General features: G+C 40.8%; 1 pseudogene; it reads right to left on the minus strand.

Moving 5' to 3' along the window:
• Positions 1–71,886: 71,886 nt before the first annotated feature.
• LOC103128204 (securin-like) overlaps positions 71,887–72,089 on the minus strand; it is a 2,799-nt pseudogene continuing 2,596 nt past the window's right edge.

The following is a 72,089-nucleotide window of genomic DNA, read 5'->3' on the forward strand; positions in this document are numbered from 1 at the left end:
TCGGTACCTGCACAGCATACTAATCCACTGTTCCTGGAGGCCATTTTTCCCATTTTGTTGCCTTTGTCCTTGTTGTTATTGTTGCCATTGCCACTGTTGTTGGATAGATCAGAGAGAAATTGACAGAGGAGGGGAAGACACAGGGAGAGAGAAAGATGGACAACTACCTGCAGACCTGCTTCACTGCTTGTGAAGTGGCCCTCCTGCAGGTAGGAAGCCAGCGCTTGAACCGGGATTCTTCCATGGATCCTTGCTTGCACTTCTCACCATGTCCACTTAACCTGCTGAGCTACTGCCAGCCCCCCAGCTAACACATGGAATCAAGATTCCTCTTAGTGGAGATTATCATCAAAAAGCTGGACATTTTTTTTTCTAAAGTCATAATATCTCATTGATTTTTCAGAATTACATTTAGTTCCAGGCCTTCAGTTTATTTTATTTTATTTTATCTTATTTTATTTTTACCAAGCACTACTCAGCTTATACTGTTGTGGGGAATTGAACCTGGGACTTCAGAGCTTCAGGCATGACAACTTCCTTACTTAATCATTGTGCTGTCTCCCCCATGCCACCTCCAGTTTAAAATTATGATGAGTGTATGATATCTTTAACCAGTAACATTTTCCTCATTTTTACCAAAGTGACCTCCTACCTCTGCACCCCATAAAGAGTTTTGGTTCATACTCCCAGTGGGGGAAATTGATAGGGGGGAGATGACCGGAGGGCTCTGAACTCCAACTCCGTCAGGAACCAGAGAGAGAAGAGAAAAAAGGGCGGGGTATTTGGATGAAGTGTGACTTGGAAAGGAAGAGATGATGGGCCCTTAAGGAAAAGGGGGGACAAATATAGATAGTTATAGAAAATTACCCATATCTGTAACCTTAGGAGAACTACTGTAGTTTCTAATAGAGGGACTGAGGATCCAGAACTCTGGTGGTAGGAATGGTGTGGAGTTGTCCCCCTGTTATCTTTTAATTTTGTAAATCAATATTAAATCACTAAGGAAGGAAGGGAGGGAGGGCAGGGTGGTTAAAAAAATGGGCAAAATTCTTATACATATACACAGATACAAAAAGATATAATCAGCCTTTATCTGTTACCTTAGGAAAACTGCTGCAGTTACTTTTTTCTTTTTTTTTTAAATAATTATTGTTATAGCCAAGTTATTCGGGAACTTGGTTTACTTTTAAAATTCAGTGGTTAGGATTTACCACTGTACCATACAATACCTTACCATGATTTATATATTATATTAATTATATTATATTATATTATATTAATTATATTATATTATTGGATATAGTCAGAGAGAAATTGAGGGATAGATAAAAAGGGAGAGAGGCAGAGAGATACCTGCTGCCCTGCTTCACCACTTGTAAAGCTTTCCCCCTATAGGTGGGGACCAGGGGCTTGAACCTGGGTTCTTACGTTAATGTGAGCACTTAATCAGATGTGCCACCACCTGACCCCACTGCTGCACTATTCCAGTCTTTAGGTCCATGATTGCTCAACAATTTGTTTGACTTGGTATATTAACTCTCTTTTCAGCCACCAGGTTCCAGATGCCAGCAAGATGCTAACCAGACTTCCCTGGACAGACGACCCCATCAATGTGTACTGGAGCTCCACTTCCTCAGAGCCCCACCCTACTAGGGAAAGAGAGAGGCAGACTGGGAGTATGGCTCGACCAGTCAATGCCCATGTTCAGCAGGGAAGCAATTACAGAAGCCAGACCTTCCACCCTCTGCAACCACAATGACCCTGGATCCATACTCCCAGAGAGATAGAGAATGGGAAGGCTATCAGGGGAGGGGATGGGATATGGAGATCGGGTTATGGGAATTGTGCGGAATTGTACCCCTCTTATTCTATGGTTTTGTTAATGTCTCCTTTTTTAAATAAAAAAAGAAATAATAATAATAATAATAAATTTAAAGTGTAGTTTATTGATGAATTATTGAGTTTAGAAGGATATGCCAATGAGGATGCCATGTATCCATTCAGGTTCTTGACCATTATCCATTAACAGTGTGTGTGTACACACAAATGACCTGACCTGTCTCCTTACTGTTCACTTGTACACTGATGTTCTTATTCTTTCATCTCTATAACTACTACCACTTTGACTTTATGTTCAAATGAGAACAAAGAAGCAGAAGGACACATAGGATTAACTACACACTGAATTGGCCAGTAAGTGTTCACATGGAGACCTCAAAAAAAGGTGGTCTAAGAGAAAAGACAAAAAAAAAAAAAATCAGCAAGAATCCATTGGAAACTCAGTTGAAAGCTGTTAGCACTCTTTTCCTCATGTATTTTTTCCAGTGAAAAGTTCTGTTTTCCCACATCTTGAGATTTTACTTTCAGACAAGCAAGAGATTAGAATTCCTTATAAATAAAAATACCTTACTTGCCCTACATAGAAACTTTATGCCATCCAAAATTTCATTCAGAAAATTGGTTTTATATTCCTGATACCAGTTCTGAGGCTTTTCAAGGTTTAATGTAGAATAAGTTTTTTTTCTTTTTTCCTTCTAAATACAATTGTCAGTCCTACAGATGGTTTTTCTATCTACCAGCAATGAGTGTGAAGTTCAGCACTTGTTCAGTTAAAAGATATACATGCCATTCTAACACTAAAGATTCAGTGGGAAAGCATCTTTTGAGGGGAATTAGTGGTTTGAGTTTCACCAGTAAAATTAAATAGAATTTCAAGAATTGGACTTTTATTTCCAAAAGAGAATATATGGCCTAGATCAACAAAACAGAAAATTACAGGTGCTGGTGAGTCTATGAAGAAAGGCAGACTCTATTATACTGCTAACAGGAATGCAAACTGGCTAACTACATAGTCCTTAAACAAATAAGAAAGGAACTACATTATGGTCCAGCAATGTTACTCTTAGCTATTTATCCAAAGGACACACAAACTTAAGCAAAGGGACATATGCAACCCTATATTCATAGCAGCATTACCTACCACAGGCAAAGAGTAGAAGCAGCCCAGACATTCATCTACAGATGACAGGTTAAAGAAGTTATGGAACATATGTTCCATAGAATACTACTCTGTGGTAAAAACAAACAAAAAAAATGGTAGTATTATCCCTTTGGAGCAAAGTGGATGGGACTGGAAGTGATTATACTTAGTAAAAATAAGTAAAGAAGTAAAAGACAGCTACTGGATGGTTTCACTCCTCTGTGGAATCTAGAGAACAAGAATATATAACACTGGGGGGAAAAACAGAAACACAGTCTCTAAGACCTTGTGAGAACTCTACTGGTTACCATTGAGAGGGTTAAGGCATAGAACTTTGGTGGTGCATGTAGTGTGGATCTATACTCTGTGCCCCTACAACCTACTATTAATTTTAATGAATGGATGGATGAACAAGAATATATGCTCCAGGTTGGTACCTCACCCAGTAGAGTGCACCTGTTTCATGTGTGAGCACCCAGGTTCAAGATCCCCCCCATCTGCAGGGGGGGATGTTTCATGAGTGCTGGAGCAGTATTTCTGGTATCTCTCCCCCTCTCTGTCTCTTTGCCTCTTTATCAAAAAGGAAAAAAGAAAGAATGTAAAATAAGCATGAGGAACAGTGAAGTCAGGCAGATACCAAACCCCAGCAATAGCACTGGTGGCCAAAAAACAAAGGGAAAAAAGATAGAAAATGCACATGTGAGAATGAAACTGCTGCAAAATAAATGAATATTTTTTCCATTAAAGACTCAGATGTAAAACCTAAAATCATAAGACACATAGAAGGAAACACAGGTGATAGGCTCTTGGACATGTGTTATTTATTTATTTATTTGTTTTACCAGAGCACTGCTCAGCTCTGGCTTACAGTGGTGCAACATGTTTTATTCAAAGAATATAAAATAAAGGTCAATGTAGATAGGTGCTTTCACTTATTTTTCTCTAAATTATTCTAGCCTTTAGGTTCATGATTAGTCAACAATTTGTTTGTCTTTATATGTTTATTCCTTTTTCAGCCACCACGTTCCAGATGACACCATGATGCCAATCAGACTTCCCTGGGCAGATGACCACACCAATGTGTCCTGGAGCTCCACTTCCCCAGACCTTTGCTTTACTAGGGAAAGAGAAGGAGAGGTTGGGAGTATGGATTGACCTGCCAATGCCCATGATCAGTGGGGAAACAGTTACAGAGTCCAGACCTTCCACTTACTGCACTCTATAATGACCCTAGGTCCATATTCCCAGAGGGTTAAAAATAGGAAAGCTATCAGGGAATAGGATAGGACAGGGAGTTCTGGTGGTGGGAATTATGTGAAACTGTACCCCTCTTATCCTGTGGTCTTGTCAGTATTTCCATCTTCTAAATAAAAATTTAAAAATAAATAAATAAATTAAGAAGGTGAATGTCAAATGTGCTTCCTTCTGTTGAGTTGATTGTAAATTGACTGAACTGTTAAAGACAGTCTGCGAGACCATCATCTAGCCATTCTTGTTCCTCACATTTGAATTTCTTTGAGACATAATTATCATCTTCACAGACTTTCTTCTTCTTTGTGTGTTGAGTGAAAGCTCAGCAGCATGACATCTTTACAACTTCTGTTTCAGAATAGCAGCTTCTTTAAACTTAGGCAGTTCATACTTTTTGACCAAGTTTCTCATTCTCAGTGACGTGAAAAGAAAAATTAGGATAAGCAGATGGGATTATGTCCAACTCACAAGCTGGCATGTGAAAGAAATGTGCATCTGTTTTCAATACCAACCTAAGAATATACTCAAAGGGTATGGAACACAAATTTGAAGGAATATATGCACTCCTAGATTTACAGATGTGTTGTTCACAATAGCAAAACTATGGAAACAACAGATGACTGGATGAAGAAGTTGTGGCATATAAACACAATGGAAAACTACTCTGAAATTAAAAAGCAGGGATTGTATCACTTAAGATAAAATGGAAGGTTATACTAAGTGAAATAAGTATCAAGGGAAAAAAGACAACTACCAGATGGCTTCATTCATGCAGAGTATAGATGATTAAAGCAAAACAAGAGAGAGAGAGAGAGAGAGAGAGAGAGAGAATATAACCAGACTGTCCCTTGTAAAATGTAAAACTAAGATGGTTATGGGGATGGAAACTTGGGCTGGGGTAGGGCAGAACTTTGGTGGGGGAATGTGACTTGAATGCACCAAGTGTGTGTATGAAATACTTCTGAAATCTGATAATTCTATAAAATAAGATTACATCACTAATTTTAAAAAATTTGCATCCAAAGGAAGAGAAAGCCTATCAAAGAGATGTTTGAACATCATGTGTCTGACAAGGGATTAATAAGCATTCATTAAATTCAGTGATTAAAAGTAGACATTAAAGGGAGTCTCTTTGTATAATCACTGTCTCATCTCTCCCACATTCTGCTTTATCTCTTGGTCAGGAGAGAGGGATTACGCAAAAAAGCCTACTAATAGTTTAAAAGCCCTAAGGCTCACATACATAGCCTATAGGGAAGAAAAGGAACAAAAGAGGCTTTTACACCACTGTGCTCAGACTCAGGGATTAAAATAATATTGACACAACTGTCTATTTCCACAACTGTGAACGCTTTAAGTACCTTATTTAGACAAAAGTCAATCCAGGCAAGAATTATCAGTAATTTGAAAAGTACTGAGAAAGAGACCTCACAACATACTATATAGAACAGTTAAACCAACAAGAAGAAATACTGGAGAAATGAACCAGGACAAGATTCCAGCTAAAAGCCCCACAAAGGTTGAAGCACAAAATAATGAGGTCAACATCCAAACACTAGTTAAGGAAATAATCACAGAAGTGAGTAAAGAGTTTGAAATAATTGTCATCAGAAATGCAGAAACAAATGAGACTCTGGAAGAAAACACTAATTATCTCAAAGTTATTAAGAGCTGAAAGCTGAAATAGCTGAGCTAAAAACAAAACTAGCTGAACAAGTTAATATGGTATCAGAACAGGGTAACAAAATAGATGAACTTCAGAAAACAGAAGAGGGGAGAGAGAATAGAATAAATGAGGCTGAAGACAGAATTAGCAAAATTTAGAACAAATTATAGAAAACTAAAAAAGAAGTAAGAGATCTCAAAAAGAGGTTAAGAGATGCTTAAAACAACAACAGAAGTCTATGGGATGACTTCAAGAAAATTATATGTGCATTATTGGATTACCAGAGGAAAAAAGAGAAGGAGGGGAAGAAAGCGTTCTTCACGACATAATACCAGAGAACTTCTCTAGTCTAGACAACATCAAAGATATAAAGATTCAAGAAGCCCAGAGGGTCCCAAACAGAATTAACCCAGACTTAAAGACACTAAGACACCTCATATTTAGAATGTAAAGGAATAAGAATAAAGAAAGGATCCTGAAGGATGCAAGAGAAAAACAATGAGTCACTTACAGAGGAAAACCCCATAATATTAGCAGCATATTTCTCCACACAAACACTAAAGGCCAGAAGAGAATGGCAAGATATCTATGAAGTGCTTAGTGAGAAAGGCTTTCAATCAAGACTGCTTTATCCTGCTAGACTGTCATTAAGACTAGTTGGAGGCGTAAAAACCTACTTAGACAAGAAACAGTTAAACGAATCAACTATCATAAAGCCTGCCCTGAAAGAAGTTCTGAAAGGTCTTCTATAAACAGCCAGACCACCATAAAAATGCCATATATCAGAACACTAAAAATCTACAAGAATGGCATTAAAATATCTTCAAACTTTGATATCAATAAATGTCAATGGCCTGAATTCACCTATTAAAAGGCACATAGTAGGAAGATGGATCAGAAAACACAACCCAACAATATGCTGTCTATAGGAAAATCACCTAACTCCAAAGACAAACATAGATTCAAAGTGAAAGGATGGAAAACTACCACACAAGCCAATGGCCCACAAAAAAGGGCAGGAACAGCTATTTTTATATCTGACATGATAGATTTCAAAATAAATAAAATTTTAAAAAAGATAGAAATGGACATTATTTAATGCTCAGAGGATCAGTCAATCAAGAGGACTTAACAATTATGAACATCTATGCACCCAATGAGAAGTCCTCTAAACACATCAAACATCTACTGAGAGAGCTACGGAAATAAATGAACAGCAACACAGTAATAGTAGGGGACCTCAACACTCCACTCTTTCAACTTGACAGATCATCCAGGCAGAAAATCAATAAAGACATGATGGAACTAAATGAGGAGATAGATAAATTAGAACTATTGAACATTTTCAGAGTCATTCATACCCCAAACTGGAATAAATATTTTACTCAAGTCCACATGGGTCATTTTCAAGGATAGACCATATGTTAAGTGACAAAGACAGTATCAGCAAATTCAAGAGCATTGAAATCATCCCAAGTGTCTTCTCAGATCACAGTGGAATTAAACTAACACTTAACAATCAACAAAAAATTAGTAAAAGTCCGAAACTGTGGAAGCTCAACAATACACTACTTAACAACTACTGGGTCAAAGAGAAAATAAAGGAAGAAATAAAAATATTTCAAGAGTTCAATGAAAATGAAGACACAATCTATCAAAATATTTGGGACACAGCTAAAGCAGTACTGAGAGGGAAGTACATAGCCATGCAAGCACATATTAGGAAACAAGAAAAAGCACAAATAAACAGCCTGATTTCACATCTTAAAGAAATAGAAGAAGAAGAAGGAGAAGCATAAGAAGAAGAAGAAGAAGAAGAAGAAGAAGAAGAAGAAGAAGAAGAAGAAGAAGAAGAAGAAGAAGAAGAAAGGAACTCTAAAGCAACAAGAAGGACAGAAATAACTAAAGTTAGGGTAGAAATAAATAACATTGAAAATAAGAAAACCATACAAAAGATCAATGAAAGTGAATGTTGCTCCTTGGAAAGAGTGAAAAAAATCAACAAACCTTTAGCCAGACACACAAAATAAAAAAGGGAGAAGACCTAAATAAGTTGGATCATAAATAAAAGAAGAGATATCACAACAGACACTGCAGAAATTCAACATATCATGTGAGGCTTCTATGAACAACTATATGCCACCAAGCTAGAGAACCTGGAAGAAATGGACGATTTCCTAGATAGCTACGAACTTCCAAAATTAAATAAAGAGGAAATAGATAACATGAACAGGCCCACCACAGCTAATGAAATTGAAACAGTTATCAAAAACCTTCCCAAGGAAAAATTCCTGCACCAGACAGGTTTTACAAATGAATACTATATAACCTTCAAAGAAGAACTAATACCTCTACTTTTAAAAGTCTTCCAGAAGATTGAAGACACTGGAATACTCCCATCCAGCTTCTATAAAGCCAACATCACTTTGATACCAAAAGCAGACAGGGACTCAATCAAAAAAAGAAAACTACAGACCAAGGGAGTCTGTCGGTAGTGCAGCAAGCAGGTTAAGCAAACGTGTTGCAGAACCCAAGGACCACATAAGGATCCCAGTTCAAGCCCGTGGCTCCCCACCTGCAGGGGAGTCGTTTCACAAGCAGTTGATCAGGACTGCAGGTGTCTATCTTTCTCTCCCCATCTCTGGCTTCCCCTCTTCTCTCCATTCCACTCTGTCCTATCCAACAATGACATCAATAACAACAACAATAATAACTATAACAATAAAACAAGGTCAATAAAAGGGAATAAATATTGTTTTAAAAAAAACTGCAGACCAGGCATTCCGGAAGATGGCAGAATGAGAAGCTGCTAATGGCTTGAGCTCCAACCATATCTACTGGAAACTGTAGGATTTTTTGCCTTTAGTAGGCCAGTCAATAAGGGGTCCTAGCGGTAACACCAAGGAGGGGATTATAACTCAATTTGGGATAGAAAATAGAGTAAAAAGAAAGGGAAAAAAATTTTTCTTTTAAATTATTATTCCCAAAGCACACCTCCCCTCACCCCCCATAACCAGTCCCTGGGGACCAGAGATCTGCTCCTAGCAAGCTCCAATGCTGAGCTTCTTTCTTTACCAAGATTCCTGTCCCACCAGGGGGTGTCATTCATTCTAATTCTATTCACATCTGAAACCTTTGGCCTTTTTCCTTTCTAAGTAGCCAACCAGCTGCCTCTGCTCAGGGAGCCTGAGGCAATCTGGAGCCATCCAAGCTGAAGACAGGACAGATTTTTTACTCTGTTCTATTTTATCATCAATACAAGATAAATGTGTACCCCGTTCCCCCTCCCTTCAGGTTGACCAGAATTAACTCTTAGTGCATTTTCCATTGCTAGGGGACTGGGTGTCTTATTCACTGCTAAAATAACTTGTTTCACTTTTCCTACCGCCCCTATGCATTCTCTCCTTCCCCCCCGCATAGCTAATTAAATAATAATAAATAAATAAATAACTCTTTCCTTTCACTGCTCTTTTATTACTGTTCTTTTTCTTATCTTTTTCTTTTTTCTCTCTTTCTTTTTTTCTTCTTTTTCTCATTCTTGTCACCCTTTCTTCCTTCCTCCTTCAGCTTTCTGAATTCACTGATACACATACAGGAATTATTTCAGGGAAGAAATCTGACTCTGAGTGGACTCTCTCTGCATGTATCTCTGCTCTATTTCCTTTTCTCCTTTAGCTACCCCTGGAATATACAGTGGATAGTAGATTTGCATAACTGTCTATTCCTGTTACTCTTGTCTAGTCCAAAGGTTTTTTTTTTCTTTTTTCTTAACAATCAGCTGCCTCTGCTCAGGAGCCTTGAGGCAAACTGGAACAGGTTTTTACCCTGATCTATTTTATTATTAATATTATATAAAGGTGTATCACTTTCCCCCCTCCTTTAGGTTGACCAGAATTAACTCTTAGGGTATCTTTAATTGCTAGGGGACTGGGCATATTATCCATTGCGAGAGGAACTTGTCTCATTACTCCTACTTCCTCTACACACTCTCCACTTCTCCCTCCTCCTAGCTAATTAAAAAAATAAAATAAAAAATAAGTTAATCAATGAAAAAGCCTTCCTTTCACTGCTCTTTAATTACAGCTCTTTTTCTTATCTTTTTTCTTTTCTCTTGTTTCTTCTTTTTTATCATCTCTTCCATTTCTTCCTTCTTCTTTGTCTTTCTGAATTCACTGATATTTATTTGTGAATTATTTGGGGGAAGAAATCTGACTCAGAGTGGACTCTCTATGTGTGTATCTCTGCTCTACTTCCCTTTCTCCTATTGCTAAACCTAGAATATACAGTGGATAGTATATTTGCATAATTGTCTATTCTTGCTATCCCTTCTTTCCTTTCTCTTTCTTCTTCACCTGGACTTGGTTGCTATTTTTTCACAGACTGCAAACATTGTTTGGCTAACTGGTAGTGATTCAATCCTTGCTTCAGTTGCTACTGTAATTCCTGAGGTAGGTAATTGCATTTACCTACCTAAATACCTAAATACCTTGATAAAGGTATTTAGTACTGTGTTGCTTGTACTCAAGACACAACAACTGAGGAACAACAGAACATAAAAATAAGAAACACATAAATCAAAAAATGGGTAGATCAAAAACAAATAAAACTGCTACTCCAATGAATGAAGACAAGAGCCCAGAATGAACTACAAATCATCCAGAAGTAACCATAAATAAGAAAAGTATGCAAGAAAAGTATCCTCACATGCCATACATCAGACAAGAGACTAATCACAAAAATATACAAAGAGATCAGCAAACTTAGCACCAAAAAAGCAAATGACCCCATCCAAAAATGGGCAAAGGATATGAACAAAACATTCACTGCGGAGGAGATCCAAAAGGCTAACAAACATATGAAAAACTGCTCCAGGTAGCTTATTGTCAGAGAACTGCAAATAAAGACAACATTGAGATACCACCTCACTCCTGTAAGAATGGCATACATCAAAAAGGACAGCAACAGCAAATGCTGGAGTCGCTGTGGGGACAGAGGAACCCTTTTGCATTCTGGTGGGAATGTAAATTGGTCCAGCCTTTGTGGAGAGCAGTCTGGAAAACTCTCACAAGGCTAGACATGGACCTTCCATATGACCCAGGATCTACGCCAAGGATTCCATAACACCCAACCAAAAAGATGTGTGTACTCCTATGTACATAGCAGCACAATTCATAATAGCTAAAACCTGGAAGCAACCCAGGTGCCCAACAACAGATGAGTGGCTGAGAAAGCTGTGGTATATATACACAATGGAATACTATGCAGCTACTAAGAACAATGAACTCAACTTCTCTGACCCATATTGGTCAGAGCTAGAAGGAATTATGTTAAGTGAGCTAAGTCAGAAAGATAAAGATGAGTATGAGATGATCCCATTCATCAACAGTAGTTGAGAAAGAAGATCAGAAAGGGAAACTAAAAGCAGGATCTGAATAAACTGAAAGTAGGGCACCAAAGTAAAAACCCCATGGTGAGGGGGAGGGTGGACATGAGGCTTCCTGGAGCTGTCTGGGGGGTTGGTGTGGGGGTCGGTGGATGGGATGTGGCACAATCTTTTGGTGGTGGTAATGGTGTTTATGTACACACCTATTAAATTGTAGTCATATAAATCACTATTTAAGTAATATGAGAGGGGGGGAAATTGAATATATGTCTAACAAAGGGACTTTTCAAAGTTAACCCAATTACCAAATAATGTGATGGTAAGAATAACTATCCATTCTCTTCTTGAACCCTAAGACAGCAGGAACCTCACATTTCCACTATAGAGCCTAAACCTTCCCCAGTCCTGGGACCATAGGTTAGGGCCCACTTTCCTGTATCGTTCTCCCAATTCTTATCATACTGCATCTGCTGATTGCAACCTAATTAAGGCAACAAGTGCCACCCCAGCATGCTTCACATCTGACTGTGTCCAGAGACTTCAGGTATTGAATGGCAACCCTTCAACTTCATCACTCGGGTGAGACCTTTTTTTAATAGTATTTTCTAATTTCATCCCAGGTGGTTCAGTTCCTAAAAAAGTCCCAAAACCTAGATATAGACCAGGTTCCAGGAGATAGAGTTATGTTCACATGTATCCATAAACCATGGCGAATATATACCTGAAAGCAGTAGTACACTGGAGTTTGTAGTGAGTACCCCCCAACACTTCATCTCCACTATTCCAACCTTTGGGTCCATGATTCTTCAATAATTTGTTTGGCTTTGTATGTTAACTCTCTTTTCAGCCACCAGGCTTCCCTGGACTGAAGACCCCACCAATGTGTCCTGCAACTCCGCTTCCCCAGAGCCCCACCCTACTAGGGAAAGAGAGAGGCAGACTGGGGGTATGGATCAACCAGTCAGTGTCCATGTTCAGCGGGGAAGCAATTACAGAAGCCAGACCTTCCACCTTCTGCAATCCACAATGACCCTGGGTCCATGCTCCCAGAGGGCTAGAGAATGGGAAAGCTATTGGGGAGGGGATGGGATATGGAGATTGGGTGGTGGGAATTGTTTGGAGTTGTACCCCCCCATACCATGATTTTGTTGATGTCTCCTTTCTTAAATAAAAAAATAAATAAAATAAAAAATAGTAAAAAATAAAAATAAATAAAAGAAAAAAGAAAGGGTTGAGATTTGTGTTGTTCTGGGATTTGTGTGTATGTGCATGTGCATGTGTGTGTGTGCTCATATATTGTAGACTAATGTTCAAAGCATCATTATTACTATTATACTCTATATACTAAAAATAAGATTGTGACTTATCTGTCCCATAGTCAAAGAAGTAGTGAGTGACAGAGTAAAGATTAAATTTAATGCTGTCACAAAATGCTCACAAAGCTCTTAAAAAAGAAACAAAATATGAACCCAGACCAAATCAAATTGATGTTGTTTACAGTCAACAATATTTATACCACTTCCCTATATTAGGGAATTGCTCTCTTCCCCGATCCAGTTTTCTATCCCTTTTCCAGCCATGACATCACCTCCCCCAGACAATAACTTGGAACCACCTGCATAAATATTTCAGGCTCAGAGAAAAAATGAAAACAAACAAACAAAAACCAAGTATAGCTACAGGCCCTTTGAAATATAACTAAAATATACCTACTAACTATCTACAAAACGGAGGAACCCCAACACCTCATCTTCACTATTCCAGCCTTTATGCCCATGATTTTTCAACAATTTGTTTGGCTTTGCATGTTAACTCTCTTTTGAGCCACCAGGTTCCATATACCAACTTCCCTAGACAGAGGACCCCACCAATGTGTCCTGGAGCTCTGCTTCCCCAGAGACCAACCCTACTAGGGAAAGAAAGAGGTAGGCAGGGAGTATGGATCCACCAGACAACACCCATGTTCAGCGGGGAAGCAATTACCAAAGCCAGACCTTCCACCTTCTGCATCCCACAAAGACCTTGGTTCCATACTCCCAGAGGGATAAAGAATAGAAAAATCTATCAGGGGAAGGGGTGGGTTACGAAGATCTTGTGGTGGGAATTGTGTGGAGTTGTACCCCTCTTTTATTATACTCTTTTTATTTATTTTTCATTATTCCCTTTTGTTGCCCTTGTTTTATTGTTGTGGTTATTATTATTGTCATTGATGTTGTTGGGTAGGACAGAGAGACATTGAGAGAGGAGGGAAAGACAGAGCAAGGAGAGAAAGACACCTGCAGACATACTTCATGGCTTGTGAACCTACTCCCAGGCAGGTGGGGAGACAGGGGCTGGAACAAATATCCTTATACCAGTCCTTGTGCTTTGTACCACGTGTGCTTAACCTATTGTACTACCTCCCAGCTCCTGAGTTGTACCCATCTTATAATATGATTTTGTTAATGACTCCTTTTAAAAAATAAATTATAAAAAAGAAAATAGAACATAGAGAAAATATGAACATAGAGAAAATAGAACATAGAGAAAATATGAACATAGAGAAAATAGAGAATAGAACAAACAGTACAATCATTTATCTGGAACCTGAAAACACCTAGAATTGCCAAAACCATCTCAAGGAAAAACAGAAATGGAAGCATCACACTCCCAGATCTTAAACTATATTATAAAGCCATCATCATCAAAACAGCATGGTACTGGAACAAAAATAGGCACACAGACCAGTGGAACAGAATTGAAAGCCCAGAAATAACCCCCCACACCTATGAACATCTAATCTTTAATAAGGGGGCCCAAAGCATTAAATAGAAGAAGGAGGCTCTCTTCAATAAATGGTGCTGGGAAAACTGGGTTGTAACATGCAGAAGAAGGAAATTGAACCACTTTATCTACCAGAAACAAAAAGCAACTCCAAATGAATCAAAGACCTGAATGTCAGACCAGAAACAATCAAATACTTAGAGGAAAACATTGGTAAAACACTTTCCCACATACACCTCCAGGACATCTTTGATGAAACAAACCCAATTGCAAGAAAGACAAAAGCAGAAACAAACCAATGGGACTACATCAAATTGAAAAGCTTCTGAACATCCAAAGAAACTATTAAACAAACAAAGAGACCCCTCACAGAATGGGAGAAGATCTTCACATGCCATACATCAGACAAGAAACTAATCACCAAAATATATAAAGAGCTCAGCAAACTTAGCACCAAAAAAGCAAATGACCCCATCCAAAAATGGGCAGAGGATATGAACAAAACTTTCACCTCAGAGGAGATCCAAAAGGCTAACAAACATACGAAAAACTGCTTTAGGTCACTGATTGTCAGAGAAATGCAAATTAAAACAACACTAGATACCACCTCACTCCTGTAAGAATGGCATACATCAAAAAGGACAGCAGCAACAAATGCTGGAGAGGTTGTGGGGACAGAGGAACTCTTTTACATTGCTGGTGGGAATGTAAATTGGTCCAGCCTCTGTGGAGAGCAGTCTGGAAAACTCTCACAAGGCTAGACATGGACCTTCCATATGATCCAGTAATTCCTCTCCTGGGGTTATACCCCAAGGACTCCATAACACCCAAGCAAAAAGAGGTGTGTACTCCTATGTTCATAGCAGCACAATTCATAATAGCTAAAACCTGGAAGCAACCCAGGTGCAAAACAACAGATGAGTGGCTGAGAGAGCTGTGGTATATATACACAATGGAATACTATACAGCTATCAAGAACAACTAACCCACCTTCTCTAACCCATCTTGGACAGAGCTAGAAGGAATTATGTTAAGTGAGCTAAGTCAGGAAGATAAAGATGAGTATGGGATGATCCCACTCATCAACAGAAGTTGAGAAAGAAGATCTGAAAGGGAAACTAAAAGCAGGATCTGACTAAATTGAAAGTAGGGCACCAAAGTAAAAACCCTGTGGTGCGGGGTAGACATGCAGCTTCCTGGGCTGGTGGGGGGTGGCGGTGGGTTAGTGGGATGGGACACAGTCTTTTGGTGGTGGGAATGGTGTGTATGTACACTCCTAGTAAAGTGTAGTCATATAAATCACTAGTTAATTAATATGAGAGGGGGAAAATTAATTGTATGTCTCGAGGTTTTTAAAACACAGACTGAGTCTTTTATATATATAGGTTGTGTATTTGATGTGCAGACTCTCTCAAAAAACCTAGACCAAGTAGATCAGAAGCAACTAGTGGCACAGCTATATACAAGATACTAGGTACTATACAGCAAACCCTAACAAAAGCACTTTTCAAAGTTAACCCAATTACCAAATAATGTGATGATAACATTAACTACCCATTGTCTTTTGAACCCTAAGACAGCAGGAACCTCACATCTCCACTAGAGAGCCTATATTTCCCCCAGTCCTGGAACCTTAGGATAGGGCCCATTTTCCCACATGCCTCTCCCAATCCATATGAAATAAGATTGCATCTGCCGACCGCAACCTAATCAATGCAATGATTGCCACCTCAACATTCTTCAGCTCAGACTGTATCCAGAGACTTCACCTGTGGAATGACAACCCTTCAGCTTCATTACTCGGGTGAGACCTTTCCTTTCATAGTATTCTCTAATTCCATCCCAGGTGGCTCACTTTCTAACAAAGTCCCAATACCTAGATATAGACCAGGTTCTGTGAGAGAGAGCATATGTTCACAAGTATCCATAAACTAGTACAAAACATATACCTGAAAGCAGAAGTACACTAGAGTTTGCAGTGAGTACCCCCCTAACACTTCCTCTCCACTATTCCAACCTTTGGGTCCATGATTGCTCAACAATTTGTTTGGCTTTGTATGTTAACTCTCTTTGCAGCCACCAGGTTCTAGTTGCCATCAGGATGCTGGCCAGGCTTCCCTGGACTGACGACCCCACCAATGTGTCCTGGAGCTCCACTTCCTCAGAGACCCACCCTACTAGGGAAAGAGAGGAAGATTGGGAGTATGGACTGACCATTCAATGTCCATGTTCAGCAGGGAAGCAATTACAGAAGCCAGACCTTCCACCTTCTGCACAACGACCCTGGGTCCATGCTTCCAGAGGGATAGAGAATGGAAAGCTATCAGGGGAAGGGATGGGATATGGAGATTGGGTGATGGGAATTGTGTGGAGTTGTACCCCTCCTATCCTATGGTTTTGTTAATTCATCCTTTCTTAAATAAAAAATAAATTAAAAAAAACAAACCTGCAGACCAATATCTCTGATGAATACAGATGCTAAAATATTGAACAAAATTCTAGCTAACCAGATACAGCAGTATATTAAAAAGATTGTTCATCATGACCAAGTGGGGTTTATCCCAAGGATGCTAGGTTGGTTAATATACATAAACCAGTCAACGTGATCCATCATATCAATAAGAGCAAGACCAAAAACCACATGATTATATCAATAGATGCATAGAAAGCCTCTGACAAAATACAGCATCCCTTTCTGATGAAAACACTAAAAAAAATGGGAACAGATGGAAAATTCCTGAAGATAGTGGAGTCTATATATAGCAAGCCTACAGCCAACATCATACTCAATGGTGAAAAACTGGAAGCATTTCCACTCAGATCAGATACTAGACAGGGATGCCTGCTATCACCATTACTATTGAACATAGTGTTGGAAGTTCTTGCCAAAAGGCAGTTCTTGCAATAAGGCAGGAGCAAGGAATTAAAGGGATACAGATTGGAAGAGAAGAAGTCAAACTCTCCCTATTTGCAGATGACATGATAGTATACATAGAAAAACCTAAGAAATCTAGCAAGAAACTTTTGGAAATCATCAGGCAATATAGTAAGGTGTCAGGCTACAAAATTAACATATATAAGTCAGTGGCATTCTTCTATGAAAACACTAAGTTAGAAGAAGATGAAATCCAGAAATTAATTGCATTTACTATAGCAATAAAAACAATAAAATATCTAGGACTAAACCTAACCAAAGAAGTGAAAGACTTGTAAACTGAAAATTATGAGTCACTACTCAAGGAAATTGAAAAAGACACAAAGAAGTGGAAAGATATTCCATGTTCATGGGTTGGAAGAATTAACTGCATCAAAATGAATATACTACCCAGAGCCATATACAAATTTAATGCTATCCCCATCAAGATCCCAACTGACGCTGAGGAATTATTCTGATGCAGTCTCCGCCCCCAGGTTTTACCACACCCCGTGAAATCCTAGCAGTGCCCCCTTCAACCAATCCTGGCCCCACACGTTACCCCTGGTTGTCGCCCAATAAAAAGCCCCCTCACCCCCCCCCCTGGGCTCTCGGCTCCCCCTCTCGCAGATCTCTCTCCCTTCTCTCACCCCGTGGTCAGGTAGTGGGGACAGCCATTGTTAGCTGACTCCACGTGGCCTGAGCCACCCCCCCTCATCCTGTAATAAAGATTTGTGTACCCCCTTGCTCCGGACTTCCACTCTCTTCTCCGTGGTGCAGCCCAACACCTGGCCACAACAACAACATCTGGTGCCCATCATGTTCCGCACCCACGCCCCACTGGATGGCCTGGCCTGAGGTACCCGAAAGCCACCCAGACACAGGTAAGTGGCATCCGCCCACCTCTGTGGCCCCACTTTTCCCTCCACCATGGGAAATTTTTCATTTTATGAGGAGGTGTCCCAGTCATTATCTCCTTCTGTCCTGGGACAGATTCGCGCTCTCAGAGACGGTTTAATTTTCGCTACACCTTGGGTTCTCATAGCTATAATCGCGCCTTACAAGATATGTACAATGTGGTCTGCCTTGAGGATACATGACCTTGAGGCTAAGATACGAGAGTTAAAGCACATGTGCTTAAGGCTTAGATGCCCTAAGCGATCAGCGGCTAGACCCAAAAATTCCGTTCCCACAGACACGTACATGTGTTCGGACGCTCCTCCTCTGACCCCGCCCCCTGCTGCCCCGGGTTCAGCTTCTCCTGAGGCTCTGACCCCGCCCCCTGCTGATACATTATCATTAAGGGACCTTGTGGCTGAGATACAAGAGTTAAAGGATATTTTTTCAGCATTTAAGGACTTTAAACCATGAGCAGTCTGCCCCGAGAGCTCCATCCCCATTGATATGCGTTCAGTTTCCCCTGCGGCCACTACAGCAGTTTCCACGGCAACTTCCACTTCTGTAGCTCCCTCTCCCACACCATCAGACCAAATCCACACCTTCCCAGTAAACGTGGCCCCTTCTAAACAAAACCCTCAGCCGTGGCAGCCATACACCTCTAAAGATCTCTGACAACTTAGACAAGCGGTCAGGGAGGACGAAATTCACGCTCCATGAACCAAGTCCATTTTAAGGAGTTTTTACCAGCATCTTAACACGCCCCAGATTGGAAATACCTGGCTCATTCTCCACTCCCAGTCCCCCTCTACCTACAGTGGAAGGCAAGCTTCCACGATGAGTGCTCTAGACAGTCGCAGGAAAATAGTAACAAACAGGTAGAATGGAATTCTGATGCTTTGTTTGGAGCAGGAGCTTATGAATCTGGAGCTCAGCAGGCAGAAGCCAGGTTTCCAACCAGTTATTTTGAACAGGTATGCATCTGCGCAACACAAGCATGGGAAAGGGTGACCCCACCCGATGTAGATTCGTCAGTTCCCATTAACTCTCTGCGCCAAGGCACTGATGAATCATTGGCAAGCTTCATCTCAAGGGTGAAGACAAGCTTAGAGAGAAAGGTTTATAATCCTGACATCCGCTCACTACTCCTGTGCTCTATTGTCTGGGAAGGCATGACAACACAATTCTGTCAGGCATGCCTTAATCTTAAACACCTACACCCAGATAATTGGATTTTAGCGACACAGGAACTTACATCAGGCAATTATGGGGCACCTGCTATGACACAGGTTTATGCAGTTACCCCACGTAATCAAAACGGGGCCTGCTTTCAGTGCGGTCGCCAAGGACATTGGTGTAACCAGTGTCCTGATAAGCTGTGACCACGCCTCCAGTCAGGGAAGCCACGCCTCCAGTCAGAGCAACCCCGCTTTCAGTCAGGGAGCCAGAGGCCACGTACTGTTTGTCCAAAATGTCGTAAGGGATTTCATTGGAAGAGATTGTTGGTCCCAATTTCATAAAGATGGTTCGCTCCTGAATGGTACAAATTCGGGGCCTAAGATTTTATAGACCACTCCTGTTTTAGAACGGGGTCACCCTTCTATGACAGTAAAGATTGGCAATATTCCTTTTAAATTTTTGATTGACACGGGGGCAGAAAAGACGATTTTAAGGCAAGAAGAGGTTCCCCAAGATTGGGAACTCCTTCCTGGACCCAGTATACATGGAGTAGGAGGGATGACCCCATCATTTCGCACACGAGATTTGCTCATGTGGGAACACCCAGAAGGCTCTACCAGACACTTCTGTCCTTTGGTAGCTAATATTAGCACCAACCTACTGGGCAGGGATCTTCTGGAATGTCTTGATATTAGGATATCCACAGACGCTTCTGCAGAGCGTAACACTCACTCCTGCGATACCAGGTCTAATCAGCACCCCCAATACTAAATGCCACTGTTCATAGCCAAACACCCCGCTTAAGCTGGCTTTCTAATGAGCCTGTCTGGGTGGAACAGTGGCCTTTACCTAGGGATAAACTAGAAATTTTAAAAGAGCTCGTCCGAGAGCAGTTGTCATTGGGATACATTCGTCATTCTCAAAGCCCATGGAATACTCCTGTCTTTGTGATTAAAAAGCTCTCGGGAAAATGGTGCCTCCTTCAAGATCTCCATGCAGTAAATAAAACCATGCAGGTCTGGGGCTCCCCCCAAAGAGGTTTGCCTCTTGCTTCTGCAATTCCCACGGGAATTCCAATCATAGCTATTGATATGCAAGATTGTTTTTTCTCTATTCCCTTGCATCCACAAGATTGTAAATGTTTTGCCTTCTCTGTTCCTTCTATTAATAACGCCAGCCCTGCTGATAGATTTGAACGGGTGGTGCTAACCCAGGGTATGGCCAATAGTCCTACAATTTGTCAGGAGGCTGTTAAATCTGCCCTTTTCCCATATATTCATAAGGGCCTTCATGTTTTTCATTATACAGATGATATTTTAATATGGGGAAAATCAGATACAGATCTCTATGCCTTACGTGATTTTCTCATTCCTGCATTAAAGAAAAGCGGCCTTAAAGTAGCCCCTGAGAAGATACAGCTAATCCCTCCAATATCCTTCCTAGGTTCAGAGATTTCTCTAATGAAAATTTTCCCTTAAAACCTAATGTCTTACTCAACAAATTGTTTGGCTTCATATGTTAACTCTCTTTTCAATAACCAGGTTCCAGATGCCACCAGGATGCTGGCCAGGCTTCCCTGGATTGAAGACCCCACCAATGTGTCCTGGAGCTCAGCTTCCCCAGAGACACACCTCACTAGGGAAAGAGAGAGGCAAACTGGGAGTATGGACCGACCAGTCAACACTCATGTTCAGCGGGGAAGCAATTACAGAAGCCAGACCTTCTACCTTCTGCAACCCTCAACGACCCTGGGTCCATGCTCCCAGAGGGCTAGAGAATGGGAAAGCTATCATGAGAGGGGGTGGGTTATGGGGATTGGGTGGTGGGAATTGTGTGGAGTTGTACCCCTCCTACCTTATGTTTTTGTTCATTAATTCTTTCTTAAATAAAAAAATTAAAAAAAAAAAAACCTAATCTCACCTTCCCTTCTAACCTTACTCTTGCTTCTTTACAAAGTTTTCTAGGAAATTTAAATTGGCTTAGGCAGTATCTCTATCTGCCTACAAGCTGCCTCCAACCACTGTTTGACCTGTTGAAAGGAAACAAAGAGCCCTCTTCAAAACGTAACTCTCGAGGCCTCCTCGGCATTGGAGAGGGTTAACCAGGCCCTGCAGGACATGCACCTTGTTCGATTCTCCCCCTCCTCTCCGGTAAACCTTCTAATCTTCAACTCCACCCCCACAGTAGTAGGGACATTGTGGCAAGACCATGGGGTTCTCGAGTGGCTTCACACGCCAGTAGGAGGAGCCCCAAGACTCCTCACAGAGATAGACGCATTAGCATTCATGGTTCGCCAAGGGAGAAAAAGGTCTGTGCAGGTCTTAGGGAAAGAACCAGATTTAATTATTCTGCCCTTTTCTCTCACAGATACAGAGTGGCTTATACGCCATCATTCCCACTTTGCCATAAGCTTCGTGGGGTTTCCAGGACTAATAGATAACCATTTTCCTTCTAATAAATTGATAGCTTCTTTACCTCTTCTGCCTCTACTAGCACCTAAACTTTTCTCTAGGGATCCCATTCCCTCTGCTCCTACAATCTTTACTGATGGCGGAAAAAAGGGAGCTGCTGCCCTTATATATTACCCAGACAAACAATCTCCTAAACCTCTCTTTACTGAGCTTCCTGAGAATTCCCCTCAGTACAAAGAACTTTATGCTGTTTTCCTTGCATTAAAAGCTGTACCAGAATCCTTCAACCATTTTTTCTGACAGTGTGTACACTGTTAACTTACTTCCATGGCTTGCTCGTTCTTGTGTGAAAATTGATGACAACCCACTTTCCCCTCTCTTGATTCAAATCGCCTCTATGCTCTGTTCTTGAACCCAACCACTGTATATTCAACACCTTCGTTCCCACAGACCTCTTCCTGGTTCCCTGTCCGAAGGGAATGCTGCAGTTGACCGCCTTGCCTCCACAGGAACTTTCCCAGTCTCTGTCTCTGATCCTGCTAATTTTCATTCTCTAACCCATGTTAATCTTAATGGCCTTTGAGCTCAATTTCCTGATGTTCCTGTACCACAGTCAAAACATATCCTCGCTACATGCTCTTCTTGTGCAAGTCTCATAAAGACTCCTGCTATCCAGACCCTTGGGGTTAACACCCGAGGTTTAAAAGCTAATGCTATTTGGCAAATTGATGTCACCCACATACCAAACTTTAGCAAATAAAAATATGTGTTTGTCTCAATTGATACCTTTTCTAAATTTATGTGGGCTACAGCTCAGAAAGGAGAAAGTGCTAAAAAGCTTAAAAGCCATATGCTCTCCTGTTTTGCTGTGATGGGTTTACCTCTTCAACTAAAAACTGACCGTGGACTGGCATTTACCAGCAAACAATTTAGATTTTTGTTCCCTCTGGAACATTACTCATACCACAGGCATTCCCTATAATCCACAGGGACAAGGCATTGTCGAGAGGGCCCATCAAACCCTTAAGGCTCAACTAAATAAAATTAAAGGAGGAATGTACCCCCCGAATATCCAGCTAGCAAAAGCCTTAACTACGTTAAATCTCTTTAATATTTACAATAACTCGGACCTACCTCCTATCATTCTTCACTGGCAAACACCATCTACCCGCCCATCTATTAAGGTCAAATGGAGAGACCCACTCAATAAAATTTGGAAAGGACCTGACCCACTATTGACCATGGGAAGGGGTTTCGCATGTGTTTTCCCTCAAAATTTCTCTAAACCTGTCTGGGTTCCTGCCCACCATGTCCAACAATACCCGCAGGATGGCGCTGTTATCCCTGAAGAACAAGAAATACTACAAGAGGACCAGATGAAGGATACATCCCAGGACCCATAATACGACATGGCAGTACCTACAAAATCTGGCTCACAGAGACCTCTCTCCTACCCTTTCCCTGAATGTCTTATGTTATAACTGGCCAGTTGTCTTTGTAAGTGAGTGTGTTGAATGACAAAAAAAAAATTTTTTGCATGACCCATCTGCTTGGAGTACTCTAAAAGGTAATTGGCTTTATATAAAAATTCTGGACACAGCCAAAGTTTCTGGAGACGTCCAGAAACATTCCAAAATTTTTGTTTTTCTCCCTCTTTTGATTTTTATATATAGTTTTGGTATATATGTAAGTGTTTAGTCTTAAACTGTGTGACTAATGACGGATATAAATTTGTTTTTAAAAATAATATGTTTTTATAACAAAAGTTCTTTTACCTCCAGTGTGTTATAACCAAATGTTTATGGGTATGTCTCAAGTTTGGTAACACTAACTTAACAGTCAAAAGTGTAACCCTACAGCCACACTATTACCAGAAAAGGTAAATATTAATTTGTTAAGGTAACTAACTATTTAGGTAAAAGTCTAAATGTTTAACATGACTATACATTCCCCAAACTAAAATATATAAATTTTATATACAGTACACCTTTGAAGGGCCCCCAAAGGTGCCCTGTAAACTATCTTGTGGAAATTAATCCACAACAGATCTGGCATCAATATGACACTGTAAATGTTAAAATCATTATCACGAAAATGTGTTAACTCTCTAAGCAATTTGAGTCTGTTTAAAATACATATTTAACTAAAATTGGTCTCAAGATCCTGCGGTAGAGACTGCTACAGGAATTCACATTAGATGACCTTTAAATAAAATCATAAAGAGATTTTAAACCAATTATAATCATCAAGGTATCAACTATAACAAACCTATAACTTGTTACAAGTTCAAATTAACCACGAGAAGCAGATTGTTTGTGTTTCTTTCACAGGAATCCCAGAAAAACCATCTGAACCCCTGCACACCAAGACATCACCCACTAGACAGCACGACTACAGTGGCACACCTCCCAAAACCCTAAATGTCACTTATTGCGATCTGAAGAACCTGATACACAGACTCCAAGGACAGAACTTTCTTAATGCCTGCTTGCCGTTCCTGCTTCTGATTTGCCTGTCATGTGTTGGCAGTTCCAGCTGGATATCTACAGAAAAGCAGAATTCCAGTGGCTGACCTCCCTCATGCAGCATCTCATCCCCTGCCAATTCTTCCCCTAGCCATCTATTTTGGACTGAGACTTGTATCGGACTTTCTGGCATACCCTACAGACATTTTACACAATTTTAAAGCAGCTTTTCTTCTTCTAGCGTTTGCCCTTCTTCCGTAGACAGTCAACAGCGTCAGGTTGAGCCTGATGTAAAGGTTCGAGACCTCCGTTGAATCTGGAGAGGTGGCAGTCATTGACTATGTGGGTCATAGTCTGTCTGTAGCCGCAGGGGCAGTTCGGGTCATCTCTGGCTCCCCAGCAATGGAACATAGCAGCGCACTGGCCATGGACTGCTCGATAGCGATTGAGGAGGGCCCAATCATAATGTACTAGGTCAAAGCCGGGTTGACGCTTGCAGGGGTCTGTGATGAGGTGTTTGCTCTTTACCTCAGCTGACTGCCAACTCTATTTCCAAGAGTCTGGAACAGAGAAGTTCAGTGTAGGCATAGGGGACCAGATTGGGTGATGAGACATCAAGCGTTGGACAGGGTGGGCGAAGATATCCGCGTATATTGGCAGGTCCGGTCGAGCGTAGACGTGGGAAATGAACTTAAAGCAGCTTATTTCCCTTCACACTGCTGATTTTTTATAGACTGATCCTGAGTAATTCATAGACTTTACAGACTATTGCCTTGAGGACTATACAATGCCAAATAGCCCCTCTGTTTGGTGGGTTATTCCCTCCCGCCTCCCCCTCATTATGTACCCTTCCCCCCCCAAGCAGGAAACATCCCTTTACACACCAATCCTTCCCTTCACTTCACACTGGCTTTTACTACTCCCTTACTTGTCCCTTCCTGTTTTGTTATATCATTTAGGTTTATGCCCAAAATGTTTCTGCTCCATGACAGTCTTTTACAGACTTTGAACCATCTTATGCTATTACTAGATAGAAAGATAGAAAAGATGTAGAGATATTGTGAAGAGATGGTTGAGCAGACTGCACTTAAACCTATGAGATGAGTCCCTCCAGGTAAGTCTCTCTCTCTAAAGAGGGGTTGAGCACAGGAGGACACATAAATCTCACAAGGTTGGCAGCCATTTAAGCCTTCCCTCCTCCACAGAAAGCCCTACATCTTCCCACCTGAGCATGGCACTCTTTAATAACATTTAAGCCTGCTCCATTCCATTTTTCTTTATTGTGTCCATTTAGATATAAAGGGAAAGGAGGAGATGATGCTGAGGAATTATTCTGATGCAGTCTCTGCCCCCAGGTTTTACCATGCCCCTCGAAATCCTAGCAGTGCCCCCTTCAACCAATCCTGGCCCCACACGTCACCCCTGGTTGTTGCCCAATAAAAAGCCCCCTCACCCCCCTCTCTCTCTGGGCTCTTGGCTCCCCCTCTCACAGATCTCTCTCCCTTCTCTCGCCCCATAGTCAGGTAGTGGGGATGACCATTGTCGGCTGACTCCATGTGGCCTGAGCCACCCCCCCCCCATCCTGTAATAAAGGTTTGTGTACCCCTTGCTCCGGACTTCCTCTCTCTTCTCCAAGGTGCAGCCCGACACCTGGTCACAACAACAACACCAACTACATTTTTAGGAGAATAGAACAAATACTACAAATGTTTATCTGGAACCAGAAAAGACCTAAAATTACCAAAACAATCTTGAGAAGAAAGAACATAACTGGAGGCACTATACTCCCAGATTTCAAATTGTATTATAGGGCCATTGTCATCAAAACTGCTTGGTACTGGAACATGAATAGACATTCTGATCAGTGGAATATAACTGAGACCCCAGAAGTAAGCCCCCACACCTATGGACATCTAATCTTTGACAAAGGTGCCCAGACTATTAAATGGGGAAAGCAGAGCCTCTTCAACAAATGGTGTTGGAAAAAATTGGTTGAAAAATGCAGAAGAATGAAACTGAACCACTACATTTTACCAAATATAAAAGTAAATTCCAAGTGGATCAAGGACTTGGATGTTAGACCAGAAACTATCAGATACTTAGAGGAAAATATTGGCACAACTTCTTTCCACATAAATTTTAAAGACAAGTATAAAGGCAAGCATAAACCTATGGGACTACATCAAATTAAAAAGCTTCTGCACAGCTAAAGAAACCACTACCCAAACCACGAGACCCCTCACAGAATAGGAGAAGATCTTTCCATGCCATACATCAGACAAGAGTTTAATAACCAAAATATATAAAGAGCTTGCCAAACTCAACAAGACAACAAATAACCCCATCCAAAAATGGGGGGAGGACATGGACAGAATATTCACCACAGAAGAGATCTAGAAGGCCAATAAACACATTAAAAAATGCTCTAAGTCTCTGATTGTCAGAGAAATGCAAATGATGACAACAGTGAAATACCATTTCACTCCTGTGAGAATGTCATACATCAGAAAAGGTAACAGCAGCAAATGCTGGAGAGGGTGTGGGGTCAAAGTCACCCTCCTGTGCTGCTGGTGGGAATGTAAATTGGTTTAGCCTCTGTAGAGAACAGTCTGGAGAACACTGAAGGCTAGAAATGCACCTGCCCTATGATCCTGCAATTCCTCTCCTGGGGATATATCCTAAGGAACCCAAAACACCCATACAAATAGATCTGTGTACACATATGTTCTTAACAGCATAATTTGTAATAGCCAAAACCTGGAAGCAACCCCAGTGTCCAACAATAGAGAGTGGCTGAGCAAGTTGTGTATATATACACAATGGAATACTACTCAGCTATAATAAATGGTGATTTCACCTTTTTCAGCCAATCTTGGATGGGCCTTGAAAAATTCATGTTGAGTGAAATAAGTCAGAAGCAAAAGGATGAATATGGGATGATCTCACTCTCAGGCAGAATTTGAAAAATAAGATGAGAAGAGAAAACACAAGTACAACCTGAACTGCAATTTGCATATTGCACCAAAGTAAGACTCTAGGGTGATGGGGCAAGGGGAGAATATAGGTCCAAAAAGGACAACAGAGAACCTAGTGGGGTTTTTATTGTTATATGGAAAACTGGAAAATGTTATGCATGTATTTACTATTGTATTTACTGTTGAATGTAAAACATTAATTACCCAATAAAGAAATTTTAAAAAAAGGAACGCTCATTGTCACTATCAAAGAAATGCACATCAAGTAAATAATGAGATACCTGTAAGAATGTCATACATTGAAAATGAGAGAAACAAGTACTGGAAAGTACATGGTAGGAAATAAAAGGTGAACACAACCAGTTCTTGTGGAAAACAGTCTATAGATGCTTCAAAATATGAAGACTAGATCCATAGCCTGGCAATTCCTTTTCTAGGTATCTATCCATAGAACATGAAAACACTTACCAGAGAGAATAATGTACACCTGTGTCCATTATAGCAATACGTATAATATCCAAGATTTGGAAACAATGCAAATGTTCAATTACAAGAGTGGATAAGAAATGTGTGGTATGGAGTCAGGTGGTGACACATCTCATAGAGTACACACATTACTATCTACAAGATGCAGGCTCAAACCCCTAGTCCCCATCTGCAAGATCCCCAAAAGTGGTGAAGCACTTCTACAAACGTCTCTCTTCTCACTCTCTTTTTTTTTGTTCTCTTTTTTTTTATTTATAAAAAGGAAACATTGACTAAACCATAGGTTAAGAGGGGTACAACTTCACACAATTCCCACTACAAGAACTCTGTATCCCATCCCCTCCCCTGATAGCTTTCCTGTTCTTTAACCCTCTGAGAGTATGGACCCAAGGTCATTGTGGGATGCGGAAGGGCTAACAAAGAAACGTCTACTAAGAAACAGAATTCCATCAATAACACTATTGATCAAAAAGAAAAAAAAGGCTCGTAGTATGAAATACACAGTGCTTACACTGTCCATATTTTAAAGAGCTAGTTTTTTTCTTATATATGTTTATTACAGAAAAGTGGAAAAGGCAGAAGATATTAAGATTCAATAAACCATCCTTAATATCACCACACTGAGGTAAACATAAATATCCTGTTATGTTTCTTATAATATTTTCCATGTGTTTTATGAGATATATATATATATTATATGTCCATCTCAGCATAAATCTCAAAACTTAGTGGCACCTCCGCATGCCATTAATCTCTGTAAATTTTTTTTCAAGTCTTAGTAAATGTTGTTGAAGCTGTGGTCTTCCCATGAATTACAGCTAGAAGCTGTAGCAGGCTTTCTCCACTTTATTAAACAACCTAAGATCTCTGGCAGGTGGTGAATGCTCACCTACACACTCACATCTGTTATCCCAGGTCTGGTCTGGGTATCCTCATAGCAGCTCTGGTTATAGTCCCCAAAGCCTTGTCAATAGAACACTAGACACAAACAAAAGGTGAAGGAAAGAAACTCCAGCTGCCCATTTTGGCCCACACTCTAGATTGCTTATATGTGTTTTTCTTCAACATTTTAGGAGCAAGTAGGTTTTACATTTTAATAGACATGTTCTAAAGACTCATATTTCTCATATATAGGCACAGAGGGAAGCTTCCAGAACCACCTGTGGGAGCAGGATGGGAATTCTGGGAACAAGACCACACTTGCTTTATCCTATGGAGTGTCAGCTCTCTCCAAAAGTAACTGTTCTAACATTTTTGCCAGCTGCATTTAAAGAACTCCTTTCTGGACAGCAGCAACAAATGCTGGAGAGGATGTGGGGACAGAGGAAGCATTTTAAATTGCTGGTGGGAATGTAAATTGGTCCAACCTCTGTGGAGAGCAGTCTGGAGAACTCTCACAAGGCTAGACATGGACCTTCCATATGATCCAGTAATTCCTCTCCTGGGGATATACCCCAAGGACTCCATAATACCCAAACAAAAAGATATGTTTATACCTATGTTCATAGCAGCACAATTCATAATAGTTAAAACCTGGAAGCAACCCAGGTGCAAAACAACAGATGAGTGGCTGAGAAAGCTGTGGTATATATACACAATGGAATACTATACAGCTATCAAGAACAACTAATCCACCTTCTCTGACCCATCTTGGACAGAGCTAGAAGGAATTATGTTAAGTGAGCTAAGTCAGAAAGATAAAGATGAGTATGGGATGGTCCCACTCATCAACAGAAGTTGAGAAAGAAGATCTGAAAGGGAAACTAAAAGCAGGATCTGACTAAATTGAAAGTAGAGCACCAAAGTAAAAACCCTGTGGTGCGGGGTAGACATGCACCTTCCTGGGCCGGTGGGGGGTGGCGGTGGGTTAGTGGGATGGGACACAGTCTTTTGGTGGTGGGAATGGTGTGTATGTACACTCCTAATAAAGTGTAGTCATATAAATCACTAGTTAATTAATATGAGAGGGGGGAAATTAATTGTATGTCTCGACGTTTTTAAAACACAGACTGAGTCTTTTATATATATAGGCTTTGTATTTGATATGCAGACTCTCTCAAAAAACCTAGACCAAGTAGATCAGAAGCAACCAGTGGCACAGCTATATACAAGATACTGGGTACTATACAGCAAACCCTAACAAAAGAACTTTTCAAAGTTAACCCAATTACCAAATAATGTGATGATAACATTAACTATCCATTGTCTTTTGAACCCTAAGACAGCAGGAACCTCACATCTCCACTAGAGAGCCTATATTTCCCCCAGTCCTGGAACCTTAGGATAGGGCCCACTTTCCCACATGCCTCTCCCAATCCATATGAAATAAGATTGCATCTGCCGACCACAACCTAATCAATACAACGATTGCCACCTCAACATGCTTCAGCTCAGACTGTGTCCAGAGACTTCACCTGTGGAATGACAACCCTTCAGCTTCATTACTCGGGTGAGACCTTTCCTTTCATAGTATTCTCTAATTCCATCCCAGGTGGCTCACTTTCTAACAAAGTCCCAATACCTAGATATAGACCAGGTTCTGTGAGAGAGAGGATATGTTCACAAGTATCCATAAACTAGTGCAAAATATACACCTGAAAGCAGAAGTACACTAGAGTTTGCAGTGAGTACCCCCCCTAACACTTCCTCTCTACTATTCCAACCTTTGGGTCCATGATTGCTCAACAATTTGTTTGGCTTCGTATGTTAACTCTCTTTTCAGTCACCAGGTTCCAGATGTCATCAGGATGCTGGCCAGGCTTCCCTGAACTGACGACCCCACCAATGTGTCCTGGAGCTCAGCTTCCCCAGAGACCCACCCTACTAGGAAAAGAGAGAGGCAGATTATGAGTGTTGACTGACCATTCAATGTCCATGTTCAGCGGGGAAGCAGTTACAGAAGCCAGACCTTCCACCTTATGCACAACGACCCTGGGTCCATCCTCCCAGAGGGATAGAGAATGGGAAAGCTATCAGGGGAGGGGATGAGATATGGAGATTGGGTGGTAGGAATTGTGTGGAGTTGTACCCCTCCTATCCTATGGTTTTGTTAATTTATCCTTTCTTAAATAAAAAATAAATTTAAAAGAAGTCCTTTCCATTATTCTTCATTCAGAGTTGTCCTATTTTTGTAGTGTCTAAATGTCCCTTGCTTAAAAGCACGAATGACTGTTAATTCCACTCTTAAAACTTGATGCTATGGCCAAAGGAATAGCATAATGGTTATGCAAAAGACTTCATGCTTGTGGTTCCAAGGTCTCAGGTTCAAGTCCTGACATCACCATAAGCCAGAGCTAAGCAGTGCTCTGGTCTCTCACTCCCTCTCATAAAAATAAAATATTTTAAAAATTATTTTGATTCTAAGTGCATATTAGAAAAACATGTGTATACAACTGGAATACTCAGGGGCCCAGTGGTGATGCACCTGATTGAGCACAACTGTACCACAAGGTACAAGGACCCAGGGTTTGAACCCTCAGTCCCCACCTGCAGGGGGAAAGTTTTGTGAGTGGTGAAGCAGTGCTACAGTTGTGTCTCTTTCTTTCTATTCTCTATCTTCCTCTACCCTCTTAATTCCTGGCTGTCTCTATCCAATAAAGAAAGATAATAGAAAATTTACAAACTGGAATGCTCTTTATATCATTATGTATATATGATCACAAAATACTAAGTAAGCATAGTGAGATGAGTTATTGTTGATCACCAATAAGATAGGACATTCATGCATTTTCTTTAATTCCTTCAGTGTCTACTTAATGATATTTGTATTACTCCACTAAGATCTTTCTTACCCATGTGCAAAAGAATTCTCACTGGAGTAATCAAGAGATCATATAATTTATTTATGGTGATGGCCACATAAACAGGAGAATCTACTCAGCTATTTTTGAATAGTACACTTGAAACTGGCATACTATGTGATGTGTAAACTGTGTCTCAGTGAAGTTGTGATGAAAATGATCAGATCCAAGGGCCCTTAAAACAGGAGTGCTGTGGTTATTAAGAGTGGGGAGGGGAGCATTATGAAAATTCTGTACAAATAGTCAAGAACTTAGTGTCTCTTGCAATTGTCATAGTCTCTCATATCAAGTGTCCCTCTAGCTCAGGAGAACATGTAGATGTGAAATGTTATTCTCAGTGTCTGAAATGATTCCTGCAGTGGATCCTGAATCCACTGAGACTTAGAGGAGAGTTAGAAGCCCATGACCCTGGAGTAGTAATGAAATCTTGTTTTGCCCTGCCAAACAGAAAGTCGGATATTCTCAATGGGTTGGGGTAGGGCTGAAAGCCTAGAGGGCCCATTGTTAACCTGGTAGAGTATCAGATTCTGGAGTGGTACAGTATTCTGAGATGCTTTCCACCAAGATGTATCTGGACATTGGAGGCAGCCCCTAACATTTGAGTGGCCTGCTCTGACCCATTGGCTATGTATTCAAACCACTCCCAACTTTGAGTTGTGCCCAGAGGGAAAAAGAGTTTCAAGAAATTAGCCTCAGTGTACACAGCTGGCCAAGATGTTTCTGCAAATGGGCAGAGGCAGTGAAGGGAGAAGCACCTGCCTTGGGTAGGGCCTGTCTGAAGTCTAATGTGGCTCCCAGTAGAGTATGAGCAGCTCAGCATCCTTATCACTGGTAATTACTTCTTTCTTTCTAAGAAACAGCTCTCAGTTTGTTATGAAGCCCTCAAGGGAGCTGAATCAGCTGACTGTCAACACCAAGTGCAGTAGAAGCTAGGTGCAGAAGGCCCAGCTAGTTCCGGGACCCAACCTCTCTCCTGTCTCTCTCTCTCTCTCTCTCTCTCTCTCTCTCTCTCTCTCTCTCTCTCTCTCCGGAAAAGCTGCACCATGTAATTCTCCACTGCCTTTGCAGCTGATGGTGGGGACTATAGCTAACATGTCACTGTTATGGTAAAATAAACCAAAAGACAAGTAATTTGGGGGAAATTAGTAAAACAATTTCCTTTTTTGATAACAGGGGCTGCTGCACTGACCTTTCTCCATCTCTCCATCCCCCTGCTTGGTATGTGGGTGTCTGGAATGAAGGCATTCTGTCTTTCATTCTGGATAAATAGGTCATCGTAACACCAAAAAAAAAATTGTCTGAAGCCAACAATTGCCTCCTTCCTCCATAGGAGATACAAAGGTGCTTATGTCCCCCCTGCCTCCAGTCAGCAACTGACTCTGTGTTGCTTTAAATTTAATTTCCTAGCAGAGCTATGTGGCCTGAGCTATTCGTGATTACCTGAGGACTAAAAGGTGCACCTTGCATAAGTTTTGTTCCTGAAGAACCCACTATTCTGACTGTGCTATCCTTTCTCTGTGTCCATTTTTCCTTTCCCTTCACTTCTGCAGGAAGATTTCTAATTAACAGCTGTTTCTGAGGGAACAGAGAGCTCCTGCAGCATTGTGGTGCCAGCCCAGAATCACAGGACCAGTCAGCTGAAGAGAACCAGCCCTCAATGAACCCAAGTTCCAGCTGTCTGTTTTATCCACCTCTTTACATGAAATGAGGGGCCAAAGAACTACTGATTAATACTCTTACAAAATAACCAGGCATTTAGAAAAAGGAGAATAGGAGAACATCAGATAAAATATTTTGATAGGCAAATTTGGGTTAGGGAACCAGCAAGTGACTCTCTGGCAGAGTACACATTTTGTCACTGTGCCCTGGGTTCAAGTCCTGGACTGCCATATGAAACAAACTGCAGAGGAAAAGCTCCAGGAGAGTTGGAGTAATACCGCCATGTCTCTCCTCCTCTTTGCTTCTTATTGTCTTTCCCTCTCTGTCTTTCACTCTCAATCTAAAAGGAAAAAAGTGACCACCAGGAGCAGTGGAATCATGGAGGCACTGAACCCCAGTGACAACCGTAGCCATAAAAACATTTTTTAAAAAGATTGAAATCATCTTTTTCAAACAATGCAGAGGATCTCTGCCCCAGGTGCTTTCTCATGAGATGTCCTGGTCTCTGGATACTGCTCAACAATCTTCCTAGCCACACTACTTGCTTGACACGACCTTGGGCTGTAGGCAAAGTGACAGAAAAGAAGGTTTAGCACAGCCTCATAAACAATGTTGCCTAGACCTTTACTGACTAGAATTCCATATCTATTAAAATAATTTAAAATTAAAACTAAGAATTTAAAATAGTAGGTGACTGTATAGAGGCAAACATCTGTGACACACACAAGACTTCCTTCTATGCATCCAGAGAGCTATAAATAGCTACCCCAGAGAAAACACAGTGCCCGTGTATTCCACTCACAGTAGCCCTTTGATTATTCAGCTCATAATTACAAGTGGAGAATCTGTCATTCCCCAAAGCTCAAAGGATGCCTTTCAGGAATATTCACATGGAGAGAAGAAACTTGAGAAATTATTTACCAAGATGTCATGGATGTTAATCAAATGGAATAAGCTAAAATTATAATAAGCAGATAATAAACCTAGGTTTGGGAGAAAGTAAAAGAAATGTATGTTTGAGAGGAAAATGCACGTACACATTTGTACCCCTGTGTATGGATGTAAATTATATTTAATCCATTTCTTATTTCACAACATTCTTGCAAATTTAACTTTACATCATCCTACTCTGAAACTTTGAAACAAACTATAACTTACATTTTAGTGCTAACTTTAATAAAATTCTAACTGCCCATTTTAATTTCTGATGTATGAAAACTTCTGTAATGAGCATTTTTATATACAGATGCCTTTAGTCATTTCCAGCTTCTATTGGGAGGCTTTGACAGAGCTGAATTGAATTCCCCATGTAACTTATGCTGGCAACAGTTTTATGGAGCTTACTATGTGTGCTTGATTTATTGACAGTGGTAAAGATTTTTCAACGGTGTGGCTCTATATTTACAGCAATATGAAATTTAAAACTCAACTAATCCAATAATTCAGACATCAAAATAGAGTTTCAGAGGGAAAACTGCAGGTCCCACCTAAAGGCACATAGGCCTTGGACAAACCAAATCAGTTCGGAGAAACGAAAACAACGTTCTTGTCCTTATCCTTCAAGTGTTCAACTACTCTGCTCCATACACATTTCTATAACTACCAAGTAGGAAACAGGAACTGTCCATCCCAATACTAAGGTGACCCCACCCTCCCTGTCCCTGAGGAAGTAAGTGGCACATGTCATTTATTACAGTCAGTCACACAAGACAAGTTACCATGAAAATGCACTCAAAGAAAATCAGTGACTAAATATAAAAGTTAACATTATAAAACTCTTAGAAAAAATATAGGGGCAAAATATAGTCTTCTTGGGTTTGCCAGTGGAGTCTTAGATATAACTCCAAAATCATCAGTCACAGGATAACACATCAGTCAAGCTTTATCAGAATTAAGCTTTTGTGTATCAGTAATATTATCAAACAAAAAAAGCTATCTCAAAGAGTGAGAAAAAATATTTACTAATATCTGATGATTGTATACTTTTCTATCTCTAAGGAGCACATATCAGAGAAAGAAAACATAAAGAAAGAAAGAGAGAGAAATGCCAGGTTAGCGTGGGGGTGCCTCTTTCCCAGGTGCATGCTCTCTTGGTTGGAGAGAGCACGACTGGATTCAGCCTGGGCTGCTACTCACTCAGCGATGTGGGAGATAGATGACTCAGGAACTCGTGGCAGTGTGGTAATGCAAAAGGATCTATTGATCAAAGAGCCAATGCTTTTATAGGATAGAACCAGAAGTGGCAAGTCGGGAAATGGAAATGGCTAGGAAAGGGGGTGGAGAAAGGCAAAAGCATACCAGTATAGGTAGAAGCTTCCTTAGCAACTGTTGTGAGGGTTTTAACCAGTGGGATTAATGTTACCCTGTAGGCAGGGTGGGTCTCGAGGTAGAAAGAAGATAGATAAATGGGATGGGTGGGGATCTTTCAAGCAAAACAATGATTATGTAAATAGGCCATAGTATCAGCAATGCTGCATGGGGCAAGGGAGGCTGGCTTAATGCCCAACATAGAATGAGATAAAATAATCTAGATACATTTCCAAAGAAGCACAAATGACCATTGAGAACATGAAAAGACAATCTCTGAGGTTGTCGCCTTTGTGTCCTCTTGGATGAAACTCAAAGACATCATGCTAAGTGAGACAAGTCAAAAATAGAATATCAAATGATCTCATTAATTAGCAGGACTTAATAAAACAGGAGCAGGGAGGAACAACACAAAGTGAAACATGGACTAGACATGGTGCATTACACCAAAGCAAAGGACTTTAGGGAGGGAGAACACAAAGTGAAACGTGGAGGGGCCAGGTTTTGGTGTACCTGGTAGACTGCACACATTACAGTGTGCAAGGACACAGGTTCAAACTCCTGGTCATCACTGGTGGGGGGAAACTTCATGAGTGGTAAAGCAGGGCTGCAGGTGTCTCTCCCTCTCTATCTCCCCCTTCCTCCCAATCTCTGGCTGTCTCTGTCTAGTAAGTAAATAAATATTTTAAACAGTGAAACATGAACTAGACATGGTGTATTGCACCAAAGCAAAGGAAGGAAGGTGGGGGAGGAGTAATGGGAAGAAAATTTTAGGGACCTATTATGTAATGAAATTGTATGAAGGTGTTCAATGATTGCACTGTAAAGCATTAGCCCCCTCAATAATAAAAAAAGAAAAAAAAGAAAAGACAATCTGATTTGTTATTAGAGAAATGCAGAAGATGCCATTTCTGCATAATAGAATGACAACATCAATAATAATAGTCACATATCTATAAAGAGAATACAAAAGAGGAGAAAATGATGCACGATGTCAGTGATGTTAAGTAACTGAATTAGAACCTCCATCTATTGCTGGTGTGAATTTAAAATGACACAGCTACTATGGTTAGGAAATTCTCCAAAATATTATACTTAGAAATAATAAATGGCCCAGCAACTTCACTTCCTGGTTTATAATCAAAGGAAGTTAAAACTTGTATCCAAAGGCATACCTGTACACAATACTTATAGCAATGCTCTTTATAATACCCAAAAGGTAGAAATAGCCCCTGATCAATAAACAAATGGATAGATAAGGCAAATTTTAATATATATACAAGTAGATTGTTATTTATCTTTTAAAATAAATGAAGCCCCAGTATATGTTGTAGCACATAAGGATTTCACAAGCATAATGTTAAATAAAAGAAACAAGATACAAAAGACTGATAAAAACAATTCCAGAATGGATACAACCATAAAGACATGAGAGCACATGGATGAGACTTAGGGGGAGTGGAAATGGGAAAAAAAATGCTCAACAGAGTTTTCTCCAGGAGTGATGAAAATGTTTTGTAACTTGATAGTGGCAGTGGTTTCACCATACTGTGAATGTATTGAAAACCACAATTTTGTACACTTCAAATGGTCAATATTCTGTTATGTGGATCCCACCTCAATTGAAAAAAGAAAAGCAGCAGTTAGAATCAATGCAGATATCATACAACTGTACCCATTCCATTAAATAAACTTTGGGAAGTGTGTGTGTGTGTGTGTGTGTGTGTGTGTGTGTGTGTGTGTGTGTGTGTGTGTGTGTTGATTGATTGTTTGCTTCCTTTTAGAGCCCTGCTCAGATCTGGCTTATGGTGATGCTGGAGATTGAACCTGGGAATTTGGAACCTCAGGCATGAGTCTCATTTCATAAGCATTGTGCTATCTACCCCTCCCCTTAGTAAAAAGTTTTTGAGATGCAGAATGTACTGATAAATTTTTAGTTATCCCAGAAAGCTGTCATTTATCCTATAAATTATCCTGGAGTGTGGTCAGGGAGGAGGGTTTCATGAGCAGTGGAGTATTACTATATGTGTCTCTCCTCTATCTGTATATCACTCTCTATGAAATAAAATAAATAAATAAATTTAAGTAGCTTTTGGGAATGGTGTAGCTACACAGATGCTGTGCCCCACCAATAATCCTGGTGAATATATATATAACTTTTTTCTTGGGATGAGGGTTAATGATAAGACCAACTTATCCAATCACAACCTAAAAGTTCTTAGTAAAGTTGCAACACTATTGAAATATCTATGCTCCCATGTGCTCATAGAAAAAAGCCAGTTTCACGGCCAGACAGTGGTGCACCTGACTGAGTACACACCTTACTGTGTTCAAGGACCTAGGTTTTTTTTTCTATCACTTTATCTTTTTAAACAATTTTATTAGTGACTTAATATTGATTTACAAAACTATAAAGTAACAGGAGTATACTTCCACACCATTCCCAGCACCAAGTTATTTTATTTTTTTTTATTTTTTATTCATAAAATGGAAACACTGACAAGACCATAGGATAAGAGGGGTACAGTTCCACACAATTCCCACCACCAGAACCCTGTATCTGATCCCCTCCCCCTATATCTTTCCTATTCTTTAACCCCCTGGGAGTATGGACCCAAGGTCATTGTGGGATGCAGAAGGTGGAAGGTCTGGCTTCTGTAATTGCTTCTCCACTGAACATGGACGTTGACAGGTTGATCTATACTCCCAAACTGTCTCTCTCTTTCCCTAGAAGGGCAGAGCTCTGGGGGAGTGGAGATCCAGGACACGTGGTGGGGTCATCCGCCCAGGGAAGTCTGGTTCACATCATGGTAGCATCTGGAACCTGGTGGCTAAAAAAAAAGAGTTAACATATAAAGCTGAACAAGTTGTTGACTAATCATGAACCTAAAGGCTGGAATAGTGCAGGTGAAGATATTTAGGAAGGACTTACGTTTGAACCCTGCTCCTCACCTGCAGATAGGGAGCTTTTTAGGCAGTGAAACAAGTCTTCAGGTTTAGCTCCTCTCTCTTTCTCTCTCTCTCTCTCCCTCTCTCCCTTAACCTATCAATTTCTCACTGTCCTAGCAAATGAAATAAAGAGGAAAAAAAGTTTTAAAAATGGCTACTACGTGAGCTGGATTCATACTTCTGACAGGGAACCCTAGTAATACCCCTGGAAGCAATAAAAAAGAGAAAGAAAAGAAAGAAAGATAGAGAAAGTGAGAGAACAATAAAGGAAAAGAAAAACTGCCAGTCTCCATGCCGCAGACATCTTTGTTTCTTTCCCTCACTATTTCTATTACTATAATAATAAGAAACAAATTTAAAAATAATTAAAAGACCATTATGTCATCATATACTGAGACATCACTTATTCAACCCTCATCTTTAGGGCTTTGCTCTCAAATACTCTATTTCCTCCCAACAAGATGTAATGCCTCTATACATAAAATAGAATGACCAGAAAGCAGTCATTCTATATTAATCCAGCATTTCTGTCCTGAATGGAGAGTATGTTCTTCATTGTTTACATAAAGTTAAGATTCCCTGTCAAAACACATGGAAGTGGAGGGTAAGAAACTAGCTTGTGCATAACCATACTTCAAATGGTCTAGATTATGATCATATTCCATGAACTGTGTTGTTAATGTTCAGAGGCTCCAGCCGGCCAGGCTAGCGTCGCGGTGGTAGACAGAGACAGACTCGGGGACACACGGCTGGGCTGAGAAGCTGTATATCTTTATTCATGAATGGGTAAATCACCACACCATGTGCTTCCCCATGTTTCTCCTTCCGCTGGTTCTGCTGGGACTCTGGACATCCTTAGCATATGGGGCGGGGAGAAATAGGGGCACAAAACTAGAAAGGGCTAAACCATTTCTCTCAGAGGTAGGGGGAAGGGGGCCAAACCAACACAAAGAATACCAACATATTCCCCCTTTTCTTTTTAACTAAATGACCACAGTATCAGGGGTGTGGGGTGAATAGAAACCTATATCATACAGGCATTTTCAAAAAAGAAACTGACACAAACATGGAGAAACTTGTAAGCGAGTAACAAGAACCAGTGTGCTGCCAAGGGAAGGTCTGAGGGGGCCATTTTTTGCCTCTGGGCAAAACTTTATCAGCTTAAAAAAATTTTTTTCCTGCCTCTGGGGGGCGTACTTGCCTCGACGGGCATTTTCTAGCATGGGGGGAGGGTGAGGCCTAGAGTCAAAAGGCATGGCTGCAGTCAGTCTTTGAGAAACCCAGCAGCATAAGGGAAGCTGCTAGTTTTGTGCAAAGTGTCCGAGGTGTACCAGTGAGTCTGATAGAAGTCCAAAGCAGATGTCCACCGAAGAATTGCCAGGGGGTGAATTGTTGTACGTCTTCTCAATGGGGAATGTCAGCCATCGGAATTCTGCTTTTCTGTAGAGAACTTGACAGCTGCAATTTACTTACTATGAAACAAACTTGTAGTAGGTTAGAAGTTTATCACAATTGATAACTCTATTACAATTAGAAGTCTTTTTTAGAATGATTTTAAGGTTGTTTAAAGTTTAAACAATAGAATGTGAAAAGGTAGACATAAGAATCAAGGAAAGAAAACCTCAGGCATGAGAATCATTAGCATAGCCATTGTGTAATCTACTATTTCTAGAGAAGGTAATCGAGAGTTTTACATATCAACAAGTCTATTTAACCTTTTGTTACACCCATTCAAGATGGAGACACACCCTAGGTGTGCGCAGGTTTTGTTTAGACCAACTTGGTTAAAATATATTGATTTTTAACTAATTTTTTACCTCAGACTTTAAATGTAAGTTAATTTTATCTTTATGAAAATTACGTTTAAAACCTTTTTCCTTTAACTTTGTCTGGTAAGAATATAGCCTTAAAGTTATATTTTTAACCTTAAAGTTAATGTTACCAAACTTTAAACACACACATAAACATGGTCTTTAATACACAAGGAGAGAAACCTTTGTTGCGAAGACATGTCATTTTAAACACGAATTTAGATCTGTACTGTCTTAGTTGTTGGGGGGCATCACCATCCGGAGGTGGCTTCCCATGCAGTTCCACTTCTAGGAATTGTAGGTTGTGATCTCTGGATGAATCTCTGCGTGTTCTAGCTTGTTTGCCTTCAGACCCAAGCTGGAGATCTCGGCCAGGGGGCCCAGTTTCAGCAGGGAGCCCACGGTCTCTGGGTGGTCTGGGATCTGTCCAGACTTCATAGCAGGAGGGCAGGCGGGCCAGTCGTGCAGAAGGCGCGGGCCGAGGTGCCCTAGGGTGGCGGCCAGAATAGGCTGCCGCAGCCCTGCCCCATGGCCCTGCCATGTCTGCTGCCCTTCTCCCAACAGCCGAGCAGTGTGGAGGGAGCCCACGCCCAATGCCCTGCGCCACGCGGTGGAAAGCCGGCTCATGCAGGCTAGCATTGGGCTCCTGAGAGTTGGCGTTGGGCAGAAACCACAGAGTGGTCCAGAGATAAATGTTCCAGAAACAGCAAAACAGTATCATGAAGAAAGGACAGAGGCCTTTGGAGATCTCTTCACATGCAGAAGAGAAGGCCATAGTGCATAGGTAGCCAAATTGTCTTCACTTATCTGAGAGATGCGCAGGTCAGGTCCATGTGGGCACCATTTGTTGTTAAAGTTTGGAGGCTCCAGCCAGCCAGGCTAGCATCGCAGTGGTAGGCAGAGACAGACTCGAGGACACACGGCTGGGCTGAGAAGCTGTATACCTTTATTCACGAATGGGCAAATCACCACACCATGTGCTTCCCCATGTTTCTCCTTCTGCCGGTGCTGCTGGGACTCTGGACATCCTTAGCATACAGGGCGGGGAGAAAGAGGGGTGCGAAACTAGAAAGGGCCAAACCATTTCTCTCAGAGGTAGAGGGAAGAGGGCCAAACCAACACGAAGAATACCAACAGAACTGATGTTTGGTGTGAGGTAGGTGTGTGTGTGTGTGTGTGTGTGTGTGTGTGTGTGTGTGTCTGTGTCTGTGTGTGTCTGTGTGTGTGTGTGTGTGTATTGGGAGGATGGCCAAATAGGTCACATAGCAGTACTACCTTATGTTGGATAAACACTGCAAATACCTAATAAGTAATCAGTGAGGGTGATGGCACTTTGCAGGGCAACTGTAATAGGTGTGAAGCATTCATGGGTGTCTGCCATACAGAATTCCACTAAGCAATTTGTCAGAGGTCTTTTTTAAAGTGGCAGTTTAACACCTTCATAAAGCACCAGCAGAAAAGACAAACCTATCTAAGATCTATCTCAACAGACAGTTATTCTAATAAGAGCTTAGCAAGAAAAGTAGGCTGAGTGGATCTGATACAAGGTGACAGGAAAGTGTCTGGGGTTCTTGAGACAATTAAGTCACTCCATGACAGAGAACTGAATTCCTTAGTTGAGAAAGGGTTCTTTTCCAATAAGACCATAGAAAAGTACTCCTTCTTTTCCTTCTAATTTTCCTCCAGATTTGACAGTCTCACATTTAGGCAGAGTTTCAAAACAACAGATGATATAAACCAAGTTTTTAGTGTCCAGTAAGGAGTGGGGGAGGGGAAGAGAATTATTAGAGATAAAGCTGTGGACAAATAACTTTATTGATTAATTTTATTTATAAAAAGGAAACATTGACAAAACCATAGGATGAGAGGGGGTACAACTCCACACAATTCCCACCACCAGAACTCCATATCCCATCCCCTCCCCTGATAGCTTTCCTATTCTTTAACCCTCTGGGAGTATGAACCCAAGGTCATTGTGGGATGTATAAGGTGGAAGGTCTGGCTTCTGAAATTGCTTCCATGCTGAACATGGAAGCAATTGACAGGTCGATGCATACTCTCAGCCTGCCTCTCTCTTTCCCTAGTAGGGTGGGGCTCTTGGAAAGTGGAGCTCTAGGACACATTGGTGGGATTGTTTTGTAGACTAATAACTTACAAAAGTCAATGCTATTTCTCAAAGATGTGAATTATCACAGAAAACTAGCTTCAAATCCCAGATGGATTTAGTAAAATTAGTATAAAAAGAGAATTTTGGTTCAGAAAAAAAAAAGCTCTTTCTAAAATTTAAAAAAAAACCTTAATTTTACATGAGGACTAAAAAGACAATTTGCAAGTATGAGTAATCGTCTTAAAAACTAAGGTAAGTAAAACTACTATGCCTAAATTATTTATTGCTGCCTGAAATAAAAGTCAGCTAGTGTCACCATCTTGACTTCAGCATAATGAGGATATTTTAGACAGCACATTCCCATATATTGCTAAGAGAAGTAGAGTTGCATCAAAAAACCATTGGAAACTATTGTAACACAATTATAACTTTATCACAGAAACTTGGTGGGTGGAAAAAAGAGGGGGGGCTATAAAGTTGGCATTCTTTCACCTAGAGTGAAAATTTCCAGGTAGATCTGAGAAATAGAAAATTATTTCTTATCTATCATTTCTCCAGAAGTTATGAAGAAGGGTCAGTTACAGAAATGAGTTTTTGACCTTATCAAAACCTTTTCATTGCAATCCAGTGTCTTATTTGTTTACCTTCTTCCCTCTGATAACCATACTTGTAGAAGTAAAGGACTTGGGATCATGATTTTTTGGTTTGTTTGTTTTTTTTTTCTGCTTTTGAGTCTGGGAGTTCCTTGTGTCCAAGACTTCCCACTAGCTTCCCCTTGTCTTTCCCTATATGTATCTTGCCAAAGTATCTCTCATTTTACTGGAGAGAAGTGATATGCACCCCTCAAACTACAAACTACCTAGCCTTGGGTGGAAAGGATGCACACCTGTCTAATGTGAGTAGAAGTGTCTAGAAGCAGAGTCATCTGGCACAGATTATCTGCCCTTCTCACTTTTTTTTTCAGTTTTTTTATTGGAAGATTAGTGGTTTACAGTCGACAGTAAAATACAGTAGTTTTTACATGCATAACATTTTTCCAGTTTTCCGCATATCAATTCAACCCTCACTAGGTCCTTCTCTGCCATCATGCTCCTGTACCTGAACCCCCCACCCTCACCCCAGTCTTTTACTTTGGTGCAATACACCAAACTCCAGTCCAAGTTCTGCTTAGTGTTTTCTCTTCTGATCTTGTTTTTTTTAACTTCTGCCTATGAGTGAGATCATAAAGCAGAACAAATTGTTTAATAATCAGGAACCTAGAAGTAAAACTACAGCAGATGAGGTTTGGGGTCTTCATGTAGGAAGAAGCTAGGAAGTCTATTTTAGGTTTATTCCAAGGGGGCCCATAACTTTACTAATTTTTTGCCTGAACCTGATAGCTAACCTGAAACTGGGCTAGGAGTATTGTATAGGGAGATGTTGTGAGAGCTGGGAATAGGACTAGAAAGCAGGATAAGGGCAGAGAAAAGATCCCAAATATGAGGAAAGTATATAAATACTGTTAATTGTAAGCCCCATCGATCTGACTTAGGTCCCATGTCTGTTCATATTTTGCACAGTAGCCTGTGTAACCTCTGCATCCCTGTCAGTCTGAGCTCGAGTGTGGAAGAAATTTATAGGGGTTATGGTTTGAAGAATTTATATAATTTCCTCCGCTTCTCCGCTTTCTGGATTTTTCCCCCTCCCACTTCATAGCTCAATAAAAGAAGGCTAAATAACAGCTGTTCTATCCCCAGCTCTTATAAATTGGAAATGGATTTTGAGTTGTGCCGCAGAATTCTGTACCACAGAAAAATCGATAAGCCCTACAGAGCTGTGTGAGAAGAATCTGACCTATTTAAGGGAGACATTCACCTGCTGGATTCATAAAGTAAAGTGGCAAGTGTGGGCACTGAGTGCATTTCTCAGGCTGGCTTTTACTAGCCTGCTGCACATCTAGGGGAGGACACAGGTGGAATAGAGCTTCTCCAAAAACCTACCTGCCTTTCTCATCACAGTTGGCACATCAGTGAGGATGGCATGCAGGACTGAGTCCCTGCAGTTTATCCTCCACTAGGTACTCATCTTTAATACTAGGCCTCTATTTTTTATTTATGGAGATAGCCCTGAGCCACTGGTTGGCTGGAGAGGAGGGTGGCATTTAGCCTCTCTCCCCAGACCTCTCCTGTCCTTACCTCAGAGAAGCAACTCAGTAGCCTCAGGACTCCCAGTGCATTGCAAGGGGAGTTTCTCACCAAATGGACTGTGCTTGGACTTCCAGCATCTGTCTCCTCCATCACCCATGTGGCTTCTTAAGGACAGAGATTATGCTGCCACCCAGTGTGAAAAACTGGGCACAAGCTGGAAGCATTCAGAGAGGGCAAGCATTCTTTGACTCTTGGTTGCATCTCTCCATCTTCTTCTACCATCACACTAACTTCTCTGACTCTGATAATTTTGCATCACTTTCACAAAGATCACAAAGATCGTGTGGCACTGGGTCTGGAGTAACCTCCCCATCTCGGGACCTTTGGCTTATACATCAGTCAATTCCTATTTTCAGGAAAGGCAGCCTATTCACAGGTTCTGGGGATTAGAAGATGGATAATTTTGGAGAGCTGGGATTCTGCCTACCACAGGTGGGAATAACATGTCTTTATTTTCCCTAATGATAGCCAAAGATAAATATCTTCTCTGGTTATTTATGCAGCAATGAACCACTATAGAGCTAGTGATACCATTGGACAGCTGTTGACATTATCTTGCAGTATCACTTGTGGTCCTCACTGCTTCAAAGTTGCTGTAATTGACAGAATTGCCACTGTAGCAGGTAACTGAAAAAGAAATGACCATGTAACCTTCTAACAGCTAACATCTCTTTCCACATAAGACATCATGTGTGTTTTTTTTTTCTTTTTCAGCACACTAACAATCTGCATGTGCATTTTTAAGGAGGGATATGAACTCAATTTTTAGTATGAAAATGTTTCTCATAAAATAAAAACACATGGGAGTCGGGCTGTAGTGCAGCGGGTTAAGCACACAAAGTGCAAAGCACAAGGAATGGCAACAGGATCCCGGTTCAAGTCCCTGGCTCCCCACCTGCAGGGAAATCGCTTCACAGGCAGTGAAGCAGGTCTGCAGGTGTCTACTTTTGTCTCCCCCTCTCTGTCTTCCCCTCCTCTCTTCATTTCTCTCTGTCCTATCCAACAGCGACAACAACAATAACAACTACAACAATAAAAAACAAGGGCAACAAAAGGGAATAAATAAATTAAATAATTTTTAAAATTTTTAAAAAACACATATAAATAAGTGTGAGTCTTTTTCATTTCAAACTGCCTTTAAAAAGTAGAATCTCTTGTTAGGGTTTGCTGTACAGTATCCAGTATCTTGTATATAGCTGTGCTATTGGATGCTTCTAATCTACTTGGTCTAGACTTTTGAGAGAGTCCGCATATCAAATACACAGCCTATATATTAAAAAGATTCAGTTTGTGTTTTGAGAAACTTTGAGACATACTGATTTTCCCCCCTCATATTAATTAACTACTGACTTATATGTCTACATTTTGCTAGGAGTGTACATAAACACCATTCCCACCACCAAAAGACTGTGAACCATCCCTCCCACCCACTCCCACCCCCCACTGGCCCAGGAAGCTGCATGTCTACCCCTCACCACAGGGTTTTTACTTTGGTGCCCTACTTACAATTTGGTCAGGTCCTGCTTTTAGTTTCCCTTTCAGATCTTCTTAGTCAACTTCTGTTGATGAGTGGGATCATCCCATACTCATCTTTATCTTTCTGACTTAGTTCACTTAACATAATTCCTTCTGGCTCTGTCCAAGATGGGTCAGAGAAGGTGGGTTCATTGTTCTTGATAGCTGTATAGTATTCCATTGTGTATATATACCACAGCTTTCTCACCCACTCATCTGTTGTTGGGCACCTGGGTTGCTTCCAGGTTTTAGCTATTATGAATTGTGCTGCTATGAGCATAAGAGTACACACCTCTTTTTGCTTCGGTGTTATGGAGTCCTTGGGGTATAACTCCAGGAGAGGAATTACTGGATCATATGGAAGGTCCATGTCTAGCCTTGTGAGAGTTTTCCAGACTGCTCTCCACAGAGGCTGGACCAATTTACATTCCCACCAGCAATGTAAAAGGGTTCCTCTGTCCCCACATTCTCTCCAGCATTAGTTGCTGCTGTCCTTTTTGATGTATGACATTCTTACAGGAGTGAGGTGGTATCTTTTCAAAGTTAACCCAATTACCAAATAATGTGATGATAATATTAACTATCAATTGTCTTTTTGAACCCTAAGACAGCAGGAACCTCACATCTCCACTATAGAGCCCCTACTTCCCCCAGTCCTGGAACCCTTGGATAGGGCCCACTTTCCCGTATGCGTCTCCCAATCCATACCAAATAATATTGCATCCGCCGATCACAACCTAACCAACGCAATGACTGCCACCTCAACATGCTTCACCTCAGACTGTGTCCAGAGACTTCACGTGTGGAATGACAACCCTTCAGCTTCATCACTCGGGTGAGACCTTTCCTTTTATAGTACACTCTAATTTCATCTCAGGTGGTTCACTTTCTAACAAAGTCCCATAACCTAGATATACACCAGTTTCTGTGAGAGAGAGCTTATGTTCACACGTATCCATAAACTACTGCAAAATATATACCTGAAAGCAGAAGTACACTAGAGTTTACAATGAGTACCTCCCTAACACTTCCTCTCCACTATTCCAAGCTTTGGATCCATGATTGCTCAACAATTTGTTTGGCTTCGTATGTTAACTCTCTTTTCAATCACCAGGTTCCAGATACCACCAGGATGCTGGCCAGGCTTCCCTGGATTGAAGACCCCACCAATGTGTCCTGGAGCTCAGCTTCCCCAGAGATACACCCTACTAGGGAAAGAGAGAGGCAGACTGGGAGTATGGACTGACCAGTCAACGCCCATGTTCAGCGGGGAAGCAATTACAGAAGCCAGACCTTCTACCTTCTGCAACCCTCAATGACCCTGGGTCCATGCTCCCAGAGGGATAGAGAGTGGGAAAGCTATCAGGGGAGGGGGTAGGATATGGAGATTGGGTGGTGGGAACTATGTGGAGTTGTACCCCTCCTACCTTATGGTTTTGTTCATTAATCCTTTCTTAAATAAAAACTTTAAAAAAAAAGACAAGGAGATACTAAAAAAAAAAAAGTAGAATCTCACAAGGTTCATTTAAAATCTAATGTGCTGGGAGTCGGGCGGTAGCACAGTGGGTTAAGCGCATATGGCACAAAGTACAAGGACCGGTTTAAGGATCCCAGTTCAAGCGCCTGGCTCCCCACATGCAGGGGATTAGCTTCACAGGTACTCAGGTGTCTATCTTTCTCTCCCCCCTCTCTGTTTTCCCCTCCTCTTTCCATTTCTCTCTGTCCTAACAACGACAACATCAATAACTACAACAACAATTAAAAAAACAAGGGCAAGAAAATGGAAAATAAATAAAAAGAAAAAAAATTTTAAATCTAATGTGCTACTGAGATTATAATGGAAAAGAGGAAGACTGCTTGGTTTATTGTATTAGACACGCACACAATCTCACCATATTTCAACATGCTCAATTAGAGCAAGCTTTATAATTACAGAAATAAACTTTAAGGGAGTACACTGAAGCATCAGCCAAGGAGGATAATGATGTTTACATAAATATAATCATGCCATTGTCTTACATATTATATATTGAAAATGTATTTTGCTTTATAAGTTATTTCATCTCAATTAATATATTTAAGATTTTATTTTGATTCCAAACTGAAAATTAGAAAACTGATTATATTTCTTCTAGGATAAGATATGCTTAAGATTTTATTTAGGGACCTAAACTTCAAGGACTTCTTTGATGAAACAAACCTAATTGCAAGGAATACTAAAGCAGAACAAACCAACTCCAACAAATTGAAAACCTTCTGCACAGCCAAAGCAACTATCATACAAACAAAGAGACCCCTCACAGAATGGGATAAGATCTTCACATGCCATACATTAGACAAGAGACTAATAAACAAAATTTACACAGAGCTCAGCAAACTTAGCAACAAAAAAGCAAATGACCCCATCCAAAAATGGGCAGAGGATATGAATAAAACATTCACTACAGAGGAGATCCAAAAGACTAACAAACATATGAAAAACTGCTCCAGGTCGCTGATTGTCAGAGAAATGCAAATAAAGACAACATTGAGATACCACCTCACTCCTGTGAGAATGGCATACATCAAAAAGAACTGCAGCAACAAATGCTGGAGAGGCTGTGGGGACAGAGGAACTCTTCTGCACTGCTGATGGGAATGTATATTGGTCCAGCCTCTATGGAGAGCAGTCTGGAGAACTCTCACAAGGCTAGACATGGATCTTCTATATGACCCAGTAATTCCTCCCCTGGAGATATACCCTAAGGACTCCATAACACCCAAACAAAAAGATATGTGTATGCCTATATTCATAGTAGCACAATTTGTAATAGCTAAAACCTGGAAGCAACCCAGATACGCAACAACAGATGAGTGGCTGAGAAAGCTGTGGTGTATATATACACAATGGAATAATACACAGCTGTTAAGAACAATGAACCCACCTTCTCTGCCCCATCTTGGACAGAGCTAGAAGGAATTATGTTAAGTGAGCTAAGTCAGAAAGATAAAGACGAGTATGAGATGATCCCACTCATAAACAGAAGTTGAGAAAAAGTAACAGAAAGGGAAACTCAAAGCAGGATCTGACTAAACTTGTAGCAGGGCACCAAAGTAAAAACCTTGGGTTGAAGGTGAGGGGGTATGTTCAGCTTCATGGGGGGGTGGGGAGAGGATGGGATGGGACACAGTCTTTTGGTGGTGGGAATGATGTTTATGTACACTCCTATTAATTTGTAGCCATATAAATCACTGTTAAAGTAATATGAGAGGGGAAAAAACTGACTGAATGTCTCAAACATTTTAAAGCACAGACAGTCTTTTTAATACATAGGCTGAGTCTTTGATATATTAACTCTCTTAAAAGCTTAGTCCAGGGATGTTGGATAGTATGCCAGCTCCCCCTGGCTTCTGCTTAACCATATGCCTATATAGGGATAGATTTAATCCCATCCAAAGCTTTGGTCTATTTACATAAATCACTTTTACATAGAGCACTCCCTCCAGGGCATTGGTGGTTCAGTGATAGGATTCTCGCCTGCTCCACCCCCTTCTTGTCACACTCTGATTTTCACCAGTCACTTTTCTCTCCACCCTCTCTATATCACATCCTGTTTCCACCCTACTTGGAGAGTATAAAAACAGCTGCTCTTCTGATTAAAGACACTTGGAAATTGCTTTCCGGCTCCGAAAGTTCCAGAGTGTATCTCCTGCGAAGTTAGTATGGCACAAGTTCCTGATCCCTCTCCCACGCAGCAGCCTAGATCGGCTCCAGTTGAGTTTTCTCCAACCCAGAGAGCACTAGCTCAGGAAGAAGTACCCTCAGGCTATCCTGGCATCTGGTGCCCGAACAGGGACACGTAAGCAGCAGATTTACAAGAAGACATCCTAAGATAAGTACACACCTTTTGGGTATCTGCAATATTGTGTTAAGGCACTGTGATTTTTTTTTCTTTCTTATTGTCTTCCTGAGATCTTTCCACCATGGAAAATCTTTTCCAAATTCTGCATTCTTTTTCCAGTATACAATTTTTATATATCTGTGACATTTTTCTTGGGGCTGCACCTTATATCCTGTTGGCCATCATAGCAGCTTTTAAGGGATATATAGGGCAACTTCTCAAAAGGCTTAAGGACCTAGAGGCTGAGGTCCAAGAGATAAAGGAAGTGATCATAGAACTTAACCAGCACCTTAAAAACAAGAAGAAGCAAAGGCCTGTCGTGATCTTGACCCACCCTAATTCCTCTGCATCTTGCCCTGAGGCCCCTATTTTGGCATCTTGCCCTGAGGCCCCTATTTTGGCAGACACATGTCCGAATTCTCCTTTGGACTCCACAGCCACTTCTTTGGCCACCCCCATTTTGGCAGACACGTGTCCAGAACCTCCTGCTGCCTCCATGGCTGCTTCTTCACCCACCCCTGTTTTGACAGACACATGTCCGAATTCTCCTGTAGCCACCAAAACCACTTCTTCGGCCGCTTGTCCAGAAGCTTCCACTTCGGTGACTCCTCCTACCACTACACACTTATCAGAGCAAGCACACATTTCCAGTCAATGTTGTCCCCAATAGACAAAAACCTCAGGCCTGGTATCCATATTCCGCCACAGACCTGAAGGAACTACGCCAGGCTATCAAGGATGATGGTATTCAAGCCCCATGGACCAGGTCCATTTTACAAGGCCTGCTTCAGAACCTTAATACCCCCCAAGATTGGAGGGATGTAACTCATGCTATGCTCCCAGGCCCCCTCTTCCTGCAGTGGGAGGCATTCTTTCGCGAATGTTTACAACAATCGCAGAAAAATATTCAAAATCAGCCAGAGGGGAATTTTGATGCATTGTTTGGAACAGGCCAATTAGAAACAGGGATTCAACAGGCGGAAACCAAGTTTCCACCAGGGTATTTTGATCAGGTACACCTGTGTGCATTAAAAGCATGGGAGCGATTAACACCACCCATGGGAGCGGCCTCAGCCCCCATTCTCTCCCTTCAACAAGAACCTGATGAATCCCTCGCTAAATTCATTGCCAGGGTCCAGTCGAGTTTGGAAAGGAAGATTTATAATCCTGATGCTCGTTTTCTCCTCCTGCGATCCATAGTCTGAGATGGAATGCTTCCGCATTTTCGACAGGCCTGTATCACTCTTAAAAATGAACACGCAGATACTTGGATTATAGCTACACAGGATCTCAGATCAAGCTCTTTTCAAGGACCTATGTTACAGGCCTATGCAGCTACCTTACATAAGCAAAAAGGGGCTTGCTTTCAGTGCGGTCGCCAAGGGCATTGGCGTAACCAATGTCCAGAAAATAGACCGCGACTGCGCCTCCAGTCAGGGAAACCCCGCCTCCAGTCAGGGCAACCCCGCCTCCAGACAGGGAATCAGAGACCACGAATGCCTTGTCCCAGATGTCAGAAAGGATTTCACTGGAGGAGAGATTGTTGGTCAAGATTCCATAGGAAAGGCACACCTCTGCCAAATGTAAACAGGGATTTAAACTAGGTGTGGGCTTCCCTTAGCCCCGCCCCCAAGAGGGAAGGAAGCAGGTCACCCGCTTGGTGCTGTGCCCTTCTTCCACAAACAGAAGCCCAGCTTGGGACCCAATCTGTCGCTACACCCACCACGCCAAGTAACAATAACAGAGGGTGATCAGAAGGAGGAACCCGCGGTATGTGGGAACTTCCAGCATAGAAATAACCGGCTGGAGCAAGAGAACAGCTCGAATTCAGAGCCTGAGATTTTATGGACCACCCCTGTTTTAGAAAGGAGTCACCCAACTATGACAGTAAAGATTGGTAATATTCCTTTTAAGTGTTTGATTGACACGGGAGCAGATAAGACAATATTAAGACAAGCAGAGGTTCCCCAGAGTTGGGAACTCCTCCCAGGACCACACTTACATGGTGTTGGAGGATTGACTCAGGCATTCCGCACACGAGATTCCCTTGTGTGGGAAGATCCAGAAGGGACTACCAGATGCTTTCAGCCTTTAATAGCTGATGTAAGCACCAATTTATTGGGAAGAGACTTGCTGGAATCTTTAGATGTACTGATATCCTCAGACACCTCTGCAGGACACCACATTCACTCCTGTGAGACTGCTAGACCCAACCAGCACCCCCAATACTAACTGCCACTGTTCGTAACAGAACTCCCCACTTAGATTGGCTTTCTAATGAGCCTGTCTGGGTGGAACAGTGGCCTTTGCCTAGGGAGAAGCTAGAAATTTTAAAAGAACTCGTCCAAGAGCAGTTATCTTTGGGACACATTCGTCATTCTCGGAGCCCATGGAATACTCCAGTCTTTATGATTAAAAAGCGCTCAGGAAAATGGCGCCTCCTCCAAGATCTTCATGCAGTTAATAAAACCATGCAGGTTTGGGGCTCCCCCCAAAGGGGTTTGCCTCTTGCTTCTGCGATTCCCACAGGAATTCCAATCATAGCTATTGATATACAGGATTGTTTTTTCTCTATTCCCTTACACCCACAAGATTGTAAACGTTTTGCTTTCTCTGTTCCTTCTATTAATAATGCCAGCCCTGCCGATAGATTTGAATGGGTGGTACTGCCCCAGGGCATGGCTAATAGTCCTACTATTTGTCAAGAGGCTGTTAAATCTGCCCTTTTTCCATATATTCATAAGGGCCTTAAGGTTTTTCATTATATGGATGACATGTTAATATGGGGAGAATTAGATACAGATCTCTCCGCCCTATGTGATTTTCTAATCCCTGCCTTAAAGAGAAGTGGACTTAATGTAGCTCCTGAGAAGATACAGCTAATACCTCCAATATCTTTCTTAGGCTCAGAGATTTCCCTAAGGCAGATTCATCCTTTAAAACCTTGTGTTACTTTTCCTTCTAATCTCACTCTTGCTTCTTTACAAAGTTTTCTTGGAAATTTGAATTGGCTTAGGCAGTATCTTTATCTGCTTATGAGCTGCCTGCAACCACTGTTCGATCTGTTAAAAGGAAACAAACAGCACTCCTTAACCCCCGAAGCCTCCTTGGCACTGGAGAAAGTTAACCAGGCTCTCCAGGACATGCACCTCATTCGGTTCTCCCCCTCCTCTCCAGTAAATCTTCTAATCTTTAACTCCACCCCCAAGGTAGTGGGGGCATTATGGCAGAAACATGGCATTCTCGAATGGCTTCATACACCAGTAGGCAGAGCTCCAAGACTCCTTACCGAGATTGATGCCTTAGCATTTATGGTTCGCCAAGGAAGAAACAGATTGGTTCAGGTCTTAGGAAGGGAACCAGATTCAATCATTCTTCCCTTTTCTCTCACAGATACAGAATGACTCATACGCCACCATTCTCGTTTTGCCATAAGTTTAATGGGTTTTCCAGGACAATTAGATAATCATTTTCCCTCTAATAATTTGATAGCTTCTTTACCTCTGTTGCCTCTACTAGTACCTAAACTTTTCTCTCGAGATCCCATCCCCTCTGCTCCTACAGTGTTCACTGATGGTGGAAAAAGGGAGCTGCTGCCCTTATATATTATCCAGACCAGCAGTACCCCCAAACCTCTATTTACTGGACTTACTGATAATTCCCCTCAGTACAAAGAACTTTATGCTGTTTTCCTTGCATTAAAAGCTGTACCAGAATCCTTCAACCTTTTTTCTGACTGTGTATACTGTTAACTTACTTCCATGGCTTGCTCGATCTTATGTAAGAATTGATGACAACCCACTTTCTCCTCTTTTAATTCAAATTGCCTCTATGCTCTGTTCTCGAACCCAACCACTGTATGTTTAGCACCTACATTCCCACAGCCCTCTTCCTGGTCCCCTGTCCGAAGGGAATGCTGCAGCCGACCACCTTGCCTCCACAGGAATTCTCCTAGCCTCTGTCTCTAATCCTGCTGACTTTCATTCCCTAACCCATGTTAATCTTAAAGGTCTTCGAGCTCGATTTCCTGATATTCCTCTGCCACAGTTAAAACGTATTCTTGCTACATGTTCCTCCTGTGCAGGTCTAATCAAAACACCTGCTATTAAAACTCTGGGGGTTAATCCTAGAGGTTTAAAAGCCCACGCTCTTTGGCAAATTGATGTTACCCACATACCCAACTTTGGCAAACAAAAATATGTGTTCGTCTCAGTTGATACCTTCTCTAAGTTTATGTGGGCTACAGCTCAGACTGGAGAAAACTCAAAAAAGCTTATAAGCCATATGCTCTCCTGCTTTGTTGTAATGGGCTTACCTCTTCAACTTAAAACGGATAATGGACCTGCTTTTACCAGCAAACAATTTAAAGATTTTTGTTCCCTCTGGAACATTACTCATACTACAGGCATTCCGTATAATCCACAGGGACAAGGCATTGTTGAGAGGGCCCATCAAACTCTTAAGGCTCAATTAAATAAAGAAAAAGGGAAAATGTAGCCCCCTAATATCCAGCTGGCAAAAGCCTTAACTACATTAAATCTCTTTAATATTTACAAAAACTCAGACCAACCTCCTATTATTCTTCATTGGCAAACACCACCCACCCTCCCAGCTATTAAAGTCAAATGGAAAGACCCACTTGATAAAATTTGGAAAGGACCTGACCCCCTGTTGACTATGGGGAGGGGTTTCGCATACATTTTTCCACAAAATTACTTCAAGCCTGTTTGGATTCCTGCCCGCCATGTCCAGCAATACCCACTTGATGGCGCTGATATCCCTGAAGAACAAGAAACACTGCAAGAAGACTGGCTGCAAGAGGACTGGCTGCAGGATGCACCCCAGGATCCATAATACAGCATGAATACAGCATGGCAGAATCAAAAAAAAAAATCTGATTCACAGAACTCTTCCCCCCCGCCCCCGAATGTCTTATGCTATGACTGGCCAGTTGTGTTTTGTGAGTGAGTGAGTGAGTGAAGAAAAAAAAATTGAGTGAGTTGAGTGACCAAAATTTTTGTACGACCCATTGTGCTCAGAGTACTCTGAAAGTTAACTGACGTTATATAAAACGGCTGGACGCAGCCATGGTTTCTGGAGACGTCCAGAAACAGTCCAAAAATTGTTCATTCCTCTTTTTGATTTCTTTTTTGTCTTAATATAAATATGAAATGTTTAGTCTTAAACTGTGTGAGTAAAGATGGTTCAACTATGACAGTAGATCTAAATTCGCATTTGAAATGATATGTCTTATTTACAAGTTTTTCTTCTCCTGTGTGTTATAAACTATATGTTTAATATGCATGTTTCAAGTTTGGTAAACATTAACTTAACGGTTAAATTGTAACTTCAAAGCTACATTCTTACAAGAAGAGGTAAAATCAATTCATTAAAGTAACTGAGTGTTTAAGGTAAAACTCTAAATATTCAATGTGACAATTCATCATCTCCTAAGTTAAAATACAAATCTTCTATACAGGACATTTCTGGAGGGCCCCCAAAAATGTCCTGTAAGCTATCTTGTGGAAATTAATCCACAACAAATTTGGCATCAATCTGATATTGTAAATGTACCAAAAAAATGTCACTAAAATGTGTTAACTCTAGTAACCTGAGTTTGCTTAAAAAACCCAATGTAAAAATAGTTAAGAATCAATATATGTGACTTAAATTCGGTATGAAAATTTTGCTATATAGAGACTGCTACATGAGGTCACATAAGATGACCTTTACACGAAATTATAAAGATACCTAAACCAATTATAATCATTGAGTTATCAATTGTAGTAAACTTCTAATTTGTTACAAAGTTTTTTCATAAGAAATTGACTACAGCTATGACAAGCCTTCGGATAAAGAAGCATCTGCTTATATAGAATCCCCAGAAATCCATCTTGGACCCCTGACCTCTGACATCACCCACAATTACAGCCATCCCCCGAAACCCATGATGTGACCTGACACGATCTGGAGAACCTGATTCACAGACTCCAAAGGACAAGACTTTCCTACTGCCCTTTTCTCAACCATCGGTGTCTGCTCTTCCTGCTTCTGTTTCGCCCATCATATTTTGGCGGTTCCAGGTCACTCTCTACAGAGAAGAAAAGTTCCAGTGGCCGTCCTCCTCCATCAAGATAGATGTGTGGCATTTATTTCCTGGCCATTGACATTGGACTGATGCTTCTATAGAACTTGCTGGACACTCCTTTTATACTGCTGGACTTCATGAAGAATGACTATAGCAGTTCATAGAACTTTCCGCCAGCTGACTTGGGATTTTGCAATGCCAGATCACCCCTCTAGCCCCTCGGCTTATCAGGCCCCCACTCCTCCACCCATCAGGTTCACTCTGTCTCTTGCTACTCTTACTTATCCCTCCCTGTCTTGTGCTAGTTCTTTTTGAAGACACTTACACACTATCATTCTGCTTTCTTCCCAACAGGTTTCTGTTCACCCCTACACTGCTATTCCCCTGACAGAGATGAAGCCTTTTACAGACATTGACCCAGTTATATATGGCCATTAAGTAAGAGGGAGATGTTGGGGAATTGTGAGGATATGGTTGAGCTTGGAAGGGCTTGAGCCTGAGGGGTGTGTCAATCCTGTTAGTCTCTCTCTCCACGGAGAGGTTGAGCAAGGAGAGACAGTAGAACCCCAAAAAGGTGTGCCTCTTATCAGTCTCCCTGCCTCACAAAGTGCCCCACACTCCTGATACTATGGCAAATAGTTAAAAAGAAAGGGGAAGATGTTGGATAGTATGCCAGCTCCCCCTGGCTTCTGCTTAACCATATGCCTATATAGGGATAGATTTAATCCCATCCAAAGCTTTGGTCTATTTACATAAATCACTTTTACATAAAGCACTCCCTCCAGGGCATTGGTGGTTCAGTGATAGGATTCTTGCCTGCTCCGCCCCCTCCTTGTCACACTCTGATTTTCACCAGTCACTTTTCTCTCCACCCTCTCTATATCACATCCTGTTTCCACCCTACTTGGAGAGTATAAAAACAGCTGCTCTTCTGATTAAAGACACTTGGAAATTGCTTTCCGGCTCCGAGAGTTCCAGAGTGTATCTCCTGCGAAGTTAGTGTGGCACGAGTTCCTGATCCCTCTCCCACGCAGCAGCCTAGATCGGCTCCAGTTGAGTTTTCTCCAACCCAGAGAGCACTAGCTCAGGAAGAAGTACCCTCAGGCTATCCCGGCACAGGGAGTACAAAAGCAACTGGTGGCGTAGCTATATGCAAATAATGTCAAAGGACATAAAATATGATGAAGGTGTGTATGATACAGAAAATCCTAACAAAGGGATTTTTCAAAGTTAACCCAATTGCTAAACAATGTTATTACTGCAATAACTATCTATTGTCTTCTTAAACCTTAAGATAACAGGGACCTTCCGCTTCCTCTATAGAGTCTATATTTCTCCCAATCCTGGAACCTCTGGGATGGGGCTCACTTCCCTGCATGCTTCTCTCAAGTTATACCAAATGATATTGCATCCACCGATTCCAACTTAATTATTGCAATGAGCACCATCTCAGCATGCTTCACTTCAGACTGTGTACAGAGATGTCAGGCATAGAATGCCAACCTTTCACCCTCATCACTCAGGTGAGACCTTTCCTTTCATGGTATTCTCTAATTCCATTCCAGGAGGTTTCACTTCCTAACAAAGTCCCAAAACTTAAATATAAACCAGATCCTGTAAGATAGAGCATATGTTCACATGTATCCATAAATTAGGGTAAAATATGTACCTGAAAGCAAAAATACACAATAGTCTATAGTGAGTCAGTATCAAGTTCATAATGAAATAGTGTCCACTTAGACTTAGATACCCTCCTCACCTACTTCCTATTACAGTTCTCTCACTCACTCCAAAGCTAACCTTATCAAAGCAAGGACAGCAAAAGCTGAATAAGGGCAAGAGACTGGCATACTTTAACAATGACATTTTAGTCACTATCAGGCCATTCCATTAGCTGGGACCCTAATCGGGGAGCCCTGAGATTCCCAAACAGACGTGATGGGCCTAGAACTCAAATAAATTCCTCTCTCCATTGTTACTGGTCATTTCTATCAGGAACAACAAAATAGACCCCTTTGTGGGCCCTCATAGGACCTTGCCCTCAACTTGAATCAACAATGGTAGAGAATGTTCCATCCTCCGAAGGAAGGATGGACAGCATAATCTATGCTACACTTGAGGAAGATGGGTCAATATTGGGGCAGCATGGAATATTCCTACTCATGACCACAGAATGTGAGCTCATATCTAGAGGGATACAATGGTCACACAGGCTCCTAAGCTAATTATGGGCCCCAGATCACATCAAATCAATGGAGTTTACAGTCAACAATATCTATACCCCTTTCTCATATTAGGGAGCTACTCTCTTCCCTGATCCAGCTTTGTGGTCCTTTTTCCAGCCATGACATTATCTCCCCAGACAATAATTAGGATTCACCTGCATATCAGATTTCAGGTTCAGGCAAACACACACACACACACAAAAAAAAAAAAAAAAAAAAAAAACACTAGTATAGCTACAGGCCCTTCGAAATATAACTAAAATATGCCTACTAGATATCTACAAAATGGACAACCCCCCAACACTTTATCTGCACTATTCCAGCCTTTAGGTCCATGATTGTTCAACAATTTGTTTGGCTTTATATGTTAACTCTCTTTTCAGTCACCAGGTTCCAGATGCTATCAGGATGTGACCAGACTTCCCTGGACAGACAACATCACCAATGTGCCTTGAAGCTCCACTTCCCCAGAGCCCTGCCCCACTAGGGAAAGAAAGAGACAGGTTAGAAGTATGGATCGGCCTGTCAACACCCATGTTCAGCGGGGAAGCAGTTACAGAAGCCAGACTTTCAACCTTCTACATCCCACAATGATCTTGGGTTTATACTTCCAGAGGGTTAAAGAATAGGAAAGCTATCAGGGGAGGGGATGGGATACAAAGTTCTAGTGGTGGGAATTTTGTGAAGTTGTACCCCCTCTTATCCTATGGTTTTGTCAATGTTTCCTTTTTATAAATAATTTAAAAATTATTTAGGGTTTGGGTAGTAGCTAACACAGTAGAGTGTGAATTTTGGCATGCACTAGGACCTGGGTTCAAATCTTCACTTGTGTCCCAATACCACATTATTTTAACTAGTATTACTTTGTAATATAAACGAAGTAAGGAGTTGTGATGCCTCCATTTTCTTTTTCCTTAGGAAAGCTTTTGCTATTCATGGGTTTTTATAGTTCCAACATAAATTTTTGGATAAGTTGTTCAATTTTCTCGAAATATGTCCTTGGGATTTTTAATAGGGACTGCCTTGAACCTATAGATTGCTTTTGGCAGGATTGACATTTTAATGATATTCATTCTTTATAGTCATGAATAAGGGATCTTCTTCCATTTCTTTTTTTTAATATTTTATTTTATTTATTTATTCCCTTTTGTTGCCCTTGTTTTTTTGTTGTTGTTGTTGTTGTAGTTATTATTGTTGTTGTCGTTGTTGGATAGGACAGAGAGAAATGGAGAGAGGAGGGGAAGACAGAGAGGAGGAGAAAAAGATAGACACCTGCAGACCTGCTTCACCGCCTGTGAAGCAACTCCCCTGCAGGTGGGGAGCCGGGGTTCGAACCGGGATCCTTATGCCGGTCCTTGTGCTTTGCGTCACCTGTGCTTAACCCACTGCGCTACAGCCTGACTCCCCTTCTTCCATTTCTTTGTGTCATCCTCTGTTTCTTTTAACAGTGTCTTATAGTTTTCATTGAAAAGGCCCTTCACCACCTTTATTAGATTTATTTTTAGGAATTTTATCATTTTGGGCTTGATTGTGAATGGGATTGCTTCCTTCAGTTTTGTTTCTTCTGGCCCATCTTTTGCATGGAAAAATGCCACAGATTTGTGGGTATTGATTTTATAACCTGCTACTTTACTGAATTTATTGATGATTTCCAATAGTTTCTTGGTAGACTTTTTGTAATGTAACAGCATATCATCTGCAAATAATGATAGTTTGATTTCATCCTTTCCAACTTGAATTCCTTTGATATCTCTTTCTTGCCTCGTTGCAATGGTAAGGACTTCTAGAATTCTGGTGAATAGAAGTGGTGAGAGTATATAGATCCTTGCTAAGTAGAAGTGGTGAGAGTAGAGTTCCTGATTTTAGGGGCAAAGCTATCAATTTTTTCCTATTGAGCATGATGTTAGCCATGGGTTTGTCATATATTATATTCAAGAAGTTTCCTTCCACTCACAATTTCTTGAGGGCCTCTGTCATAAACAGGTGTTGGAACCTGTCAAATACTTTTTCTACATCAGTTGATAAAATCATGATATCATATGGTATTGATATACACTCCTATTAACTTATAGCCTCATAAATCTTATTTAAAAATCATGTATTTTTTATTTTGCTTTTTGTTGATATGGTAGATTACATTGACTTGCAAATATTGAATCATCCCTGTTTCCCAGGGATGAATCCCACTTGGTCTTCATGGATTAATCTCTTGATATGTCATTGAATTCAATTACCTAGGATTTTTTGAGGATCTTTGCATCAGTGTTCATCAGAGATGTAGGTTGATAGTTTTCTTTTTTTAATTTTTATTTATAAAAAGGAAACACGGACAAAAAACAGGATAAGGGGTACAACTCCACACAATTCCCAACACCAGAACTCCATATCCCATCCCCTTCCTCGATAGCTTTCCTATGCTTTATCCCTCTGGGAGTATGGACCCAGTGTCATTATGGGGTGCAGAAGGTGGAAGGTCTGGCTTCTGTAATTGCTTCCCTGATGAACATGGGCATTGACAGGCTAATACATACTCCCAGCCTACCTTTCTCTTTCCCTAGTGGGGCAGGGCTCTGGGGAAACAGGGCTCCAGGACATATTGGTGGAGTCATCTGCCCATGGAAGTCCTGTTGGCATCATGTTAGCATCTTTCATTAAGAACTTTATGGTGTGTGTGTGTGTTTTTTTTTTGTTTTTTTTTTTTTTTTTGGTCCTTCTACTTGCTTGCTGCATTTACTGACTCACTACAGACTATTGTGCACTTTTGTTTTCAGGTATTTATTTTGACCTAATTTAGTTTTCTTTTTTTGTGGATTCCTTTCCTGTTTGAGTTTTATATTCATGTTAGCCTCATAGGATGTATTTAGGAATGTTCCCTTTTTCTGAAAAGCTACTTCAAATTAAATCCTGCAGTGTATGAAAGAAAGCAAATTGACAGAAAAATGAAAGTACACATGCCAACATAAGATTCTGAGGAAAAGATTCTTTTCATGAAATATCAGTAAATGGCAAACACCATAAATGAGTTCTCAAGAAGCACATTGTAAATGTGAGAAGCACATAATTTTATGGCATAAGTGCATATCTGAGTTTTCTTTTCTAGTAACCATGGAACATGCTAAAATGATAAGCATGGCATTTTCTGTGAGAAAAGTAATATAATATGAACAAAGCAAAGGGAAATGAGGTAGAAACATTTTGAAGTATAGGATATCTTCTAAATTTTTAGAGTGAATTCATTAAAACTCCAGCTGTATGCTAGATCTCATGGCCTTCATCTTAGAAAACATGACTATAAGATAGCTTCTCTTGAGACTTCCAGAGTGGAGTTATAGTCTCTGAAATTTGCTCTCCCTTAGAAAACAAATATTAAAAGTAGTTATTTCTTACTAGAAAGCAATTCAGGCAACATACTTATTTTTAACTAATTGTGGTCCTAAGATATAATTTTTTTATTATTTATAAAAAGGAAACATTGACAAAACCATAGGAAAGAAGGGTATACAACTCTATACAATTCCCACCACCAAAACTCCATATCTCATCCCCTCCCCTGATAGCCTTCCTATTCTTCAACCCTCTGGGAGTATGGACCCAAGGTCATTGTGGGATGCAGAAGGTGGAAGGTCTGGCTTATATAATTGCTTCCCCAATAAACATGGGCATTGACTGGTCAATCCATACTCCCAGCCTGCCTCTATCTCTCCCTAGTGCGGCGGGGCTCTGGGGAATCAGAGCTCCAGGACACATTGGTGTAGTTGTCTGTCCAGGGAAGTCTACTTGTCATCATGCTAGCATTTGGAACCTGGTGGCTGAAAAGAGAGTTAACATATAAAGCCAAACAAATCGCTAACTAATCATGAAACTAAAGCTTGAATAGTACAGATGAAGAGTTGGGGGGGGACTCCGTTTTGTAGATAGCTAGTAGGCATATTTTAGTTATATTCGAAAGGGTCTGTGGCTATACTAGTTTTTTTTTTTTTCCCTGAGCCTGAAATCTGATATGCAGGTGGATCCAAGTTATTGTCTGGGGAGATGATGTCATGGCTGGAAAAAGGACCAGAAAGCTGGATCAGGGAAGAGAGTAGCTCCCAAATATGGGAAAGGTGTATAGATATTGTTGACTATAAACCCCATGGATTTGATGTGATCTGGGGCCCATAATCAGCTTAGGAGCCTATGTTACCTCTGCATCCATATAGATCTGAGCTCACATTAGGGGTCTTGTCTAAAAAGATTATGCTATTTGCAGTTCCAACAGATAGTCACATTTCTAGTTTCTACTTCTTAAAACAACTAGCATATATTAGAAATAAAAGATTGTTTGGTTGAGAGTGAAAAGTCTTGACCCCTATCTTAAGGAAATGGAGATGTACCCATGTGACAGTAGCAAGAAAAATCAATTGATATGCTTGAAAAGACTTTTAGAAATGCAATAGAATAAAATAGTGGTGCATTTATGATCTTGTTTTTGATGGAATGTAGGACCACAGATGAACTGATAAGGAAGCCTGAGTATTTATTCCTTTTGCACTCAAGGGAAGTTTAGAGCACATAAATCCAGTTTTCACAAAGGAAATCTTCAATGAAATCTCATATCTTAACTATTATAGACATCCAAGGCAGTCTCTTTCCAACTCTTTCAAATAATTTTGGAGTTGTTTGAGAGTCCATCTTTCTTTCCCCAGGAAATCTTATTTTGTGGATAATAAATAGGTTTCTTACACTTTTTTTTCAAAAAAAGGTAGATATTTCAATGAATTTCATCAGATCACAGCTGGTAGAAGGAAAAGCATCATTTTCTGAAGGTTGGTGATGGCACATGAACAGTGAAAACAAGAAGGGAAGAAGAGAAAAACACAAGTGGAGGTGCAGCATTTTCTGGCAATGTATTTGCTGCAAACTTAAGGGTCCACATGAAACCACTCAGGAGTGACTTAAAGGAGCTTAATACTGCTTTTTAGACCTATAGAAATCACAGGCTCACAACTGGGCAGTAGCACAGTGGGTTGAGCTCACTTGAAGCAAAGCACAAGGACCAGCACAAGGATCCCAGCTCCCCATCTGCAGGGCATCATTTCACAAGCATTGAAGCAGGTCTGTGGGTATTTATCTTTCTCTCCTCCTCTCTATCTTCACCTCCTCCCTCAATTTCTCTCTGTCCTATTCAACAACAATGACAGAAATAGCAACAATAATAACAAAAACAACAATAAACAACAAAAGCAACAAAAAGGAAAAAATAGCCTCTAGGAGCAGTGGATTTGTAGTGTAGTGCAGGTACCAGGCCCCAGAGATAACCCTGGAGGCAAAAAGAGAAAGAAATCACGGACTCTTACACACTCCACGAGCATTGGTGAAACTAGGGGAATTACTTTGTAACTTTGTAGGAGTAGGGAGTCCAACCACATTCTAAAATGCCCTGGTAGCCACAGAGACCCTGATGGGTAAGATCAGACTGCCCTGCAGGCATGAACAGTGACTTTAACCATATAGCGAAGTTCCCAGTTTCAGGAAATAGTCTGGGAAGAGCAAAAGGAGGTGTGTGCTCCTCTCCACCACCACCACTTTCCTGAAAAATGAGGGTTCTGTTTAATGGACATCAGGCACATTAATACTACTTCATTTCTTCAAAACTCACATACAAAGAAGAATCCAGCACTACCTGCTGACCAACACCTAAGAAAATACAGGTTCTACAAAATTGTGTTAACCAGATATTTTTTATGTAGATTCAGAAGAGCTACCAGAGAAAGAAATTAGAAAATACATTGCCAGAAAATTTGAAAAACTACAAATCTCTCAATTTAATATGGGGAAATAGATTAAAAAATAAATCTATGACTTCAGGGTAGGGGAGACAGCATAATGGTTATGCAAACATACTCATGTCTAAAGCTTTGAGGTCCCAGTTTCTCAAACCACCATAAATCAGAACTGAGCAGTTCTCTCAAAAGGGGGGGGGGTCAAATATAAAGTAAAAAGGAGAGAAAGAGAGAGGGAAAGACAAAGGAGGGGAGAGAGAGAAAGAAAGGAAGAAAGAAAGAGGGGAAGAAAGAAAAGAAATCCATGTTTTCAGACTCACTTGCTAGGAAAATGGATAACTTGAAAACAAGCTACAGAGTTGAAAGCATAACAGTCTCAAATACCAAATAAAGGATTTAGAGTTAGCCATCTAGAGGAGAAAACATCATAAATGGTCACCTAGTTTTGAGAGTTGACTTTCCCACAGAAAACAAATTTTACAGCAAAATATCTTAATGCATTTCATTAGAGAACAGCTGGAATTTCTGGTAAATAAAGGAGCATAACATATCTGGTGATTATGTGTGGACAGCAAGAGCTAGAGGGGAAGGAGAGATAGACTGAAACAGAAACACAACATTGTGTTGCTAGCTTCAAAAATGACAACACACTTTGACTTCAAAGTAAAAGGAGAAAAATGGTTTAAACAAAAAGGAGGCAGTTCTTCAAAGACCTCATCAGAAAAGCAAATGTCAGAATGATGGGGGTCTCAGCAGAATACAAGAGAAAGAAGAAAGTAGAACCATATTCAAGAGATATGAATATCTACAGATGTTCAAGAATGAGAGAGAGACCTCCCAAATTCCCAAATTCTAATAGAACTACACCAAGACACATCACTGCTAAATTATCAAAAGTCAATGACAAAGAAAAAAAATCTGTCAAGCTGGCAGAAAGAAGAGATGATACAACTCCTATTTTATTCTGACTTACCAATTCTTTTAAAATAAATTATTCAAAGCCGTGTGGTGGTAAATCCAGTAGAATGTGCTTGTTACAATTTGCAAGGTTCTGGGTTCAAGCCCCCCAGTCCCTACTTAAAGGAAGAAGCTTCACAAATGGTGAAGCAATGCTGCAGGTGTCAGAACTTATACAGCCAATGTAATCAGACTTGCATTAGATTTTTCTGCGGGCACAAGGAAGTCCAGGAGAGAGTGGATTGATACATTTAAGGTTCTAAAAGTCAAAAACTGTGCTAGGGAGATAGCATAATGGCTCTGTGAAAGACTTTTATGCTCAAGGATCTAAGATTCTAAGTTCATCATAATCCAGAGCTGAGTAGTGTTCTAGCCTGTCTATCATCTATCTTTCTTTATCCCTCATTAAACTAAAACAAATAAAAATATAAAAAGATCACAACTGCCCACCAGACATGCTTTGCCCTGCAATACTATCATTCAAATATGAATGAGAAATCAAAACAATGCCAGACATGGAAAAAAATAAAGGAATTTGTTTACCTTGAAAATCAGATGTGCCTTGCAAGAATTATCAAAAGGAGTGGCACAGAGAAAGAAACAAGAAATATTTAAATCTCAACAAGGTGTCATATAGTAAAAACAAACCCAGAAACATAAGCCATAAAAATATGTGACAACAGGGAGTCAAGAGGTATCACAGTGGGTTAAGCTCAGGTGGCGCAAAGCACAAGGACCAGCATAAGGATTCCAGTTAGAGCCCCAAGCTCCCCGCCTGCAGGGGAGTCGCTTCACAGGCAGTGAAGCAGGTCTGCAGGTGTCTGTCTTTCTCTCCCCCTCTGTCTTCCCCTCCTCTCTCCATTTCTCTCTGTCCTATCCAACAACAACAACATAAATAACAACGACAATAATAACTACAACCATAAAACAACAAGGGCAACAAAAGGGAATAAATTTTAAAAAAGAAATATGTGACAACTTTAAAGCCTGAAAGGGGAAGAAGAAGTGAATAGAGGATGGTCAAGCAAAGAATGGTAAAATAAAGACAGTTTTGGAAAGACTCTTATATGTATATACATTCACATGTAAATTATATATATGTATTGCTGGTAAATTGTGCAGATGCAGTCACAACTGCCATGTTGCCCCCTCAGGCTACTGCTAGTTCCCTCGAGAGTTGGGACATTCTCGGAGTGGCTGTTATGCCATGTTGTGCCCTCAGGGCATTGTCTATTTCCCCGCGATATTTGGAGTGCTTTGGTTATTCCTCCCCCCTCCCATTCTCACGAGAGTTATTATCCTATCCTGGAGTGCTATGGTTACTCCTCCCCCTTCCCATTCTCGGGAAAGCTACTCCTATAAAAGCCCTTTTTCCTCCTGCACCACGCTCTCTTGCCAGCACTTCACTCCGGTGTTCAGACGCAGGAAAGGTTACTGCGTGAGGCGGCCATTTTCGCTACCTCCACATGGCCCAACCTGCTTCTCTAGCACCAATCTCTGAGGTGCCAGCGCAAATAAAGATTTGTGTTCCCTCTTCGCTCCGGACCTCCTCTCTCTCTTCTCCGCGGTGCAAAAATGACAATGTATAACACATTTGAATGCATAGTTTTCTGTGTCTTTTTAAATTATGACATTTTCTATCTAGTACTTGAGGTTCTCTGATTTGTATTTATGTTCATGGACTCTTGTTATAGTTTATATCTGTTACCAAATGACCTGCAATTCTCTGAAGGACAACTACTGGGTAGTTTCACTCATATATGCAACATAAACTGGAACCCATGAACTTGTTAAAAAATATAGTCAAACCATTTGAAAACTATGGTGGTTACCCTTGGAGAATGGGAAGAAAAGGGGGATGCAGAACTGTGGTTTAGGGTGCATTGTGCATATATTCCCCTATAATTTCATAAGCTTGTAAACCACTATTAAATAAATAATAAAAATATTTTACACTGCTTTTCTGCTTCCCTATAGAATGTTTACCATCAATATTCACTGTAGAGAAGTATGAACATCTGAGATTCAAACAATTTTGCAGAAAAAATAGGCAGCTTCTCACAATTTCATAGATAATGGAAAAGACAAAGAACTCCAAGTCAGAGCAAATGCTATTATTACTCTCTGCACAGCAAGAAGCATAATCATCAGTTTATTTGCATTTGATCCTGCCCTGATATTCATAAGACAATGTGAAGAGGGTCAAGTAATACCTGTACTTATAATGAACTGCACTAGAGGAACACCATGATTTAAACAAAAAAATCAGAACATTTATAAGGGTCACAAAACCTTTCCGAGCTTTATCCTAGATAGAAACATTATCTGTTTACTTTACTGTGCACAAACCTGTTGTATGTTCAGAGGGAAATACTGTCTCCCGAGGTTAACAGTTCTAAGTAATGTCTTTGCTTGCAAAATATGTAGAAATGAAACCCATGGACCACTGTCTCCCAGTGCTTACTTAAGCCTTTTTCATCACAAAATTAAAACAGCCCCTTGGGATAGTAAGGAGACTTCTGGAGGTGTGGATATGGAGTAACAGCTGAATCACTTTATGCTTGCTGGTCAACTAGAAAAAAAGAACAATAAAAATTACCTGAAAACAAGATATGGCCAGGACTTCTTCAGAAACTCACCAAGTCACAGCTGTGTAGAAACAGGTGTGGCTTGTGTCCAGAAAGGGACTGAGGGAGAGATTCCCAGGACTAAAAAGCCATTCTCAGGGACAGCTGGCACCAAATTGGGAGGGTGGCAGCTAAGGCACACCACTTTAAGTGAGAGTTAAATCAACAGCTGATTTTTAAAAAATCACCTAAAAACTCATCAGTTTACCACTGTGACTTCATAAGTTTCAGTGCTTTGCCCCCACAGAGGCTTGAACAACAGCAAGGAGATCCTATATTCACATGAAAGACACTAAACTAGCCTCATGACAGGATAAAGTCTCCCCTCCCCCATGACTGTGACTTAAGTAACTCACTTAGCCACAAGTGGGTACAGGCAAGTGTGGGCAGGAATGAGGGGAAAAGTCTTGAAACTTAATAAGCCCTACTCAGTGGCAGTGAGCACCATTTTGGTACTTACAAAATGGTGCATATGGCCAGAGGGAGGAAAGCAGAGAATTCTGGTGGCCATAAATGTTGCTTTCTCTTTGAACACTAAGGAGAAAGAAATTATCCAAGGCTGTAAGCATCCCCCCAGCCCCTCATCCAAGTTTAGAACAACAGCAGGGAGGCTCTATACTAACATTAAAGACACTAAACAGCCTAGTGACACAGGATATAATCTCCCCTGCCCCACCAGGATATATAAACAGGGAAATCTACAGGTGTTTCTCTGTATCTCTCTCTATCTCTAGCTTTCCTTCCTCCTGATTTCTCTCTGTTCTATCAAATATTTAAAAAAATAAGTTAGATAAATGTTTAAAAAAAATACTAAAAGTACCCTAGACCTTGAATAAGGTTGTTATAACCATTACTTCCAAGTGGACTTGAATTGAGAGTATTATTTTATCTACTAAGTAAGAAATAATGCCAATGTATATATACACACACACACACATATATATACATATATGCACACACATACACACACACACACACACACACATATATACATTTGATGACCTTAAGGGAGACATTGACAGCAACCAATATTAGCTGGAGACTACAACACAGAACTCACAGCAGGAGACAGATGATGAGGGCAAAAAATCAACAAGGAAATAGAGGCCTTAAATGAAGTCATAGATGAAATAAACCTAATAGATATATTCAGAGTCTTTCATCCTCAAAAAATAAAATGAATATACATTCTTTTCAAGTACACATGGTACATTCTCAAGGATCAACTAAGTGTTGGGACACAAAGACAAACTTAATACATGAATTTTGAATTCATAAAAAGTCTTTTCTTACTATAAGGTGGTAAGATTAGAAATCAAAAACAAAAGAGACCTTTCAGAGGTGGGGCTACAGAGTAGCAGCAGCTGTATCTCTTTCCTCTCCTGGTTAACTAATAGTAACAAAGAAGGGAGTTAGTGGTAGTGCAGTGGGTTAACCGCATGTGGCACAAAGTGCAAGGACCGGCTAAGGATCCTGGTTCAAGCCCCCAGCACCCCACCTGCAGGGGAGTTGCTTCATGGTGAAGCAGGTCTGCAGGTGTCTATCTTTCTCTTCCCCTCTCTGTCTTCCCCTCCTCTCTCCATTTCTGTCTGTCCTGTCTAACAACAACATAAATAACAACAATAATAATAACAACAAAAAAAAGGGCAACAAAAGGGATGATAAATTTAAAAAAAAAAATTTTTAAAGAATAACAAAGAAGATCACCTAAGAATACAACAAGACAAGACTCGGAATACTTTGGGAATTCACCAAGTCACGTGTTAAGTGAAAACACATGTGGCTCATGGACAGAGAGGGGCCTAAAGAGAGATTCCTGGGGATGAAAGCCTGTGTCTACTCAGCTAATATGTAATGATATGTTAACATATCCTTCCATCATATTTTTACTCTCATGATGACTCCTCAATCCAACCTATATTTTTACAACTTTTATACTGACAACACACCTTTCTTCTTGAAACTCTCACCCTGGAATTCCTGAGAAAAAGTGGCTGCAACTTTCTTCCCTCTCTCCCTTTCCCCTTCCCTTGTCTGTTTTCTAATTTCTCTTCTGCTCCTCTATATTACACTCCAGTTTTCTTCTGATCTTAAACTTCTTTGATCACTCTATGCTCCAACCCTAGGTGGATCTTGTCTATCACCGTTCTTTAATACCTTGATCTTCAGTTCCATATAGCCACCCTTCTTTTGACTTGAATATGCTCAGTTGTCATTTGTCTTTACCACTGCACAGTTATAATGGATAAAATTCAAACCTGAGCACTTTGTTTTTCAGAAGTCTTCTGCTTAAAGCCAGTCTAACGTTGCTACAGAGAAGCATCCGTCCATTGTGTAATTAGAAAGCAAACACTCCTTCCATGAGCAACTTTCCTTCCTTCCATCCACCAGACATTTTCCACGACATAGTAGTAACTTTGTTAGGTTAATGTATTCTCACCAGCATCTTGAAAATTATTGATTTCACAATGGAAATAGAGTTCATCTGTGGTATGAATGGCATCACTTAAGGCAGCACCATCAGACAGTGATAGTCACTCTGATGGTCCAAGCTGTGGCTAATTTCTCTGTTAAGAAGTGCAGCAACATTTATCCAGGCATTGATTCTGAATGTGCAGTGCACTTTGCAGAATGAAATAATTTACCCCACCATTAGACACTATCACGTAAGGAAACAGAGGAAGGGAAATAGTACATTATTAAGATCACACTCTTGAAATCTTCAGGAAGGAGAAGGTACAGTATCACAACATTCCTGCCCCCTCCTCCCCCCCAGTTTTGTTTACTTACTTGTAAGAGAGAATCAGAGACTCACTTTGACACATGCAGTATTGGGAATCAAACTTAGGGCCTCAGGCTTAAAAGTTCAACACTTTCATCACTGGACCCCTTCCTGGGTCACTTCACAGCATTCTTCTCAGTGTGAAATTCATAGGAAAGAAAGGAAAATGGCTCTGGGAAGCAGGTTTTAATATTCTCACTCCTGGCAGCCTGTCTCTTTAAAATGCAAATTTTGACACTGCAAAGACAAAGCTGACTTTGAACAAATAAAAAAGAGGCTCTGTAATTTCCCAGCCTGGAAGAACAATAAACAAATCGCAATGGGTGATGTGGCTGTACAAATGCAGATTAAAAAGGCAACTTGAGAGAGAACAGTGGTATTCAAGACAACTGTTAACACTTGACGACTTATAGATCATTTCATAAAGTGTAGCTTAGAGCAAAGTCTTTTTCCTGCAAACTAGAGCTGTATGTACTTGAGTCTCTCATAAGCATCAAGTGCAATTCCTAGCCAGCTTTCCTGGCACACGAATCTTTGTCCCAAATATTTTGGGACTTATTTTAAGGACTATGAGAATTATCAGTTAAGTGGCATCACTTTGGAAATTTCACTTTTGGCATTGACCCAGAAAGTATATTCATATTGTATTCCTTTAAAATCAAGAATTTCCAGAAGGGATAGGTAGGAAACACACCTGTTAAGAAAGGATCTGGGTTTGAACCCCTGCTCCCCACCTGCAGGGCATCTGCTTCATGAGCTGTTAAACAGGTCTGCAGGTCTCGGTCTCTCCTTCTCTCTCTCTCTCTCTCTCCCCCCCCCCCTCTCTCTTTCTCTCTCTCTCTCTCTTTTTCTCTCTCTCTCTCTCTTCCTCTCTCTCTCTCCCCCTCATCCTCTTTCAATTTAGTAGTGCCTGCATTGAACCCCAGAAATAATCCTGGTGGTAATAAAAAAATTAATTAATAAATAAACAATAAAATTTAAAAATAATTTACAGAGGGCATGGCCATAGAGAAGCAGCAACTGAAAGATCACACCCATGAACAGCTAGCTAAAGCAACGGGGGAGGGGAAGGATGGAAACTCACAATGTTTGAAGGAACTCACTGAGGCAGAGGTGGGTACAGGCATACACAGTAAAACAGGGCACAGGAAAAACTTGTGAAAATGGGCATCAGCAGCCAACAGTCAGCAGCTAGCACCACTTGGTACAGACACACAGCACAATACAGGTGTGGCCAGAAAAGGCAAGGAAAAACCTGGTTAGAAACTAAAAATGTGCAGCCTATTCAGACTGCAGCAGAGGACTTTCAGGGGCCTGAGTCCAGTCTGAAACAAGAACTTATTCTGTCTACACCTACTCAAGATTATACAGAAGACCCTCCATTTCATGCAATGGCATATAAGCAATGTAGCTGCAGTGCCACCTGCTGGCTGAACTGCAAAAACCACACTTAACCAAAAGGAAAATTCACTGTTCAAACCTCTCAAAGATTTTGAAAAGAAAGTCTGAGTTTGAATTCAGAAAGTTTACTGTAGAGATAATTCAGAACTCTAGCAATAATACACAGACAAAGATTCAAGATCTCAGAGATCATTTCACCAGATTTACAAGACACACAGGAAAAAAACTCCACATAGAAATCCAGGATAAGAAAGACACTTTGTCTGGTAAATGGTATGTGAAGATCTTCTCCTATTCTGTGGGGAGGGGGGCTCTCTTTGTTTAGATGATGGTTCCTTTTGCTGTGCAGAAGATTTTCTTTTTTTTAGTCTGCTAAAAAAATAATTGTATTAATAAATAACTACTTTATTAATACAAAGTTAGACACACACAAACCACAAAGTGTTAAGTTTAAAAAGGTCAGTCATAGCAAATAGGTGTCTATTCAACGTCCAAGGCTGACAGAATGCTAGAAGGAGACTGGAACATATCAGAATCCCAAAGTGGGGTGTTGTTTTCTCCGGGCTGGCTTCATGGGTGGGAGACAGAGATGACCAGAAACACATAGCTGAGCGGAGAAGCAGTATTCTTTATTCACCAGCGAATGGTTCAAAAAGCTAATC

Source organism: Erinaceus europaeus, chromosome 3 (genome assembly GCF_950295315.1).
Source record: "Erinaceus europaeus chromosome 3, mEriEur2.1, whole genome shotgun sequence".
In the NCBI taxonomy this organism is placed as follows: domain Eukaryota; kingdom Metazoa; phylum Chordata; class Mammalia; order Eulipotyphla; family Erinaceidae; genus Erinaceus; species Erinaceus europaeus.